The sequence below is a fragment of the Symphalangus syndactylus genome, chromosome 13 (genome assembly GCF_028878055.3).
Source record: "Symphalangus syndactylus isolate Jambi chromosome 13, NHGRI_mSymSyn1-v2.1_pri, whole genome shotgun sequence".
NCBI classification, from domain to species: Eukaryota; Metazoa; Chordata; class Mammalia; order Primates; family Hylobatidae; genus Symphalangus; species Symphalangus syndactylus.
In genome coordinates this window covers 60974294-61046382 of record NC_072435.2, presented here as the reverse complement: position 1 = coordinate 61046382, position 72089 = coordinate 60974294, and the positions used below count along the sequence as shown (strand labels likewise).

General features: G+C 39.9%; 1 pseudogene; it reads left to right on the top strand.

The window, feature by feature from the left end:
* Nucleotides 1-33543: 33543 nt before the first annotated feature.
* On the top strand, nt 33544-34243 carry LOC129460377 (PEST proteolytic signal-containing nuclear protein-like; annotated as a pseudogene).
* Nucleotides 34244-72089: the final 37846 nt, after the last annotated feature.

The following is a 72089-nucleotide window of genomic DNA, read 5'->3' as shown; positions in this document are numbered from 1 at the left end:
TATTACTTCAACCCATTGATATAATTAGTATTAAACATGTCAAGCATTATTTTATTAACATAATGCAAAAGGAATCTTCCAACCTATAAGCCATTTTTTTAATCTGTTAAGGGGAAAGAATTAGTGAAACCTTAGTAAAGAGTAAAGCAAGAATTTTTCAAGTGCTTGAAAATTTTAGACAAGGTGTTAAATTGCCTCTGAAAATGTAGAACCTCCTGGGCTGACAACTACTATTCTTTTGGAGACACTAACTTACTGGTGGGCTTCCCTGTTTCTTTTAAACATTCTTAATGTGATACTGGAAGGGGCTGTCCCAAGGTCAGACATTGAAATGTAAAGTTGTGAGGTGATGAAATCATCACCCTACATTATTTTAGTATAGCACAGCCTTAGGCAAGTATAGTCACTTCCACCAGATGCTAATTCCCATTTCTGTGAAGAAAGTCCAGGATAACTCAAGGAAGGAGAACCTCTAGGGAATGCAGTCTGGAAAGTGTTCTTTCCCCTGCCACTTCCCTGCATTCCTGACCAGCTCTCTCTTGCCCCAGTCTCTGCCCTAAATGCCCCCATGGTCTTTTCACTTACGCAGGTTAGCTGCCTCCAGTAGCTTTGCCCAACATCACCTAGTGACCTCCCTATTCCTTCCTCCAATTCTTTTCATCCCCCACTCCCCACAATCAATGTATTTTCTGGAGATTGGTTGGGTTGCCCTATCTTCTTGAAGGAAAACATTGGATTCCTGCCCACTCTTACCCCCCATGGAACTTTGTGGCATGGTACAAATTCCATGGTAGTGATGGCATTCTGGCCAAAAGATGAAATAATTTACACTTTCATGAAACAAAATCCAAATGTCCCTGGCATACAACCTCAGCTCAGAATCATCTCCACCGGGTAGCTAAATAATTAAAATGATAATTTTCTTTTTTTTTTTGAGATGGAGTCTTGCTCTGTTGTCCAGGCTGGAGTGCAGTGGCATGATCTTGGCTCACTGCAACCTCTGCCTCCCAAGTTCAAGCGTTCAAGCGATTCTCGTGCCTCAGCCTCCTTGAGTAGCTAGGATTACAGGCGCCTGCCACCACACCCAGCTAATTTTTGTATTTTTAGTAGAGACAGGGTTTCGCCATGTTGGCCATGGCTTTAAGTGACAGGAAAAAAAATATCTAATTCAATCTTGCTTAAGCAACAAGAGAAATTAATTTGTGCAGGCAAATGAAAAGCTTAGGAGTAGGCTAACTTCAAGTGTGACTTGATTTAGGGGCTTGAGTGCTGTTATTGAGATCCTTGATGCCTAGTTTTGCCTTTCCTTCTTTTAACTTCAGACTCCAGGGACACATATTCCCAGATGCAAGTTGAGAGGAAAACTCAATGTTTCTTCCTGGTGATTCTCACCAAAGTCCCAGAATTCATTCTTAATAGATCAATTTGAGGCAAGTGCATATTTGTGAGTTAATAACTATAATCCAGGGAGCAACAGTGCTGTTGACTGGCCAGTCTTGGATCATAAGCTCCAATCCTGGAGCTGGGAAGAGAGGCCATCTAATCACGCAGTCTGAGAGATGATGAAACATGGTCCCCCAAAGCAAGTTCTGGCACTGTTTCCAAATAAAGGGAGGATGAGTGCCGGGCAGTATGATCTTCTCAACTCTAAGTAAAGACACAAAGCATCACAACCTGCTCTCAAGGTGGGCTTACATTTGGCACCAGGAAAATGAGGCCATGTTCAAAGAATATAAAAATCAGGTCTTACACTTCAGTTGCATGCTTTAATGTCTAGGTGTATTTTAAATATTTCAGCAATATTTGCTGTTCCAAATCAATTCCTTCTCTTGAATTTCCCAATTCTGTAAATAAAAACACCACTCTCCTAACTTCCTAGGCTCGAATGATCCAAGGCCAGGACTGTGGTGAAGAATGAGGTGAGGCACTTGCCTAAGATGCAAAATTTAGAGTGAACTCAGTGTGGTCGGCTAAAAATCAGCACATTCTCCCACCAGATAGCCACATTCTAATTCCTGGAATCTGTGAATATTAGCTTCTATGACAAGGCGTTTGTAGATATGACTAAATTGAACGTCTTGAGATGGGGAGGTTATCCTAGAGGAACAGGGCAGGCCCCTACATGCAGTCACAAGTGTCATGATAATGGTGAGTCAGGAAAGCTTTCATTCTATTTTGTAGAATGGAGGCTGCCTCGAGTCACCAAAAAAAAAAAAAAAAAAAGTGAGTCAGAGAGAAATTTTACACAGACAGAAGAGGAGAAAGTAATGTGACCACAGCGACAGAGATTGAAGTGATAGAGGAATGCTGACAGCCACCAGAAGCTGGGAGAGGCAAGGAAAGCACCCTCTCCTAGAGTCTTCCAAGGGAGCGTGGCCCTGCCAACACCTTGATTTCAGACTTCTGGCATCCAGAATTGTGACACAGAATCCATTGCTGCTGTTTTAAGCCACTAAATTTGCAACAATTTGTTAAAGCAGTCACTGGAAATGAATACACTCAGTAATCGAGATAAATATTTTAATGCAATTTTTTATTATTTATTTTTGTAACTTTTAAGTTCAGGGATACATGTGCAGGATGTGCAGGTTTGGTACATAGGTAAACATGTGCCATGGGGGTTTGTTATACAGATTATTTCATCACCCAGGTATTAAGCCTAGTAGCTATAATTTTTCCTGATCCTCTCCCTCCTCCCACCCTCCACCCTCCGATAGGCCCCAGTGTGTGTTGTTCCTCTCTATGTATGCATGTGTTCTCATCATTTATCTTTCACTTATACGTTAGAACATGTGGTATTTGGTTTTCTGTTCCTGCGTTAGTTTGCTAAGGATAATGTACAATGTTTATTTTCAAAAGTCAAAATTAATGCAAAAAATCCATGATGAACAAAATAACAGAATTTTAAATGAAGACAGACTATCTCAAAGTAATTCTTTTTAAAAATAATGTTGGCTTTTATTATAGATTAAGGGGTACATGTGCAAGTTTGTTATATGGGTATATTGAATGATGCTGAGGTTTGGAGTACAAGTGATCTCATTCCCCATAGTACACAATTGGTGGTTTTTCAGTCCATGTCCCCACCCTCCCTACCCCATCTGTTAGTTTCCAGCGCTTCCTGTTCCCATCTTTATGTCTATGTGTATTCCATTGAAAATATGCAGTATTTGGTTTTCTGCTCTTGCGTGAATTCACTTAAGATAATGGCTTCCAGCTCCATCCATGTTGCTGCAAAGAACATAATTTTGTTCTTTTGTTTGGCTGTGTAGTATTCTATGGTATATATGTACCACATTTTCATTATCCAATCCACTGTTGAAGGGTACTTAGGTTGATTCTGTGTCTTTGCTGTTGTGAATAGTGCTGCAGTGAACATATAAGTGTATGTGTCTTTTTGATAGAATGAATTGTTTTCCTGTGGGTATGTATCCAGTAGTGGGGTTGCTGGGTCAAATGGTAGTTCTGTCTTAAGTTCTTTTCTCAGAGTAATTCTTAATTTTGTTTGCTTCCTTACTCCCCACAGCTAGTCAGCTGATTGGTGCTGTGGTTTGAGCACTATAATTTCTCTCGACTTTCTCTTTTACTTATCTTTCCACTGGGGCCACTTTTCCAGTTCAGATGCTCATGATTCCTCACGGTTATGACTTCAGCAAACAGTAATCTACTTTGCCTGTCTCTACTCTTTCCTCCCTTCCAACCCATCTCATTACAGATAGGTTTTTCTTAAAATATATTTTGAGTCATGTCATTCTATTGTTCAAAAGTCTTCAATGGATTCTCAAGGCCCTTGGGAATCTGGTTACAGCTTTCCAGTCTCATATACCATTTTCCCTTTTCACATAGTCTTAGTTATGCAAATACGTACTGCTCTTCTCTAGCCCCACAGGATGTGCTGCGGGACAGCAGGACAGATTACACTTACGTAGCATGTGTCTTCTTCTCCTATAGGGAGCCGAATGGAAATATCTTTACATATTAGTCAGACTTTTCTGAGGTTGTATTTTGCCAAGTGCCAGATACTCCCTAGGTAAATGAAATTATACCCTGTGTTATGCAGAATGATTTCCAATTAAACAACTTTGATTTTTCATATTGCATCCCAGGATATTACATGGTCATACATGTTTTGGTCTTCTTTTGGTCTCTGGGTAGAGTCTCACAAATTTTGATTTTTCATTAATCTTTCTACTGGATTTCATTACTGTCCCCTCAACACTGGGGTTTATAGCAGCTTTAACCTCACCTTATAGCCTACAGTGAATCAAACTTCTCAAAAGACAAGTAGGAAGATTGCTAAGGTCTTCGTTGTGGAGGAAGGTGCAATGTCTGAGAGCTTCAGTCTCTGAGATTCCATTTCACATCCTGGTGTGGATAACGATTTGTTCAGTGAAGGAAGGAGAGGCGCTTCAGCTCTTTTGAACTTTTTGTTTCCACTTGGAAAATCCTCAGCATTTTAGGGGTCTTCATCTCTTTCCCTTTCCTCCATACAAAAACCCTTAAGAAGCAAGCCTGGATATGGAGTGACACAGGTATTAGGTTGGTAGTTGTTAGTGACGGGGGCAGGAAAAGATAGAAAGGGAACAGTAGTGGAGTCAGGAATAAGGAAAACATAATGGAGGCAATTGTTCCATTTATATTTCCTTTCAATGCAGTCTTAATCCTTGGTTAGAACTTAAAACATATTTGGTGAGTTAAGGCTTATATTCATTGCAGTCTCTTTCGCTTCACAGTGGAGCATCAGTAACAAGAAGAAAATATGAATAACATGCAGACTTTCTTCTCAACAGCTGAGAATATATTTTTCAGACTATTTCATTTGGAGAGAGAGGAAACAAAATTCCACATTCATAGCAACCTGACCCCTGGGCAAACAGGAACAAGCACAACATAATGTGCAGTAAGCTGGAGCTCCAGCACCGGCTGGCAGCGTTCACACCACAGAATGCCCTCCACTCTGCCTCCTGGGCCTTCGTGGGAGAATTCTCACACGGGAACATTTGCATAACCAACCGGAAAGGAAGCCAGCGCCTAATAACTTCACAAAACATAGAATACCAACCTGGGGACTGGGCTTATTGGGAGGACAATGTTTTGGCATCAAGCACAGCTCCTGCCGGCTATGTGTTATGATGTAGTGTGGACACCTGTTGTTTTTGTATTCCCGACATCCAGCTTCTCTTCTTATGGTAACAGCATATCCATTTCCATATGGGAAATCACTCAGTCTCTATCACACAACAGTATTGGCAGGACTAATATTCGACTACTAAAGAGTGAGAATGAGACCCAAACTGAGACTCTCATATTTTTTTTTCTCCTGGGAATGTGACTGTCGAGTGGAGTGACACAATCAAGAAAAAGGACCAGAGTGAATTCACCCTGACTTTGGTGCCCGTACAATGGCTCATTAGCACTTGTTACCTAAATATCCAGAGCCTGTCCTTTTTAAAGCCTGGGATGGCAGATTCTCCTTAATTCTGGGAACAACTTAAAACCCTTCTAAGAATCTGTTTGTTGATTAAATTAGCCAGAGTCAATTTCCTTAGCTGACAACTGAAGAGCCTGAGGAAGTCATCACAGGACGAAAGTCAAGACACCTGGATTCCAGGCTGGACCCTGTCCTAAACCAGCTTACGAACACAGAGGAGTCCCTTAATTTTTGAGCCTCAGTTTCTAGGATTAGATGACTCTACGGTCTTTTTATTTATAGTGTTCTGGAATTCTAGGTTAAAAAAAAAACCTGTCTTCATAGAGTTGTATTCATTTGTAAACATAATTTATTGAGTTCCTGTTGGGCTGGTCATTGGGATACATAAGTGAACTTGGGGTACAGAGGTTGTAATCTAGTAATGAAATAATTATAGACAGAGAGAAATGCTTAGGAAACAGCAAACAAGTTGAGATAGAGAATCAGTGGGGATGATCGGGTCAGATAGCATGGCCAAGGAAGCCTCTCTCTGTGGTGGTGAATTGGGATGGAAACTAAAGGATAAGAATGAGTCAGCCACATCATGAAGGGCAGGGGAAACTCATTCTAGGCAGAGAGAACAACAGTTGCTCAGGCCTGGGGTTAAGAAAGGGGCTAGATTTCAGAGCACAGTGAGGAGTGGAGGGGATGGTAGAAAAGATGCTGCCAAACGAGGGAGACCAAGAGCTTGCAGGATCATGTGAGCCAAGGAAAGTGTGTCGGTCCATTTTCACATTGCCATAAAGACATACTTGAGACTGGTAATTTATAAAGAAAAGAGGTTTAATTGACTCACAGTTCCACATGGCTAGGGAGGCCTCAGGAAATTTACAATCATGGAAGAAGAAGAAGCAGGCATCTTCTTCACAGGGTGGTGGGAGAGATAAAAGTGCAAGCATGGGAAGTGCCAGACGCTTATAAAACCATCAGATCTTGTGAGAACTCACTCACTATCATGAGAACAGCATGGGGGAAACCACCTCCATGATCCAATCACCTAACACTGAGTACCTTCCTTGACAGGTGGAGATTATGAAGATTACAATTTAAGATGAGATTTGAGTGGGGACACAGCCAAACCATATCAGAAAGTAATTTAAATTTTGTTCTTTTCGTTTGCTTGTTTGTTTTTGAGACAGGATCTCACTCAGTTGCCCAGGCTGAAGTGTAGTGGTGTGATCTTGGCTCATTGCAGCCTTGACTGCCTGGGCTAAAGCTATCCTCCCACTTCAGCCTCCCAAGTAGCTTGGACTACAAGAGCATGCCACCATGCCCAACTCATTTTTGTATTTTTTTGTAGAGATGGAGTTTTGCTATGTTGCCCAGGCTGGTCTCAAACTTTTTGACTCAAGCGATCTGCTCGCCTCAGCTCCCTGAAGTGCTGGGATTACAGGTGTAAGCCACTGCACCTGGCTAAATTTTATTCCAAAAGATTCAATGTATACATTAAGAGAAGCTCTCTAGATGGTCTGTGAGGTTTAGAATGCCATGGGAAGGGAGAAAGACTATGTAGAGTTATAGCAATAGTCTAGGTGAGAGAAGATTGTGGCTTAGACTAAAAAGGTGTCAGTGGAGGATGGAGGGTGAAGCAACCATGTGTTGATTAATGACCATGCTACATCCTGAGAAATGTATTGTAGGAAATTTTGTCACTGTGCAATTTTTTCATTGTGCAAATATCATAGACTTTACTTACACAAACATATATAGATGGTAGAGCCTACTACACACCTAGGCTACATGATATGGCCTATTGCTCGTAGGCTACCAACCTGTACAACATGTTACTGTACTGAATACAGCAGGCAATTGTACCACAATGGTAAGTATTTGTTTATCTAAACAGAGAAAAGGTACAGTAAAATTATAATATCATAATCTTTTGTAACCAGCATCATATATGTGGTGCATCATTGACCAAAATGTCATTATGTGGTGCATGACTGTAGGTGGATTTGACATGATTTTGAAAGCAGTGCCAAGAGGACTTGGTAGCACTGGGTTAGGGAAAAGAGGTGAAAGTAAGATCAGCCTTAAATATTTGGTTTAACCATGTAGGTGGAGATGTTACCCTTTATTAAAATACAGGAGTCAGGGGAGCAAGAGACGTGTTGTACATAGTGATGAGAGAGGGTAAGAAGATATTCATTTCATCTGTATTAAAAGTTTGATATCCTTATTAGATCTCCAAGTGGCATGGAGATACTACATAAGAAGTTGAGTACGACTATCTGGAGCTCACGGAAGGGGGCATGGCTGGAGATAAATATTTGAGAATCAACAGCATCAAGATAGTATTCAAAGGCATGAGAATAGATGTAATTCATTAGAGAGGGAACATAAATACAGAGGAGGGCTGAAGACCAAAACCTGAGGCTGTCCAGCATCAGAGGCCAAGTACCAAATACGATTCCAGCCAGGAGGACTGGGAATCAAGGCCAGTGAGGGAGAAAAAACCCCAAGAGAGTATGTTATGATTGATGCCAAGGGTGGGGAGTGTTTCATGAAGGAGGGAGTAGCCAACTGTGTTCAGTGCTTCTGAACATTCTGGAAGTGGGGTTTAGCAACATGGAAGCCATTGCAACTGTGACCAGAGCAGTTTCAGTAGGGTGGTGGTGACAGAAGCCAGAAAGGAACACATTGAAGAGCAAGTGAATGAGAGGTGACTCAGGTGCTGACAGCATGAGGTTGAAGTCTGGAGAAATTTTGCTCTGAAAGGATCAGAGAAATGGGCCATGGTGGAACAGTTGAATAGAGGGTCATGAAAGGTTGATGCTAACATAGCCCTGTGGGAACGACTCATTAGAGAATAAGAGATTGCTGATGCACAGAAGCCAGAATAGCTGGCAAAGAAATGTCTCTGGGAGGGCACATAAGCATAAATGAAGGGACTTGTTAACCTTTTTGATATAGAGATGATTCTTCTACTGTAAAAGCAGGGAATATGCATACAAGGTCAGATAAATTGGTAAATGTGTAGGTTGGAATGTAGGGCAGGGATCCCCAATCCCCAGGCCTTGGACAGGTATCAGTTTGTGGAGTGTTAGGAAGTGGGCCACACGACAGAAGGTGAGCGGCAGGCAGGCGAGTGTTCCAGACTGAGCTCCGCCTCCTGTCAGATCAGCAGTAGCATTTGATTCTTATAGAAGCACGACCTCTTTTGTGAAATGCACATGTGAGGGATCTAGGTTGTGCACCCCTTATGAGAATCTAATGCCTGATGATCTGAGGTGGAACAGTTTCATCCCGTAACCATCACCTCCCACCCTCACATCTGTGGAAAAATTATCTTGCACAAAACTGGTTCCTGGTGCCAAAAAGGTTGGGGACCAAAAAGGTTTGTAGGGATTTCCTTTTTCTCAGTAAAGATGAGACATGACCAATGCCTCAGGCAGGGAAAGTTTGAGGCAGCAGGAGTAAGTATTATATGGTAACCTAAAGAGTGAGAAAGCAAATTACTGAGGGAACCAGTTAGAACTGTTGGGCAGTAATAACAGACTTTTGGGATTTGGGGTCATGATTCTGAAATAGACCCTGTTGTGATATCTCATCCAGCAGCATAGCAGCATGGATCCATGGACAGAGATGGAGGAGACTTGGGCTTAATTGAGGTTTTTTTTTTTTTTTTGAGACGGAGTCTCGCTCTGTGGCCCAGGCTGGAGTGCAGTGGCGCAATCTCGGCTCACTGCAAGCTCCGCCTCCCGGGTTCAAGCAATTCTCCTGTTTCAGCCTCTCCGAGTAGCTGGGACTACAGGCGCCCGCCACCACGCCTGGTTAAGTTTTGTATCTTTAGTAGAGACGGGGTTTCACCATGGTCTCGATCTCCTGACCTCGTTATCTGCCGGCCTCGGCCTCCCAAAGTGCTGGGATTACAAGCGTGAGCCACCGCGCCCGGCCCGAGGTTGTTTTTTATTGTTCTTCTTTGTTTTGTTTTGTTTTGTTTTGCTTTAACCAGAAGAATATGATGGGGGAGTGAGAAAGAAGGGAGCTGCGGGTGGGTGTTTACGATGATGCACAGTGGAGTCTAAGCTCAGTAAATAAGAGAAGCGCAGACATGAGAGGCCATGAAGAATGCGACGGTTGTAGGATAAATGAACAGTGAATCAGAGGTGGGGCACTGTATAGCACCACTAATAGCAATGCAATACCTAATTTATGATGACTTGAAACAAAACAAATACCCATAAGGAAAAAAAGCTGTATGGTATGCTGTAATGGGAGGCATACCAATAAGTGAGGTGCAAGGTTAGGAGGTAGGATTCAGGGAATGAGTTTTGAAATCAAGATTTTGGAAGAGGTATGTTGGGTTAATGGATGTGTGTTAAGGACTGAAGTGGAGCAGACAAGCAGAATGAAAGTACTGTAGAGAGAAAGAGGCAGACCATCCCCCATTTTTTAATCTCTTCACATACCTTGTGCTGCCTGATTTTGAGTCAAATCCAACTGGTCAAATTTAGGCTTACTTTCCAAAACCCAAAGAGGTTAATCCAAATCTAACATGGGTCTGAAAGTGTCAGATTAAGATGATACTGGGTGCATTCAGATAGGAATGCATTTTGCTGCCAATAATAGAAAACTCAACCAACAGTGGCTTGAACAAATAAATGATTATTTTTCTCGTACGATAAGAAGTTCAGAGAGTGGCAACTATTGGCCCTGGCTAAGAACCTCTACAATGTGAAGGCCAGGTCTCTGATTCTTTTGGCTCTTTTCTCTTGGTCACGTGGTGGCTGTTGGATCTTCATGTATTACAACTTCTGGGTCAGCTTTCTGCTAAGACCAGGTGGAATCATTTCAGACTCTGGGAAGAGGATGGGAGAAAAGAATCAACTCGGGCAGTCAGCAAGGTCTATAACTCATTTTGCGTTCCTGACCCACTCCCGGTTGAAATAAGGAAACATTTCCCCAGAATCATTGAATTAGTTCAAATGAGTAGGAAACTAAACGTGTTTTTAATCCTTCATCAGCTGTTTTCCTTCCCTCATAATCCCTCCTCCCCAAAAGATTTGTATATAAGTATGCAAACCAGATTAGTCGGAAACATGTAATGTGGTTACCTTTGGGCAAAGAAACTGCTCTATGCTTACTGTTGAAATTCTAGATATAAATGTAGAACTACAGACAGTCAAAGAAATATGAGTTTCACCTATGAGGATTTTCAGGCCACTTCTGAAGCCTCACTTAAGGCAATCTTCTCCCACCATCCATAAATCCTAAAGAATATCAAGTTTCTTATTGGTAGCAGATGGGATGCTTTCAGAAGTTGCCACTTCTATGTCAATGACTTAAGATTTAAGTGATTGGGGCATCTGTAGACATTCTAAAATGGATGAAGGGTTAATGAATGAAAGGTAATTAAAATAGCATACATATAATAGTAACCACTCAACTTTAGAGGAATCTTTATCTATTTTTAATTCTTCTAATCTGGCTTATCTAAAGAAAAAAAATCCTAGCTAGATATCCTCTCTCTATATTGTTGTTTGATCTTTGACATTTATTGTTTTAGAAATATTTGATTTTACTATGTTATATTTTATCATATTTCTGAATTCTTTACTGCTTTATGACTTCATGATAATCCATTATGTACATTTATTATTGTTAAATTTCACACTCAAATTAACAAGGTGTGTGCCTTCTGTTGAGAGGATGGCATTCAGGTTCCTACACATCTTTTGTTAGTGGTTGCTATGTATAAAATCTACTCTGCATGGAATTTTTTTTTTAAAGCATAGATAACTCTTAAAATTGAATCCATGAGAAAGATCAGAATAACAGGAAGGTACTTTGTAGAGGGTGGAGCCAAGATGGCCAAATAGGAACAGCTCCAGTCTCCAGCTCCCAGCCCCAGCGACACAGAAGACGGGTGATTTCTACATTTCTGCTTGAGGTACCGGTTTCATCTCACTAGGGAGTGCCTAACAGTGGGTGCAGGACAGTCGGTGAAGCGCACTGTGCGCAGCCGAAGCAGAGTGAGGTATTGCCTCACTCAGGAAGCGCAAGGGGTCAGGGAGTTCCCTTTCCTAATCAAAGAAAGGGGAAACAGACGGCACCTGGAATATCGGGTCAGTCCCATCCTAATACTGCGCTTTTCCAATGGACCTGGAAAACGGCACACTAGGAGATTGTGTCCCGCACCTGGCTGGGAGAGTCCTATGCCCACGGAGTCTTGCTGATTGCTAGCACAGCAGTCTGAGATCAAGCTGCAAGGCGGCAGCGAGGCTGGGGGAGGGGCGCCCACCATTGCCCAGGCTTGCTTAGGTAAACAAAGCAGCCAGGAAGCTCTAACTGGGTGGAGCCCACCACAGCTCAAGGAGGCCTGCCTGCCTCTGTAGGCTCCACCGCTGGGGGCAGGGCACAGACAAACAAAAACTCAGCAAGAACCTCCACAGACTTAAATGTCCCTGTCTGACTGACAGCTTTGAAGAGAGTAGTGGTTCTCCCAGCACACAGCTGGAGATCTGAGAACGGACAGACTGCCTCCTAAAGTGGGTCCCTCACCCCTGAGCAGCCTAACTGGGAGGCACCCCCCCAGTAGGGACAGACTGACACCTCATTCAACCGGGTACTCCTCTGAGACAAAACTTTCAGAGGAACTATCAGACAGCTGAATTTGTGGTCTCACGAAAATCCGCTGTTCTGCAGCCACCGCTGCTGACACTCAGCCAAACAGGGTCTGGAGTGGACCTCTAATAAACTCCAACAGACCTGCAGCTGAGGGTCCTGTCTGGTAGAAGGAAAACTAACAAACAGAAAGGACATCCACACCAAAAACCCATCTGTACATCACCATCATCAAAGACAAAAAGTAGATAAAACCACAAAGATGGGGAAAAAACAGAGCAAAAAAACTGGAAACTCTAAAAAACAGAGCACCTCTCCTCCTCCAAAGGAACGCAGTTCCTCACCAGCAACGGAACAAAGCTGGATGGAGGATGACTTTGATGAGTTGAGAGAAGAAGGCTTCAGACGATCAAACTACTCTGAGCTACGAGAGGAAATTCAAAACAATAGCAAAGAAGTTAAAAACTTTGAAAAAAAATTAGAAGAATGGATAACTAGAATAATCAATGGAGAGAAGGGCTTAAAGGAGCTGATGGAGCTGAAAGCCAAGTTTCGAGAACTATGCGAAGATTGCAGAAGCCTCAGTAGCAGATGCGATCAACTGGAAGAAAGGGTATCGCTGATGGAAGATGAAATGAATGAAATGAAGAGAGAAGGGAAGTTTAGAGAAAAAAGAATAAAAAGAAATGAACAAAGCCTCCAAGAAATTTGGGACTATGTGAAAAGACCAAACCTACATCTGATTGGTGTACCTGAAAATGATGGGGAGAATGGAACCAAGTTGGAAAACACTCTGCAAGATATTATCCAGGAGAACTTCCCCAATCTAGCAAGGCAGGCCAACATTCAGATTCAGGAAATACAGAGAACGCCACAAAGATACTCCTCGAGAAGGGCAACTCCAAGACACATAATTGTCAGATTCACCAAAGTTGAAATGAAGGAAAAAATGTTAAGGGCAGCCAGAGAGAAAGGTTGGGTTACCCACAAAGGGAAGCCCATCAGACTAACAGCTGATCTCTCAGCAGAAACTCTACAAGCCAGAAGAGAGTGGGGGCTGATATTCAACATTCTTAAAGAAATGAATTTTCAACCCAGAATTTTCTATCCCGCCAAACTAAGCTTCATAAGTGAAGGAGAAATAAAATACTTTACAGACAAGCAAACGCTGAGTGATTTTGTCACCACCAGGCCTGCCCTAAAAGAGCTCCTGAAGGAAGCACTAAACATGGAAAGGAACAACCGGTACCAGCCACTGCAAAAACATGCCAAATTGTAAAGACCATCGAGGCTAGGAAGAAACTATAGCAACTAACGAGCAAAATAACCAACTAACATCATAATGACAGGATCAGATTCACACATAACAATATTAACGTTAAATGTAAATGGGCTAAATGCTCCAATAAAAAGACACAGACTGGCAAACTGGATAAGGAGTCAGGACCCATCAGTGTGCTGTATTCAGGAAACCCATCTCACATGCAGAGACACACATAGACTCAAAATAAAGGGATGGAGGAAGATCTATCAAGCAACTGGAAAACAAAAAAAGGCAGGGGTTGCAATCCTAGTCTCTGATAAAATAGACTTTAAACCAACAAAGATCAAAAGAGACAAAGAAGGCCATTACATAATGGTAAAGGGATCAATTCAACAAGAAGAGCTAACTATCCTAAATATATATGCACCCAACACAGGAGCACCCAGATTCATAAAGCAAGTCCTCAGTGACCTACAAAGGGACTTAAACTCCCACACAATAATAATGGGAGATTTTAACACCCCACTGTCAGCATTAGACAGATCAACGAGACAGAAAGTTAACAAGGATATCCAGGAATCGAACTCAGCTCTACATAAAGTGGACCTAATAGACATCTACAGAACTCTCCACCCCAAGTCAACAGAATATACATTTTTTTCAGCACCACACCACACCTATTCCAAAATTGACCACATAGTTGGAAGTAAAGCTCTCCTCAGCAAATGTAAAAGAACAGAAATTATAACAAACTGTCTCTCAGACCACAGTGCAATCAAACTAGAACTCAGGATTAAGAAACTCACTCAAAACCGCTCAACTACATGGAAACTGAACAACCTGCTCCTGAATGACTATTGGGTACATAATGAAATGAACGCAGAAATAAAGATGTTCTTTGAAACCAACGAGAATAAAGACACAATATACCAGAATCTCTGGGACACATTCAAAGCAGTGTGTAGAGGGAAATTTATAGCACTAAATGCCCACAAGAGAAAGCAGGAAAGATCCAAAATTGACACCCTAACATCACAATTAAAAGAACTAGAAAAGCAAGAGCAAACACATTCAAAAGCTAGCAGAAGGCTAGAAATAACTAAAATCAGAGCAGAACTGAAGGAAATAGAGACACAAAAAACCCTTCAAAAAATTAATGAATCCAGGAGCTGGTTTTTTGAAAAGATCAACAAAATTGATGGACCGCTAGCAAGACTAATAAAGAAGAAAAGAGAGAAGAATCAAATAGATGCAATAAAAAACGAAAAAGGGGATATCACCACTGATCCCACAGAAATACAATCTACCATCAGAGAATACCACAAACACCTCTATGCAAATAAACTAGAAAATCTAGAAGAAATGGATAAATTCCTCGACAAATACATCCTCCCAAGACTAAACCAGGAAGAAGTTGAATCTCTGAATAGACCAATAACAGGTTCTGAAATTGTGGCAATAATCAGTAGCTTACCAACCAAAAAGAGTCCAGGACCTGATGGATTCACAGCTGAATTCTACCAGAGGTACAAGGAGGAACTGGTACCATTCCTTCTGAAACTATTCCAATCGATAGAAAAAGACGGAATCCTCCCTAACACATTTTATGAAGCCAGCATCATCCTGATACCAAAACCTGGCAGAGACATAACCAAAAAAGAGAATTTCAGACCAATATCCTTGATGAACATTGATGCAAAAATCCTCAATAAAATACTGGCAAACCGAATCCAGCAGCACATCAAAAAGCTTATCCACCATGATCAAGTGGGCTTCATCCCTGGGATGCAAGGCTGGTTCAACATACGCAAATCAATAAATGTAATCCAGCATATAAACAGAACCAAAGACAAAAACCACATGATTATCTCAATAGATGCAGAAAAGGCCTTTGACAAAATTCAACAACCCTTCATGCTAAAAACTCTCAATAAATTAGGTATTGATGGGACATATCTCAAAATAATAAGAGCTATCTATGACAAACCCACAGCCAATATCATACTGAATGGGCAAAAACTGGAAGCATTCCCTCTGAAAACTGGCACAAGACAGGGATGCCCTCTCTCACCGCTCCTATTCAACATAGTGCTGGAAGTTCTGGCCAGAGCAATCAGGCAGGAGAAGGAAATAAAGGGTATTCAATTAGGAAAAGAGGAAGTCAAATTGTCCCTGTTTGCAGATGACATGATTGTATATCTAGAAAACCCCATTGTCTCAGCCCAAAATCTCCTTAAGCTGATTAGCAACTTCAGCAAAGTTTCAGGATACAAAATTAATGTACAAAAATCACAAGCATTCTTGTACACCAATAACAGACAAACAGAGAGCCAAATCATGAGTGAACTCTCATTCACAATTGCTTCAAAGAGAATAAAATACCTAGGAATCGAAGTTACAAGGGATGTGAAGGACCTCTTCAAGGAGAACTACAAACCACTGCTCAATGAAATAAAAGAGGATACAAACAAATGGAAGAACATTCCATGCTCATGGGTTGGAAGAATCAATATCGTGAAAATGGCCATACTGCCCAAGGTAATTTATAGATTCAATGCCATCCCCATCAAGCTACCAATGACTTTCTTCACAGAATTGGAAAAAACTACTTTAAAGTTCATATGGAACCAAAAAAGAGCCCGCATCGCCAAGTCAATCCTAAGCCAAAAGAACAAAGCTGGAGGCATCACGCTACCTGACTTTAAACTATACTACAAGGCTACAGTAACCAAAACAGCATGGTACTGGTACCACAACAGAGACATAGATCAATGGAACAGAACAGAGCCCTCAGAAACGATGCCGCATATCTACAACTATCTGATCTTTGACAAACCTGACAAAAACAAGAAATGGGGAAAGGATTCCCTATTTAATAAATGGTGCTGGGAAAACTGGCTAGCCATATGTAGAAAGCTGCAACTGGATCCCTTCCTTACACCTTATACAAAAATTAATTCAAGATGGATTAAAGACTTATATGTTAGACCTAAAACCATTAAAATCCTACAAGAAAACCTAGGCAATACCATTCAGGACGTAGGCGTGGGCAAGGACTTCATGTCTAAAACACCAAAAGCAATGGCAACAAAAGCCAAAATCGACAAATGGGATCTCATTAAACTAAAGAGCTTCTGCACAGCAAAAGAAACTATCATCAGAGTGAACAGGCAACCTACACAATGGGAGAAAATTTTTGCAACCTACTCATCTGACAAAGGGCTAATATCCAGAATCTACAATGAACTCAAACAAATTTACAAGAAAAAAACAAACAACCCCATCAAAAAGTGGGCAGAGGACATGAACAGACACTTCTCAAAAGAAGACATTTACGCAGCCAAAAAACACATGAAGAAATGCTCATCATCACTGGCCATCAGAGAAATGCAAATCAAAACCACAGTGAGATACCATCTCACACCAGTTAGAATGGCCATCATTAAAAAATCAGGAAACAACAGGTGCTGGAGAGGATGTGGAGAAATAGGAACACTTTTACACTGTTGGTGGGACTGTAAACTAGTTCAACCATTGTGGAAGGCAGTGTGGCGATTCCTCAGGGATCTCGAACTAGAAATACCATTTGACCCAGCCATCCCATTACTGGCTATATACCCAAAGGACTATAAATCATGCTGCTATAAAGACACATGCACACGTATGTTTATTGCGGCACTATTCACAATAGCAAAGAGTTGGAACCAACCCAAATGTCCAACAACGATAGACTGGATTAAGAAAATGTGGCACATATACACCATGGAATACTATGCAGCCATAAAAAATGATGAGTTCGTGTCCTTTGTAGGGACATGGATGAAACTGGAAAACATCATTCTCAGTAAACTATCGCAAGGACAAAAAACCAAACACCGCATGTTCTCACTCATAGGTGGGAATTGAACAATGAGAACTCATGGACACAGGAAGGGGAACATCACACTCCGGGGACTGTTGTGGGGTGGGGGGAGGGGGGAGAGACAGCATTAGGAGATACACCTAATGCTAAATGACGAGTTAATGGGTGCAGGAAATCAACATGGCACATGGATACATATGTAACAAACCTGCACATTGTGCACATGTACCCTAAAACCCTAAAGTATAAAAAAAAAAAAAAAAAAAGATCAGAATAGCAAAGAGACGTGTTCCAGTACAGGGGTTTAAATAACTGTTAATCTATGGTTTCACTGAAGTGGATTTCTCAGTGACTCTATACTTCTGCTGTTAACACTATCCTGATCAGGTCACCTTGTTATAGTCACTTCAGAAAGTGCTTTTTTTTTTTTTTTTTTTTTTTTTTTTTTGGCAGGAGTGTTGCTCTGTCACCCAGGCTGGAGTGCAAATGGCATGATCTTGACTCACTGCAACCTCTGCCTCCTGGGTTCAAGCGATTCTCCTGCCTCAGCCTCCCAAGTAGCTGGGACTACAGGCACCCACCACCACACCTGGCTAATTTTTTGTATTTTTGGTAGAGATGTGGTTTCACCGTGTTAGCCAGGATGGTCTCGATCTCCTTACCTCATGATCCGCCCACCTCGGCCTCCCAGAGTGCTGGGATTATAGGTGTGAGCCACCGCGCCCAGCCGACTAGAAAGTGCTTTTGAATGTCAATTGCCTTCCTATCTTAACTATATCCTCTCTTTCTTTCTTTCTTTCTTTCTTTCTTTCTTTCTTTTTTTTTTTTTTTGAGATGGAGTCTCACACTGTCACCCAGCTGGTGTGCAGTGGCGTGATCTCAGCTTGCTGCAACCTCTGCCTCCCAGATTCAAGCGATTCTCCTGCTTCAGCCTCCCAAGTAGCTGGGATTACAGGCGTCCACCACTATGGCTGGCTAATTTTTTGTATTTTTAGTAGAGATGGGGTTTCACTATGTTGGCCAGCCTGGTCTCGAACTCTTGACTTCGTGATCTGCCCACCTCGGCCTTCCAAAGTGCTGGGATTACAGGTGTAAGCCACCATGCCCAGCCTATATCCTCACTTTCTATTCCAGAAAAAATAAAAATAAAATAAAATAAATAAGGAAAGCCATAAAACAATAGGCAAGTTTAATATAAAATTTATGTTTGAGACCTTAATGTTGACCAGTGGAGGCTCTAATTATTTTTATTTTTCTGTATCTACAGTGAAAGGGGAAACTTCTCTGATTTATGCTGTCCTTAGTTTACTAACACTGCAATCTCGAGACACCATAGATCAGTGTACCATCTGTATTGTCATGGTCATAAATAATGACAAAATCTGAAATTGCCAAATATATGCCCATAATTTCATTTTTGATCTCTCTTTTGTTAAAGATATGAATGACCACATCTACTTTATTCACCGTCATTCTAAAGGAAACTAAAAGACTTCAAGGAGCTTATGGAGTAATGGAATAACCCACCATGTGAGTAGGATTTATAAGCTAATATGGAAATTCCCCATGAGCATTCCGAAAGACTCATATTCCTATTTATTGGTGTGTGTCTAGTCTTATGACACTGGAATGAGTTTAAATTTTCTTTCTATCCAAAGTTGCAATGGACAATTTTCATGCTGGTTTGAAATACCATCGACTTCTCCTTCTCTCATAGTTACCTTTATTTATTTTTTTTATTTATTTATTTATTTATTTTTTTTTTTGAGACGGAGTCTCGCTCTGTCGCCCAGGCTGGAGTGCAGTGGCGCAATCTCGGCTCACTGCAAGCTCCGCCTCCCGGGTTCACGCTATTCTCCTGCCTCAGCCTCTCCGAGTAGCTGGGACTACAGGCGCCCGCCACCACGCCCGGCTAATTTTTTGTATTTTTAGTAGAGACGGGGTTTCACCGTGGTCTCAATCTCCTGACCTCGTGATCCGCCTGCCTCGGCCTCCCAAAGTGCTGAGATTACAAGCGTGAGCCACCGCGCCCGGCCCAGTTACCTTTATTTTTAATTATAAGAACTGACTTAGTGGCTCTAGATGTTGTTGAGAGAAGGGGGATTCAGGTTTTGAGGTAGAGCAGAGATATGGATGGTGTTTCAAAAATAAAAAAGATATACATTGATATATAACAGAATGAAATATACTGAGCACCTATTTGAGGAAAGACACTGTGCTAAACACTGGTGACACCGCACAAGACAAACTCTTCTTGCTTCTTATAGCTCATCATCTATTGAACACTTTCCTAAGACTTGGAGGAATTAGGAAGGTGTAGGAAGGAAGAGAAAAGATTAGAGCCTAATGAATGAAAAAATTTTTGATGTTGCTTTTCTTTTCTTTTGATTAAAGGAATTGCAAGGTTACCACACTTAGTAGATCAACAGCAAAAGCACATTTTTAAAGTACTAATTGCTCTATACAGGATGCAGATGTCTTTAACCAAGTCTTTGGACTACTAGAAACAGTTATCACCCTAGAAGACTAACAGATCTGGCTTTGTTGACAAACCACTAGAACTATTACCAGGTGTTTAGTGCTGTCTTTGACTTGAGCAGTTCAAAACTTAGCAGACGTAGGAAAGTGTTAATAGCTCTCTTCCCATGCTTGGTTGGGAAGCAAAAGATTCTTCTTAGCCTTTCCATTCATGTTAATTCAATTCAATAATGTTCAATTCATTTAAAATGAATTAAGACATGACTTTGCTTTAGGTGTTTGGAAACAACTTCATACCCAGTCTATCCACTAAATCTAGGTCTAGCCAACTTCCTATTGGGCTTTTCCACATGGCTACCTCACAGGCTATCTCACCTAAAACTCCACATGTCCAAAGTTTGCTTCCACACCCACTGCTTGTTCTGTGTTCCTTTCCTTATCTCAGAAAGTAGAACACTGTCATTGCAGACAACCAAGCTGAAAAATGAGCATCTCCTTCTCCTTCAACCCCTTATCAATCCATGCATCCATTCATTTAGTAAACATTTCCTGAGGAGGTATTATTCTAGCCCCTGGGATGTAGCAGTGAGTAAAACAGATGGAATTCCCTACACTCACGGAGCTTAATTCTAATTGGAGGCAGACAATAAACACAGGAAATAATGTAAGAAATGGATAAAATTGGTGGAGAAAATAAAGTAGTATAGTAAGAAGGATGGGGAGTATTGATTTAAAAAATTTAAAAATAGTCAGGTGGGTTTAAGAAAAAATTTGAAAATGATAAGGAACAAAATTACGGGAATATCTAGAGGAGAAGCATTACTGAGAGAGGGTGTGGTGGAGCCAAAGACCGCAAGGCAGAACCAAACGTGGAGTGTTTGAGGAACAGTCAGGAGAGCAGATGGCTGGAGCTGTGAGCAAAAAGTGAGGAGGGAGATGAATTGGAGACTGGATCATGCAGGACCTTGCAGGCCACTATAAGGACTTAGACATTTACTTCAAGTGAAGGGGGAAGTCATTGATGAGGCTTCAGTAGAGGAATAGAACATGATCTCATATACATTTTAAATAAATCATTCTGTGGTAGTTGATGATAACACACAATTAAAATTGAGTGGACATTGAGTCCACTGTGAGAGTCAGGAGAAGGAGGAGGAGGAGAAGGAGGGCAGCAGGAAGGGTAGAAGAGAAGAAAGGGAAAAATAAGGAAGGCGATGTTTTACCAAAATGTCTGCTGCAAAATAGGAGTGAGAATATTTTAAAGTCATGATTTTGCAACTTCCAATATAATAAATAATCTAGAAAAGGTTATTAGTAGATAACAAAACCATTGGGCAAAAGATCGTGGATATTTGAAAGGTGCCAAAGTATCACTCCATGAATTTCTTACTAATTACAACGAGGAAAATTTATCTTCCCAGTGGAGAACTCTGGTGGGTTGATTCTTTAGCCAAGTGATCAAACAGCATCACAAGCATTAGGACAACCTGACGTTATGTGCCTCTTGATCTGATGCAATATGAATTATACACATAATCTATGAGGAAACTGACAAATTCAGAAAGTGTGGGATATTCTATATGAAAAAGTGCATGTCATTTTAAAAGAAGAAAGAATATTCTAAATTAAGAAAGATTAAAAATGTACAACAATCAAATGTGATCAAATTGCATTTGATTGGATCTTGGATCAGAAAAAGAAGCTGCAACAGACATTTTATACTGTACTGTTCTTTCAAGTTTTCTGTATGCTTGAAAAGCTTCAAATAAAAGGTTGGCCGGGGTGTTGCATCATTCTGGCTGCTATGTCGAGAATAGACTGCAAGGGCCAGGGAGCAGCAGGTGGACAGGTTAGGAGCCTATTATAATAATCCAGGAGTAAGATGGTGGTGGCTTTGATTAGAGTGGTAGCAGTGGAGGTGGGAAGAAGGGATCTGATTCTTTGTAGATTTTAAAGTTAAAACCAAGGGCATGTGCTGATGGACTGAATGTGAAATATATATATATATATATAAATGTACATGCGTGTATATATGTATATATGTGTGTGTATACGTATATACATACATATATGTATATATGTGTATATATGTATATACGTATACACACACACACACATAGGAGTCATCATTACTTCAAAGTTTCAGATGTAAGCAATTGAAAGTGGAATTGCTACTAACAAAAATGGAGAAGACTGCAGGTAAGCCAAGTTTCAAGGAAGGTCTCCCATTCAGATTGGGTTATGGTAGGTTGAATAGCTCTGCTAAACATCCAAATAGAGGTATTGCATAGACTGTTGAATATTCAAGTCTAGAGTTCAGAGATGTCTGGGCTGGAGATATAAATTAGAATGTCATCCCGAAATTGGTTGTGATTGAAGGAAGTGTGTGTTTCCAGAGAAAAGAGGAGAACCAAGGATTGTGCCTTTGGGGTGGTGATAGGGGTTGGGCTCCAACATTAAGAGTCTGATTGCCAGGACTCTGAACCACAGTCCAGGATTCATTGCCAGGTCCTATTAGTTCTAGCTCTATGCCCACTGATCTTGCTTTCATTCCGGCTCTACCCCATCTGCCTCTTGGATGATGATGATAGGCTCCTAACTGGTCTGCCATCCACATCTTACTTTGCCCTCATCTAATTTTTCCTTAACTCTGGTGCAAAAGGTCTCATTTCACCCCTCTGCGGAAATAATTCAGGGCTCCTCCTGGATGTCAGGATAAAGCCCAAACTCTGTAGCTTGGCACACAGGTTCTTTAAGATCTAGATCTTGACTGCTCTTTCCAATCTTATCCCTTATACTCTCCCTACAAATTTCCATAATCTGAACTTCAGTCACACTGGGCTATCTAATAAGTACCACTGTCTCCATAAGTGGAACACAAGGTAGACATCCTATAAGTATTTGTTGAATAAATAAATAAATATTCACTTTCAGAATGCTGAAATTTAGGTCAGTGGCATGTCTTTAATCTGGAAAAAACAAACCCAAATGTTTATTGTATCCCTACTTAGACCAAAAAAGGGGCACTGTAGGTCTCTAAAAATAAGAGTTGTAAACTAGTCTAGACCAGTTTAATTATAATTCTGCAAAAAGCTGGGAAGAGGTGACTTCAGAAATGTACGTTTCAAAGCACTGGTTACATGTTTCCGGTGTTTCTCGCTCCATATTAAAACTCTGAGCAGCTGGGTGCCACATTACCGAATTTTAAAAGCTACACTTCGGTGATCCATAGCAAAAGAGCCTATGAGTCAGGTGATGATCCATTCATCAGTCATAGGAAACATGAGGCACTGAAAATTTAATACAAAACCCCAAACCCACAAAAACTAGCCACAGTTTCCTAACACAGGGGATGTGACTCATATCTCAGCAGGGGTACATATACCTTATTATAGTCACAAAAGAAAATGTTTCTCAAACAAAATTTTCCCCCCAACATCATTTGCACAGGGCAGTAATTTGGTGAAAATCTTTTGAAACTTACAAAGTAATTTATTTCTTTGTGGTTGACCCATATTGCTATGCTTGGTTCTTACCACAATGACTCTTAATTTAGGGAACAAAATGATGGCAATTAATCCTTTAACTATAGTCAGCTGAATCCAGAGTCAAATTGAGAAGGGATGGAAAGAAAAAGCCCTTGGTTGACCTAACCTCTGGACCTCCCAGAAAGTGCTCCCACACTCTAGGGATGCCCCCACCAACACCCAGAGAGAAGAGGTCCTGAGCTGGCCATCCCAGTCTCAAGTGGATTCCTATTAATGCACTGCTTTTCTTGATGATAGATAGGGAAGAGGTGAAAAGGAAGGGGTGTTGCTAATAGAGAGACATCACAAAATACACATTTAGTACTAATCTGAATGTATAGGAGAGAACTTTTTCTTAAATACATCTTTAAAGTTGCAGTGCAGATTTGATGATTTTGTTCATAAAGGACAAAAGGAATAAATGAGTGAGTAGCATGGAGACCTCACTTATATGTCCTCACTTACATGTCCTCACTTATATGTCCACTCAGCAATAATTAATTACATGTCTATTATGTGCCGGAGATTTCATAACGAATAGACTAGAACATGAGCCATGCCCTAGAGAAATTTCGTATCTAGTGTACATGAGAGAGCCATAAAATCAAGAAATTATAGTGATATGATAGACTATTCATGCAGGAGCCTTACAAAAACATAGAGTGTAAAAGTATCTAACTCTGCCCAAAGGTTAGGAGGGTCCAATCTGTAGGCAATTTTTGTAAGTTGAGTCTTGCAGCATGACTCTTGAGTTGTCTTAGAATATAAAACAGAGAAAGGAATTCGAGGCAAGGAGAACAATATATGCAAAAGTCAGGAGATAAAATGGCATAAATTGAATTCCACATACCAGATTCAGGGGTCTCAGAATATATTTGATACTGACTTCTTTTGACTGAACATTCTTTGAAGATGTTTTGAGGCTGAGGTTATGAAAACAAACCTTCAAATGGGAACAGTAACAACATTAATGCATTTTTGTAAAAAAAAGTTTTCTGAAGCAATTTTTCTTAAATCTTGATTGGTTTCCTGAATGGTTTAACAATTTCCAGTTTTTCCTTTTAAAATTTTATTAAAATTTGCATTGGGATCAATCCTTTCTTCTTTGGGTAAACATTTACAAAATTTGATTCATCAGTCAGTTTTCTGATCCTAATGATTCACAGATCCCAGTTTTTGCTAGTAAGAGTGTGTGTGAGGGGAAAGTGGGAACAATTATTTCAATAAATTCAATATCCCAGGGACAAATTTTATCACTCTAAGTCTTATGGAGTATCACTTTAGCTGTTGTTGATTTTAATTTGTGGTATTTCTTTTAATAATATTCATTAAAATTGAGTAAATGATAGATATCCATTTTTTAGTTAATCAACCAGCCAGACTGAGAGAAGTTCTCTTGAATACTCTGGAATTGCACTGTTATATTTTTCTTCTAGTTTTTTGATAAGCCTATGTTCACTGACTGTTTTTGCTACTGCAATAGCAAATGATAAATGTTGGAAACAAAACGTCCTGCTTCAGATAGAGCCCATCCACGATGAGTCACATCATCCCTGCTTCTACCTATCAGATTAACCCCACAGACCAACTACAAAACACCAGTGTGCTTTTTGGAAATGCTAGGATCTCCCAGAACATAGTCACTCAATTAAACAGAGTATACTGCTAGCAAAAGGATTCTTTAAGACCATATCAGTGACGATTTAGTCTTGAACTCAGCATTTCATTCTTCCTTGGTTCTCTGGATTCCATCCATAAGCTCCAGGTGCCATTTGAATCAGTACCTTTCTGTGTTGAATGTATCTGTGTCAAGTTCAATTCTTCCTTATCATCTGCTCTGTTCAGGCTCTTTTCGTTGATTTATTTCTTAGGCCTCAATGTTTCCAGCTGTACTACTTTTCTATAGAATTTACGTTCCTTGGAAGTTATACAGAATTTATGATTTTTAAAACCTGAGATCTATCTGTTTTTTATATTCCCATCATTTCAACAATCATTACCTTTGTATATGATTAAATCTTCATAAACAGGGTCTTCTAACATCAAGCACCCTGATTAGTTATTTAGTCATTTCAAAAGGTTTTTAGTCAAGTATCCTTCTTTAATATGTATTGGTAACTCCTAAAATAGAGATTCAACATGTCAGGATTTTTGTAGGATGGGATATATTTTTACTTCTTTTTACTAGAGAATCAGGTCTAGTGTCTGAAGTCCAGTTAATTATATTTTCAGGCCAGGCAGAGTGGCTCACGCCTATAATCCCAGAACTTTGAGAGGCCAAGTTGGGCAGATAGCTTGAGCCCAGGAGTTTGAGACCAGCCTGAGCAACACGGCAAAACCTCATCTCTACAAAAAACACAAAAATTGGCCAGGCATTTTGGGGCATGCCTGTAGTCCCAGCTAGTTGGGAGAGTGAGGTGGGGAAGATCGCCAGAGCCTGGGAGGTTGAAGCTACAGTGAACTGTGATCACCCTCCTGCACGCCAGATTGGGCAACACAGTGAGACCCTGTCTCAAACAAACAAACAATCCTCCCCTGCAAATTATTTTCAGTTACAATCCTTGACCTAAGTACATTATCATGCCTCTATGTCAGTGTCATACAAGGAGAATCCATTAGGCTTTTTCCCCTGAATAAATTTCAAGGTAAGTCTTGCCATCTCTTGCTTTCTCAGATATTGCTGCTTTCTTGCACACCCCATGCAAAGTATGATTGTCTCGAGACTGGTGTCCTCTGATTCAGAAAGAGTTCAGAGTTTACAGTTAATTAACCTGACAAAACACCTTCTTTTCACAAAACAACTCGAACTTCCATCTTCAAAGCATTAGACTTTATCTAAATGGTCTCCAAATCCTTAGGAAGGAAAAAGGAGAAAAGAAACTAGTTGATACTTCTCCAAATAACCCTGCATGGCCATATCTACAGACTTTTAAAAGCATTTCCTAATCAAAGAGCTAGAGGCTTGCTCAGTCTTTAATATTGATTAGAAATTTAAATATTGAGATTTTTCAGAATATCCTTACAGTTTGAATTGGCATCTGGATTTTCAGTGTTGTACGCTCCGATTCTGCCATGGGTGGAGTGGATTCTCAATGAGTATTCTGCGTACACACATCAGGAGTTTCTGCAATGATGATCTTGGCATTACATAGACATTCACAACCACCACCACCCCAACTGTGTATGTGTGTGTGTGTTGGAAGAGGGAGTATGGTGTATTGGAGAGAAATAGAGATGGTTTTTATAGTCACCTGTTTTGTGTTGTGTTGCGACTGGCTGAGCCAGTAACTTGGCTGTCTACAATTCATCTTTTATCTGCAAGGCTCTGTAGTGCAACAAAAAGAATATTTGCAGTTCATGTGCATATGACTTTGAGTGGGGGAAGGCATAGCATGCAATCACCATTTATAGCATTAGCAGTTATACTCTACAAGTGATTGCAGCATACAATGAAATAGCATTTTGATAATAGCTCAATTTCCATTGATTGTTGAAGATTCAATGAGTATCTGACTCCAGTGAAACAAGAAATACTTCTATCTAAAGTCAGTTCAGTCAAGTTGTCTGCAAGGGAACAGACATTTAACAGTCCACTTAACAGCAGCAATTTCAGAACAAAGATATTTTTCAAAGGAGAAAAGAAGCAAACTGCTTATTGCAGGCTCAAGCAAAGGCCAGTTATTTTGTTTTTTTAAATATACTTTTAATTTTAGAATAATTTTACAGAAAAATCTATAGAAAAAATTGCAAAGGCAGTACAAGTAGTTTCGATATGCCCCACACCGTTTCCTCTATTGTTAAAATCTTACAGTAGTGCCATACATTTGTCCCAATTAATTAAACAAAACATATGCATCATTATTACTTAAAGTCCATACTTTTTTCAGCATTCCTCAGTTTTCCCCTAATATCCCTTTTCTTGTCCAGGATGCTATCTGGTATACCACATTACATATAATTGATAAGAAGACTTTTTCCCCATCTGGCTTTTGGACTTGTGTGAGTTGCTGTTACTATCTTATGACCATAAGGAAAAGAACTTGGCACCAAAGTCGACATGCTGAGAACGGCAGGAAAGAATCTAGGTTTTAATATGCTATAGATCTCTGGGCCCACCAACAGTGGAATCAGCCTTTCTCTGGATGTCTTGATATGTGAACAATAAACCTCTAACTTAAAAATTATTTGAGTTACTTGCAGCCAAGACCATCCTAGTATGTTAGTATATAAAGATAACAATGATTAACTAAATGCATCTTCAGAAAGTACAGTTAAGTGCTATTGTGAAAAGGGCACTGGAATCAGAGTCAGGGCAGGTATGTTTGAGCTTGCACAACTACAACTACTTACAGGCTCTATGATATTGACCAAATGACTCTGCAATTTTCTCATTTTTTTCTTCTTCTTCCTCCTCTCTCTCTCTCTCTCTCCTTTTTTTTTTTTTTTTTTTTTTTTTGGGAGGGTCTCACTCTATGGCCTAGGCTGGAGTACAGTTGCACTATCACAGCTCACTGCAGCCTTACCCTCCCCAAGCTCAAGTGATCCTCCCACCTTAGCCTCCTGAGTAGCTGGGGCCACAGGCACACGCCACCACGCCCAGCTAATTTTTGTATTTTTCATAGAAATAGGGCTTTGCCATGTTGCCCAGGCTGGTCCTGAACTCCTTAACTCAAGTGATCCACCTGCCTCGGCCTCCCAAAGAACTGGGATTACAGGTATGAGCCACCATGCCTGGCCAGGTTTTCTCATTTCTAAAATAAATGTTTGAACACACTGATCTCTGAGGCCTCTATCAGTTCTAGAATACATGTTTCTTGAATAGATCTAAACCAATCTCTTCTGTTACATGTAAGTAAGGAGAAGCTCAGAGACTTAACACTTGCCCAAGTTCTTCAATAGATAGTAGCAAAACCCTGTTTCTGATTTCTTGACTATCAGTCAAGCACAATCTTTTATGTATGCCTCCCCTTGAAGGTGTTTATTGAAACATCTGCGATTTGCACAAAGCTGTAAATTATTTTAGAGATTGTATTATTCAGGGTTCTTTGGTCTTAAGGGACAGAAATCCAACTGAAACTAACTCAAGCCAAAAGGGAATTTATTGGTTGACATGCTGGGAGGTCTTAGGATTAATTTGGCTTCACATATGGTCGGTTCCTGGGAGTGCAAACAACGCTTGCAGGTCTCCCTCTCTCTCTCTCTCTCTTTTTTTTTTGAGACACAGTCTTGCTCTGTTGCCCAGACTGGAGTGCAGTGGCACAATCATGACTTACTGCAGCCTCAACCTCCTGGGCTCAAGAGATCCTCCTGCCTCAGCCTCCCGAGTAGCTAGGACTACAGGCATATGCCACTATGTCTGGTTAATTTTTGTGTTTTTTATAGAGACGAGGTTTTGCCATGTTGCCCAGGCTGGTCTTGAACTCTTGGGCTCAAGTGATCTGCCTGCCTCAGCCTCCCAAAGTGCTGGGATTACAAGTGTGAGCCACCATGCCTGGCCTCCTTTTTTTCTGGGTGTCAGTTTCACTTTTAGTCAAGATCTCTCCACATAGTGAGTAAGATGATTGTTCTCGATTTCAGGCTTACATTGTTCTCACAGATGATGATCTTAGAGGAATCATCTTCCTTATAAGGGACATGTGTTGGTTGCTAAACAAACTTTGGGAAGAAGACTCATATCTTTTCTAATTTATACGATGGGGAAGTGGGGTGCAATTTCATCCTCTCACCTAGGGAGGTTGGAATGAATTCTCACATTGGCCAAACAATTCCATTCCCCTGCCCACAACTACTGATTTAGGGAAGGGCCATTTCAGAGGCCTTCACAAGGAAGGTAGGGATTCAAAATTAAAAGGCCTATAACATTAACAAAAATTATAATATTAAAAAACTTATATGGCCTATCAGTTGCTTTATAAGGGGGCCAGTAGTAATAAAAATACCAATTTATGCCCCTCTAGATAAACAACATAAATCAATTCATTAAAAGAAACTTACGAGATAGGGCTTTGACACCTATGCTTTGATGATTTTGAAAGTTATTGAACAATTTCCCATTGGACTGATTTTTTTTCTGTACCTTGGAGCTCAAGTCACAGCTAATGACCTTAATGATTTTGAATAGTTCCTGCTGTGATTTAAAAGCAGAGGCTTTCAAACTTGAGCCTACCTCAGAAGGTACCAAACTTGAGCCTACCTGGAGGGCTTGTTAAAGTACACACAGCCTGTTGAACTCTTCTCTCAAAGTTTCTGATTCAGTAAGTCTGGGGTGGGGCTTGAGACTGCATTCTAACAAGTTCCCAAAGACCTTGCTGATGGTCTAGGGACCACACTTTGAGAATCACTGTGCTAGAGCATTCATGGGGGTTCTTATATGCACATCATTAAAATTATTACAGAACAGGAATCTTGTAAATACAAGGAATCATATTCATCATTACAATGAAAGAACACTCATATTTGTTATTCATTCTAGGCAAAGAATAAAAGTTAAAAAGTAAATTAGGTGTCATCTTGGAATTGGAGTTTTGAGAGAGGCTTTCCATTTGAACCTATCAAATGGGCAGTTTGGAAGTGGCCTGCCACTCAAGAGGCACATTCTAGACTTTATTCTTTGGGATTTAGTTGATTCCCCAACTTTTAGTTCAGGTGGAATCTTGCCGTGATGCTTTTGTAATTTAGGTTGAAATTTCAACCTTCCAAACACTTTGTGATTAAAGGACCTATATGTTTTGGATAATAAATCCAAGTCCTCTGGTGATTATTGGCCTTTTTCCTAAGTCCAAATGGCCTTATTCTTTTATGAACTTGGTTCAAGCTCTATGTAAAGCCCTTTTTGCCCTCCAGTGGTCGTGTCCACTACAGCTCTGGCAACTGTATCTTTCTCCCTGACCCCCACTCCTGTTCTTATCATTTTACTCCTATATCCCCCAAATCTCTGTTTTTGGTTACTGTATCCAAAGGACAAAGAAGTTGAATTTCCCTAAGCATTAGTGTTTATACAATTTAGGAGTGAACGTGAATTTTCAATCAAATCCTTACTTCCTCATTCAAAAGCCCACGTTGGCTCCCTAATGCCAACCATATCAAATCTATCCTATTCTGCCTGAGTTTAAAAGCAATAATTTCTGTAGGTATGACATCTAGCATGCTGTGGATTTTTATAAGCTCCTCTTCTTATAGACACCAGGACTTATATTGTCAAATACCTGGGTGCCCAGCCTGGCTTAGCATCCCTCTTGAGCTAAAAGCTGAATAATTTGAGAGAAGAGATCAATGGGAGGTCTCTAGCATAAAACCAAAGCTGGCAACCATTTCCTCAAAAAGTCTTGATTATTTTATATCCACAAGGAACTGGCCACATTCTGTAATCTCTTTGCTTGAGTGACAGTGTTCCACTCCAACCTAATAGGGGTGCATCTTTTAACTGGTAATAAATGAGTGGGAGTTACACAAAGACAAGTGGTACTCTAGTACATCCGATCTTGTGATTGTCAACATCTATGGTTATTCAGTTCAATGTTGAATTCAATTTGTGTTGAATCACTTCAGGAAATCCAGAGAGTCCTCATTACACATGGTGAGTGTGTTTCCGCAAGGAGGTACAGTACTTGGCATCTCTTAGATGACTGTGACTCACTGCTTCGTCTGGCTGCTATACAAGTACGTATTGTTTTATTGAATAAGAGGGTAAAAAGTCACATAAAACATTGCACACTACAAACGGCCAGGGAATAATTTGACTTGCCTTGGTGCAACTTAATTTACACATTGGACTTCTAGAAAAAAAGACTGTTCCATAAATACAGCTTCGTCTGGGCACATGAACCATGAATGGCTTTGATTATTTTTGTTGTTGTTGTTCAATTATCCTTGCCATTTTTTGGATTATAATATTTTTTCAGATAGACTAAAGCTACTTTCAGGCAGGGAGAAAATTAAATAATATGAAAATAAGATAAAAGGGGCTTGTAGTAAGCAAAGTAGATGAGTAAGGCAAATAATACAGGTTTTTCACAGATTTTGAAAACATTACCATTTATTCTCAGCCCTGGTGAATATAACTTCCTTCTTTTCACAGCTGAAATTTTTTAATTAAACTTCTGATTAGTAGCCTTATTTAAGGTTTGACATGTTGTCTCCAGAAAGGAAATATAATGAACTTGTTTTACAAGCTCAGGTCACACCCAGGGGATATTGCTTTAAATAGAAGCAGCATACTGGTTTTGCAAATTATGTTTGTTCTATATGATGTCAACATCCCTGGAATTTTACATATATGAGAATGTTTAGATAAATACTGTATATACAGAGATTTTAATTTGAGCACTTTTTTTCTTTTCTCTCTCTTTTTTTTTTTTTTTTGAGACGGGCCCTCACTCTGTTGCCCAGGATGGTGTGCAGTGGCACCTTTACAGCTCACTGCAGCCTTGACTTCCTGAGCTCAAGCCATGTTCCTGCCTCAGCCTCCCAAGTAGCTGGGACTACAGGCAAGCACCACCATGCTGAGATAATTATTAAATTTTCTGTAGAGATGAAGTCTCACTATATTGCCCAGGCTGGTTTCAAACTTGTGGGCTCAAACAATCCTCCCACCTTGGCTTCTCAAAGTGCTGGGATTGTAGGCGTGAGCCACCACGTCCAGCTGAGCATTTTTTTAGTGAAGGAAGAAACTAGATGACAACTAGACTATTATCTGGATATTTCCAAACATGACATGAGTTGCCCTGAAATATCCAGCTAAGTGGTGCTGGAGTGTCTTCTGAGAGGCTACCTGAATTATTTGGAACATTTACAAGTGAATAGCAGATATGGCTATACATAGACTTAGTCTGCGTTTGTTTCTGTACAGAACCAAAATTAAGGAAAGGGTACAGTCACAAAACACATTCTAGAGCTCCTCTTGCTTCCCCCATAGCTTCCCTATGCTTCCCTAAGGCAAAGAAAACCTCGTTGTCAAACAGGATTCCACTACTGGGCTGAGTTGTAGGTACAAATTTCAGTCCTTTATTTCTTATACATTGCAAACTTTGTTTTCTGCATTTCAGTTTTTACTTTTTAAAACTTTCTATATATCAATGAATTGCATCCTCCAGCTCCTTTTCTGATTTAAGGGTTGACTGGGGTTGTGCTGTGGTCTCACGTAGTGCTGTTTTCTCCAACCCTTTGGGTTGGAGATTGTCCCAGTTCGCATTGCCCCATCAGTTGTCTTCCTGTACCATGCTGAGAGTAGTGCAATCTTTGGTGAGCACCAGGCCTTGGACCTAGCTCCCCTGGAGCATTTCATGGCCATTTTCCCTTATCTTCTGCCGTGTCCTTCAGAGGGTGCAAGGAAAGAGCAGAAACCCACTCTTCTCCCTTTGAGTCGAAAAATGACTTCCAGGCTGGTCAATAGCACAGGCTGCTGCACGGCGGGATTGTAATGGCTTCTGCGAGCATGGGCGTTCCTGAAAGGGAGCCGGGAAAAGGCGCCTTAGAGGTGTTCTAAAAGCAGAGCACCTCTATAAGATCAAGCTTCATCCCCAATTAAACGCTGACCGCAGTTGGTTAGCTCACTATGCTGTGCGGCTGCTGAAGAGACGAGTTTGGCCAGGTTAAAGGTCACATGACCTGAGTATGGCCCAGATGAACCAGGTATGCAACCACAGGCAAAACCTAAGTGCGTAGAGTGAGGCTAGTGGACTGATTTTTTTTTCTGAAATTGTCCATTTAATATTTTCGGACTGTGGTTGACCGTGGGTAACTAAAACTGCAGAAAGGCAACTACTGTATATCTATGAATTCAATCATCATGGACCTCTAAAATAAATGGTGTATTTCTCTATTTACTTATGGAAAAAGATTTCCAAGACTATAATCCTTTATTTTTCAAAAAAAGCGAACTGCATTATTTTTATATAAAATAGTAGAGTACCATTTTGTTTTACTCATATATCCATGTAATAGCATATATTAAATGCCACTTATTTCCCACATTTTATATATTTTTCTGAAACATATAAATACATAAAGTTATCCTGTTTATTTTGAAAAAAGATATGTTTTATAAGAAGTTTATAAAAACAAAGGAGAAAGCTATAGAAATATTTCATCTATGTAAAATTTTAAACATGTAATAAATGTATTTTCTGTTAAACACCAAGTAATAAACACCTTATTTTGCTATTGATGTTGTTCAGTAAAGGTACTTGGGAGTTAAATTCTGTCTTTCTATAAATTGAAAATGTCTGTATTTTAAACTTTCAGTAAATATCATTTAGTGGAATATAAGATTCTCATTTTGAAAATTTTTTTTGTAGGTTTTTTCTTTCTTTCTTTCTTTCTTTTTATTATTGGACTGAATTAAGAAGTAGATACCGGGGAGGCCACGGCAGGGAAAATGGCGGCCGAGAAGCGGGGAGAGAAGAAGCCTGAAGAGTTGCAGCGAGCTGGAGCTACCGGAGGACCTGAGGAAGAAGCAGAAAAACCTGTGAAAGCTAAGACTGTTTCTTCCAGTAATGGAGGGGAAAGTTCCAGTCGCAGCTCTGAGAAGCGATCAGTGAAGAAGAAGCTGCAGACCGCCCAACAAAGCCTACAAAGATCTCCAACTTTGGATTTGCCATAGGTAGACGACAAAGAAAGTGTCAACCATATCCATCAAACTTGGATCAAGTAAGCTTAAAGAAACTGTTCCAACTCTTGCTCCAAAAATTTTCAGTAGCAGCAGCTTTTAATGAAGATGAAGATGGATACACCAACATCAGCTGGACCAAACTCCTTCAATAAAGGAAAGCATGGGTTTTCTGATAACCAGAAACTATGGGGGCGAAATATAAAATCTCATCTTGGAAATGTCCATGACCAAGACAATTAAATGATGTTTTGAAATTGGGATATGGGATGGGTGTAAAGTTAAAAGGAACAGTTTCTTTTTTTAAAGAATGGCATAAGACTATCTTTGGAGCCGCTTTTTTTTTTCTTTTTCATTTTTTTAAAAGATTGAGTGGTACACTAATAAATGAGAGTTTGAAATTAGAGGTAATTTATGTTTTATCTAGAGATTTCAAGACATTTGCTAATTTTGTAGTTTCATGTGATTAGTTTCCAAAGGTTACAGATAATAAATAAATCAGAAATGGTATCTTTTTAAGAATTGTATTTTTTTTAGACACAACTATTAGCACATTAAGAGGGAAGCAAAAAGTTATTGTTTGTTTAAAACTGCAAGCACTTAATCTCTTAACTCCCTTATTACCTAAGCTTGTCTGGCTCCCAGGAACAGCCTTATAGAGAGAGGGAGTATTGTATTGGGAGGAAAATGCTACTGAACTATTGACTGAAAGTAAATTTAGATAAAATTAAAATATAACTTTTTTTCGTTATGGGTATTTGTTTTGTTTCAAGTCATCATAAATTAGATATTGCATTGCTATCGGTGGATACAGACGCTTAGCCCTTAAAAGAATTTTTTAAAAATGTAAACTGTTGAATATTTGAAATAGCCGACTTCACCTTAATGGGGTCTTGTCTATCTTCATTAGTCCTCAAAGAAAAACCATTTGTTACAAAAGTAAATCAGTATTTTCAATTTGCTTCTCTTGTTTTTTGTTTATTAGCTAGTTCCTGTAAGCATTTTCACCAGAACTTGACACAAATCATAAGGAAGCGGTTTCTTTTAAAATACAAGCCACCACCAAAAATTTAAATGTACATATTGCTTGAGTATTTGGCTGTTTTTATTTTTTAAAAGGTATAAACACCAAAAAAAAATTTAACATTGTATGAAGATGGAAAACAAGAAGATGCACTTTCTGTAACTTTGTCTAAGGATTTAAATTACTGACTTGTGAAATCCAATTTGAATTGAACTTAACTACTGGCTTTCTTACTAGTAAAATTATATGGTTTATTTTAAATGTATACATGTTGACCAATGGCCTCTCAAAAAGCGCATTTTAGATACTGAAATAGAAGGAAAGGAAATGCATCTTCAAACATTTTTTGGAATCTTACCACATATACCTTGTTAGATTTGTGTATGTAGGGTGTTTGTTTTAGTATTTTTGTATTGTATATGAACTTTTAAAAAAAAGTAACAAACACATCTTTAAATGCATAGTCACAGACAAAAGAAACATACAGTATAAAAATTTCCTTGAAAACTCCTACAATATTGTATTTGGAGGCAGCTTCAGACTATTTTATTGGTGGCAACTGCTTGCTGAGCTCTTTTAATCGGTAATAACTCTAGAGAAGCAGCCTGTGTATATTCCTAACACTTTTTTCACTAATATTTAAGTTTAGAATAGGCCCCAAGTAAAACAATGGAAATGTATATAGAACTCTTAGTTCTTACATGATTTAATTATATCAAGATACATGAATTTAACTTACTTTAATGAGGCAAACTATCCATTTTTGTCCATTTTCTTGTTAAAGTAACATAGCTCTCCTACATATTCTTTTCTTGGCCCAAATGAAATATTAACCTAAGGTCAAGCTGGGAGAGAGAAACGACTGAGATGAATGTCTTTACTAAAATACCAATAAATTTGTCAAACTCAAACTCAAAAAAAAAAAAAAAAATGGTGGATTCACATGGCAGGATCCAGGATCCAATCAGTTTGAGCTCTGGCATCACCCCATGGCAGGATCCAGTCAGATCATGCTTCTGGCATCACCTCATTGCAAGATCCAATCAGATCATGCCTCATTACCCTACGCTTATAAAACCTGACCCAGCCCTTTGCTCGGACAGGCACTGCTTTGGGAACTATCTCCTGTGTTCTCCTTACTTGTTACAAGTAATAAAATTGTCTTGCAAAGAAAAAAGAAAAAGAAAAAGAAAACTGTCTTCCTAGCCCAGCTAAAATCTTTCTCTCTTCAAACTCTCTCCTCTGGCATGTGCTTAGGCTTTTAGGAATAAAACCCAGGAAGTCCTGTCTCAGATCTCCCATAAGACAAGGGAGCCCAGAGTCTTCTATCTGCTTGAACGCAGGCAGAGAAAATACAAAATATCTCAAAATGTTATTGTGTCACAAATGTTGTCTTGCTTTTGGACTCTTTAGTTCCTGGGTCTGGACCATGGTAAATCTGATTTCCACAACATGACATAGATACAAAGTGCTTGTAGTAGTTTGAAATCCAGCTTACGATAATGTTGATTAAGAAACATGAGTCTCATCTCCACACACCTGTTAGAATGACTATTATCAAAAAGATGAATGATAATAAGTATTGGCAAGAGATAGAGAAGGGGAACTCTTGCACACTTGTGGGAAGACTATTAATTAGTTTGGCCATTATGAAAAACAGTATGACGTTTCCTCAAAAAACTAAAAATAGAATTACCATATGATCCAGCAATCCCACTACTGGGTGTGTATCCAAATAAAATAAAATCAGTATGTCAAAGAGATATCTGCACTCCCATGTCCATTGCAGCATTATTCACAATAGCCAAGACATGGAATCCACCTAAGTGCCCTTCAGTGGAAAAATGGATAAAGTAAGTGTGGAATATATACACAATGGGACAATCTTCAACCTTTAAAAAGAAGAAAATCCTGTTATTTGCACAACATGAATAAACCTGGTGGACATTATGTTAAGTGAAATAGGCCAGGAACAGAAAGACAAATACTACATGATTTCACTTATATGTGAAAAAAGTTGATCTCATAGAAGTAAAGAATAGAATGGTGGTTACCAGAGGCTGGATGGGGGCAGTTGGAACTGGGGAGATGTTCGTCAAAGGATATACAATTTCAGTTAGACAAGAGGAATAAGTTCAAGAGACCTATTGTACAACATGGTGATAATAGTTAATAATAACGTATTATATACTTGAAAATTGCTAAGACAGTAGATGTAAATGTAGTAGTAAAATGTTCTCACCATAAAAAATAAGTTTGTGAGGTCATGCATATGTTAATTAGCTTGATTTAGACATTACACAATGTATACATATTTTAAGACATGCTGTACACCATAATATATACAATTTTTATTTGTCAATGAAAACATTTTTTAAAAAACAGATGAATCTCATGGTACATGGACTTGCATTAAAGATTGGGGTTCGAATTCTGCCCCCTACTACTTACCTAGCATGGTAAATAACCATCTTGGTGTTTCGCCTTTTCTTTCCTTTGCCCCATCTCTCTACTACTATTTAGCTGAGACCTCCATCATCTTTCACCAAGATCAACATAACAATCTCCTATCTGGTCCCTCTGTCTCCAATCTCACCCTCTCCAGTCTGTCATCTATCCTAATGATAAATGGAAATGTGGTCATCCAACGTCCTCCATCAAAACCTTTCAATGACTCCCCATTGGCCAGAGGGCAAAGTTGGAGCTTCAAAGCAATGATTCATAGTTAATTCAATGATCTTTGTAATCCTTTATGATCAGTTTCCTCTTTCCAGTCAGTGGCAGATACTTGCAGTTGTCCTCCAAATTTCATACTCTCATTTTTCTTTATTAATATGACCACACATTTTTAACTGAGCCCATTGGTCATCATAACAGAGTCTATTGAAAGTCCTCAGCAGGCGGTGTGACGATGTGACCAGCTCTGGCCAAGGAGCTGTAAGCAGAAGTGCCTTGCAGCAGCTCCTGTAAAAAAAGACAGCTGGTGCATGTCTTTTTTCCTTTTTTTCCCTTCCCCCTTCCTGCTGCACCGAATATGGATATGGTGAGTGAATCTAGAGCAGCCATTTGGAGGTATGAACAAGACCGAACACTCCAAGTTCCTGAAGACTTCATTTCACCAACCCAGAACCTCCTTGTTCATCACAGGCGAACATATTCCTGCAGCAAACACTCATTTTCCTTCCTTCTCGACTTTACAACCATGCTGAACTGCTTGTTATTCCTTGAACTGATCACACAGTTCCGTGCTTCTGTGCCTCACCTCTTGCTGCTCCTCCACCTTATGCTTTGTCTTTCTAGCAAATTCTTTCTTATTAAGATCTACCTTGATCGTGCCACTGCACTCCAGCCTGGGTGACAGACTGAGACTCCATCTCAAAAAAAAAAAAAAAACAAAAAAAACAACAATTCTACCTCTACCTCTAGGGCTTCCAGCTTTGAGAAGACTACTCACTCACAGCCAGGCAAATTTGGTGATTCTTTCCATTTTCCATCATTGTATCTAGTCCATCTGCCTAACCTAGTACTGATCACATGCCTATGTTTTGTTTACCTATGTGTTCTACATAATAGACGGTGAACTTCTACAGGCCATGCTTATTTTTTTTTTTCATCTCTACATTTCTATTGCCCAGAACAAAATTGGGTCCCAAAGAATAGGGTGGCACAAATGAACAATTGAATAAAATTCTCTGAGTTTCTATTATTTCCTCCTCTGTAAAATGGGAATCATAATAATTCCCATTCTAGAGATTTTTGACAGTCACATGAGAAGAGAATGAGAAGGTTCTCTGTGAACATAACACATTATCAAGAAACCCAAGGCATTGTGTGTTTATCCAAATTTCTGTTATCTGGTCAATAACCTTAGACAAATATGTTTTCTACAGAATCCAGAGTTACTGATCTATTTTATATCTACACGAAATGGAAACAAAGGATGAATTGAAAACAGGACACACTTCTGATCTTAGCCATGTAAAAATTAGTAATATAACCAAGAGTTCTTAAGGTCAATTTAATTTTTATTGCTAGGTACTTGAACATACTTGAGTGCAACTATTCTACAAACCCTTAGCTCCAGGTAACCTCTTCAGCCACTGGACAAACATAGCTCCATTTAATGTAGTTGTACTTAAAACAAAAGTGATATGTATCGAGCTGATTCCACTTGCCAAAATCACTTCTAGATTGTAAAATAGGTGTAAGAGCCAAGGGCTGAAGACATTCACTTTTTCTTCAAGTCAGCTGCTTTAAGAGAACACAGGACGGTCAGAGCTGGAGCTGGAGAAGGGGCAGGGTGTGCTCTTGTTTCTGCTGTATTAACCTAAGCAGCCAGGGAACTCTGGACATCCTTTAGAGAAAGTGCGACCAATGGAAAAATAGGCCTGCTCAGAGCATGCTGACTTCTCTCTCGGGACTAATTCTCTCTTCTGTTCTATGCTTTACACCCTCATGAAGTCATCCACCAGAGCCATCATGTGCTTGCGTCCCGCTGTGTTCCTTCAACCATCTGCTGACTCTAGATCCTTGCTTTAGTCCTTTAACACTTCCCAGCACCAAGATCTCATGCCTGGAAGTCTAAAAGCACCATCCCCGCTTTTTTTCTTTTTTTTTTCTTTTTAATAGCAATCAATTTGCTCCCACCACTCCCAGGGAATCCAGTCTCATTTTTGCCTGTATTTTCCTGTCTGGGGGTGGTGATGGTGGTGAGAGGGTGGAGGATAGTTTTAATGTCACCTCTTACATTATGAATCAGTGACATAAGCTTTTAAAGCCAAAAGTATTTGTAAGATCTCCTTTTAAAACGATAGAAGATTTAACTACCTTCACTCTCCTATTTAAACTGATTTCAGAAGGAAATGTAGGGTTGAAAGTGGAGTTCGGGCTCTTCTCCTCTGTATATTTGCAAATGCACAAAGCTGGGTCTGTTATGTCCTGTCTGAAAGGCTATCTATTTGTACAGCTTTATGCATCTCTTCACAGAACACCCATGAAGTCACAGCTCATATTTCTGCTTTAAATATTCGATCTTTTGGCTTTAAACACCCATAAGGGTTATTTGTCAAAACGGATCTTAAACCTTGCCCCACAGCTCTGCAGCAGATCTTTAAAGTCATGCTGTTGGGGTGGGAAGGAAAGGGTGGGGGAGACGGGAAAAGTCAGCCATTCAGCAAGCATTTATGGAGTGCCAAGTACGTGCAGAGCATATGGTATCTAGTAATAGGTGCTGTGAGAGACAGAAAAAAGACATGGAGTACATGTTCTTGCTCTCAAGATGGAGACAGAAACATAAGCCCTGTTAGTTCAGTCCTAGATCTAGACACTTTAACCTTGTTTTCTAAAGATGTTTGTAGGAAGAGCAAAAGCCAGCAACCTCAGGCATGTAAGAACATGTTAGCAGCAGTGGTGTGTGTGTGTGTGTGTATGTGTGTGTGTGTGAGAGAGAGAGAGAGAGAGCAAGCAAGAGAAAGAGAAGGAGAGAAAGCATATGTTGGTATAGGGATAGGATTAGGATGGGGGCGAAGAAGAAAGAGTCATGCCTTGTATAGAAGGTCCTTTCTTGATGTGTTTTCTCAATCATCTTCTGACCCAAGATGCCTTCCCTTAGCTTTCTGAGACCGCAGTAGCGAGTTCCCATGGCCCCTTTCTATAGCAATGGACTTGTAAGGGAGGAGACCACCCCTCATATTGTTTTATGTCCAATTTCTGTCTCCAAAGAAAGAAGAAGTAAAAACTAAAAGGCAGAAATGAAATCCACAAGCAGACACCCTGGTGCCACACCCTGGGCCCTGTAGTTAAAGATCGACCCCTGACCTAATCGGTTATATTATCTATAGATTACAGACATTGTATAGAAAAGCACTGTGAAAATCCCTGTCCTATTCTGTTCTGTTCTAATTACTGGTGCATGCAGCCCCCAGTCACGTACCCCCTGCTTGCTCAATAGATCACAACCCTCTCAAGTGGACCCCCTTAGAGTTGTGAGCCCTTAAAAAGGACAGGAATTGCTCACTCGGGGAGCTGGGCTCTTGATACAGGAGTCTTGACAATGCTCCGGGCCGAATAAACCGCTTCCTTCTTTAACTCGGTGTCTGAGGGGTTTTGTCTGAGGCTTGTCCTGCTACACTTGCCCCCAGCACTTTCCTGACCCTTGGGACCCAGCTTGTTTTTCCAGATTTGTGTTTGCTTTGGTCTTCTTTGAGGGCAAACTTTCTTTATTGTGCCTAACCATTTATTTCTGCCACATACCTCTTTGGTTCTTGTATTAGTCTGTTTTCACACTGCTATAAAGAACTGCCCGAGAATGGGTAATTTATAAATGAAAGAGGTTTAATCGACTCACAGTTCTGCATGGCTGGGGAGGTCTCAGGAAATGTACAATCATGATGGCAGGTGAAGGGGAAGCAAGGCACCTTCTTCACAAGATGGCAGGAAGGAGAAGTGCCAAGCGAAGGAAGAAGAACCATTTTTAAAACCATCAGATCTCATGAGAACTCACTATCACGAGAACAGCGTAGGGGAAACCACTCCCATGATCCAATTACCTCTACCTGGTCACTCCTTTGACACATGGGGATTATGGGGATTAAAATTTAAAATGAGATTTGAGTGAGGACACAAAGCCTAACCCATATCAGTTCTGAACTATGCTGTGGCTAGACACTTGGAAGGACACCTGTCATGTGTGGGCTGTGTGGGCCCAGGAGGGCTGTCCCCATGTGCTTAAGCAGGTGTGTCCTCCCTTAGCAGATGTGGGCCTCCAGGAGGCCCTACTAATCTGGTTCTTGTGCTGTGACAACTTAGATACCACTGTAAGGTACTCTTAAATCCTTATGGAGGTGGAGTCAGACAGGCTTGGATTTGAATCCCACTCCCACAATTAGATATATTATAAAAACTTATAAAACTACATCAAGCCTCAGTTTCTTCATGTGTCCAGCGGAAATTCTCCCATAGTGTTATCATGATAGTTAAATGAATTAATGCATAGGGAGGGCTTAGCATAGTACCTGGTACATAGTAAGCACTCAATGAAATGTTAGTTAGTATTATAGTATAAATATAGTTTTCATTAGTACTCATGCATTTACTTTGAGACTTTTCTTTGTGGCCTAAGATATATTCGTTCTGTCCTACAAAGTATATGACTAAGAGAAAAACAGGAAATGTGACTTACTCCATCCATTAAACAAGCTTTTTTAAAGTGCTGACTGCATTTCCAAGTACTGTATTAGGTTCCTCCCTCCACCTCCCTTCATCCTTCCACAAACACTTATTGTGTGCCTATGAGGCACCAAACATCGCATTGGATTCTAGGAACTAGTGGTGAAATAGACAAATATGTTTCCTTCCATCACAGAGCTTATGTTCCAGGGAGAAAGACAGATATTACATAAGTAAACCCAGGTGTAGAACCAGGGATAAATTCTAGATGCTACAGGTAGTGCTCATGGAACATGGAGACCTGCAGGGTCAGGGAGACCAGTGTGCTATGAATTTCTATTTATGAAGCTAATTTTCAAAAGGGTAAGTTACTTGGCTGCCATTAGGTCAATAACATTTTTTATTATGTTGCTGCGAGGCATGGCTGGCATTTTCCAAGGATATATAAATCAAATCCATGATTTTCCAACTCTGCATTTTAAGTGGCAAAATGTCTCTAAATTAGAAGATTTGAATATTATGCTTATTGATAAAAAGACATATAAAGTATCAGACTTAAAAGAATGAGTTCACAGGTACAACCTGGTACGTGCTTTACCAAAACTTAACAGAGCATGCTTTTTATTAATACTTCTATTCTGAACTTAGTCACCAAGTTCAGACTTAACTAGATTATTTCTTTGTACATCATCTTGCATTAACTAAGACAAAAGCCAGAATATAAATGTGGTTCTAAAACTTCTCAAATTATATCTGTAACTTTTTTCTGCAGCCAATAGCTTCAATGTCATTATAAAGGGGTCAAAGGCATGGAGAACTCTATGTTTATTGATAGCCAATTATGTGTGAGTGCCAAATGTAATCTCATTTAATTCTCACAGGACCCCTGTAAAATAGATCTTATTTTTATATCTTTTTTACATATTAGAAAATTCAGGCCCAGAGAATTTGAAAAAATTTATTCAAATTTGCACACAGGGCTCATATTCAAAGCTGAGACTACCTGATTCCAAATGGTAGTACCATTTGAAATGGTACTCACAACTGGGCATGAGTGATCTATTTGCAGAAGAGCAAAGGAGTTTATTTCCATGCATTCATGGTACATTTTAATTCACATAATCATGAGCCAAGTTTAGATAACATGGCAAAACCCCTGTCTCTACAAAAAATACAAAAATTAGGCGTGGTGGTGTGTGCCTGTGGTCCCAGTGACTGGGGAGGCTGAGGTGGGAGGATCACTTGAGCCCAGGAAGTCAAGGCTGCAGTGAGCCATGATTACACCACTACTCAGCCTGGGCAACAAAGTGAGACCCTGTTTCAAAATAAATAAATTAAATAAATAAATAAATAAATAAACAAATCACGCAAATCTAAACAGTCATATGATAATCACAGTTTAGCACATAAAAACCCCATTGTAGTCCATATGTCACAAGTTGTGTGCAATTTATCCTGGGCTCTAAGACTCCCTTCTTAGAGCCCTTAAATCTATTTTTAAAATTCTTTCCATATACTACAGTTAAAGATAACAGGACAATGAAGGGCATTCAACATGTCACAAACAGGAAAAAATAATATATGTCCACTTTTTCTAAGATTATAATTTTACTTGACTTATTAGAAGCTCTCTTTTCAGCATAGTAAACTTGCCAAATTGGGCCTCATTCAATGTGCCTAAAGTGGAACTAATCCATCTTCTTTCAGGACTGGATTAATCTTGCCTCTTTCCTATTGCTTTCCATGGGATCACCTGTTTCCCCAAGCACCTGGGGTCAAATCTTTGTAGCCATCTTTGACTCCTCTCTCCTCATTCTCCTACATTCAGGCAAGCATTATTAAGAATGAGAATGCCAGCCTGAACAACATGGTGAAACCCCATCTCTACCAAAAAAATACAAAAATTAGCCAGGTGTGGGCGTGCACACCTGTAGTTCCACATACTCAGGAGGCTGAGGTGGGAGGATCACATGAGAATGGCCTCCATGTATCAAGTGTCAGTTTACATTCACTTTTTCATTTGGTCCAATCTTCATAGCAGCCACCCTAAAGTATTTGTTATCAATTCCATTTGTTATCAATTCCATCGGTGGATGAGGGAACAACCTCAGAGAAGTCAGAAGCTGATAATTAATGAAGTGATTTGAACCTGGGTCTTTATATACTATAAAATACTTTTCATTTTTCCTACATCATTGATCTTCTACTCATCTATTTCCTTTCATTACTCATGAACTCACCTTGAGTCTGACTTGCATTTTTTAAATGCTCAAATGAGTGCTACAGCTTGCTAGCCATTTTTCTTTCCCCAACTTCCATCCTAACTCTATGCCTTAAGCCAGATTTGTTTTCCCAACCATTCGTCTTTCTCCACTACCTAATACAGTAGTTCTCAAGCTACTAAAAATCAAATAATAGTGATGTGTCACTGATTTACATTAAAAAGTTTATTTCTTTAAATTATGTTCTATTTTAAACATCTCTCCCTTTTTTTTCTTGAACTACTTATGCTGACCACAAGCTAATGTGAGTATATATGTTTATTTCATATTGCCTGCAAATAGTACTATGGCTTCTAAGACACTGTTGTGTCAATTTGAGAATCACAGCCCTAGATGATAAGGGCTAAAATGACAGTCAGGTGCCTCTAAATCGTTCCCTGTTTCCTACTACTCTTCAATCCAGCATGCTTCCTGGGCTGCCCAGGGCTGAAGTTCCTAGCCCAATACCTGGCACCCAGGAGGATTCACTCACTGCTTGTTGCCCGTCGTTCCACTCATTACTCATGAAGCATACTTTGCTATGGTCCATTCCTCTGCTTTGCTCATATAGTGACTCTTGGTCCCAACTTCTCTCTTTCCTCTGCTTTTTTTCCTCTCTTCCCCCTCCTGTTTTAAAAGATCATAGCTAATATTTGTTGAATGCTTCTAATGCTCTAGACATTTCCCAAGGGCATTACATGTATTGACTCAGCTAAGCGTCTCAAAACTCTTCTGTTGTGAGTATTTGCAGGACCTTTTTTCCTGACCTCAGTTTCTGAATTTGCAAAATAGAGATTAACATAATACTCACTTAATAAGATTGTTACGAGGGTTAAGTGAGTAAATACACAAAGTTCCTAGGATGTGATAAACATTTGATAAGTATTAGTCATTATTTTTATTAAGCCACGTTATACTTTTGGAGCTTTAAGTTAGTGTTGATTAACAACTTGGAAGTAGCCAGTGCAGCTATTCAGGACTCAGCCATGTCTCCAGAGTCCAAACTCTCAAACACTGGGCTCCACCACCTCCTTTTTCCCTTTTTCCAAATCACTCAAATAACCCTCCCCCTCTAGAAAGCTTGGGCCACTCATTTGTGTTCCTAATATACCCTTTGAATATTCTGTGGTGTGTAGCAGAGTGCCACACTCATATAGATAGTCCCTTACCTTCAGATAAGACTTCTAATTATTATGAAATAATCTCCATCTTTGTTTCAATTGTATTAACAATTGACTATAGACCTGTGCTAGTGACATAATTTTCCCATTTCCTACTAGTATTGGGGACTGCCAAGACCATCCCCAGGGTCAATGATTTGCGAGAAAGACTTACAGGACTCAGCACAGAGTCCTAGTCAGGGCTAAGAGTTATTATAGCAAAAGGACACAAAGCAAAATCCGCAAAAGGAAAAGGTGCATGGGGCAAAATCTGGATGAAACGAGACATAAGCTTCCAAGAGTCCTCTCCCATCGGAGCCACACAGGATGCGATTAATTCCTGCAGCAACAAGTTCTGACAACAGGTATGAAATGTTGTTCACCAGGGAAGCTCATTAGAGATTCAGTGCCCAGGGCTTTTACTGGGGGCTGATTACATAGGCACTCTCTGCCTAGCATGTAATAAAATTCCAGACTGGGGATTCCTTTCCTTATTCCTTTTGGGAATCATGAAAGCAGGTGTCCAGCATGAACCACATTGCTTGTACAAACAGTTTAAGCGCAGTGAGCCCTCTTATCACTTCTGGGGATAATGGAAACCCTCCTGTGATGGTTAATTTTATGTATTCACTTGGAGGGGGATTTGGGATGAGATTAACATTTAAATCAGTGAATTTTGAATGAGACTGCCCTCCAATATGTGGATGGGCCTCATTCAATCAGTTGAAGGCCTGAATAGAACAAAAATACTGACATCTCGGAACAAAAGGGAATTCTTATCAGGCCACCTTTGGACTGAATTGGCTCTCCTGGGTCTCCACCTGCCAGTCTTTATTTTTATTTTTTATTTTTTATTTTACTCATTTATTTATTTCTTGACACAGAGTCTCACTCTGTTGCCCAGCCGGGAGTACGGTGGTGTGATCCCAGCTCACTGCAACCTCTGCCTCCCAGTTTCAAGCAATTCTCATGCCTCAGCCTCCCGAGTAGCTGGGACTACAGGCGTGAACCACCATGCCCAGATAGTTTTTGTATTTTTAGTAAAGACGGGATTTCACCATGCTGGCCAGGCTGGCCTTGAAATCCTGGCCTCAAGAGATCTGCCCACCTTGGCCTCCCAAAGTGCTGGGATTACAGACATGAGCCACCGCGTCTGACCACCCCAGCCTTTACAATGGAAATGCACTATCTACTGTCCTGGATCTCAAGCCTGTCAGCCCACCCTGTGTATTTTGGACTTATCATTGGCTTATAATCCTGTGAGCCATATCCTTTTAATAAGTCTCTCTTTTGTATACGTATATGTATATGTATATACAAATATACACATATACATGTATATATACATACAAATATACACATATACATGTATATATACAAATATACACATATACACGTATATATACAAATATACACATATATTTACAAACATATATAAATATACATTTGTGTATTTGAATACACACATATACACATATATACATTTGTATATTTGTATACACATATATACACATATATACATATATGTGAGTATGTGAATATGTGTATACAAATATGCACATATATTTGTATATGTATATGTATATACACATACACATATCCTATTGGTTTTGTTTCTCTGGGGAACCCTAACTAATACACCCCTCAAAATCCAAGTTCCTAGATGCCAGCCAAGGATCAACCTTGCAAGCAGGTCTTCCTAAGGCTAGCAGTCTCTGGCCTGCTTTGTTAACACTTTTCTGTACACTACTAATTTTTATAGCAGTAGAAGACATATGACAATAATGCCAGGGAGCAGCAGAGCCTGTGAATAATCAAAAACTATGAGGTGGAGAGAAAGTCAGTAGAGAGAAGTTGGCTGGTAGTGACAGAAAAGTAAAAGCAACAGGCCCAGAGCCCTGGAGTGAAGGCTGCATTGTAAGAGGGGAGCATCCAAGGAGGAACCAGGGGAAGTCTGTGGCAGGGGAGAAGTTTGGGCAAGTCACTAGATGCTCCTTTACCCCGCAAGACCTGACCATGTAATTGTGGTTGTGGTAGATTAAAGGTGTCTGGAAATTCTTTGCCACTCTTTACATAATGATATGGGATCTGTTTCCCCTCTCCTTGAATCTGGGTTGGCCTATGACTTGCTGTAACCAATAGAATGCTGCAGAAGTGACACTGCGGCTGTTTGAGACATGAACCTTAAGAAAACCTGGCAGTTTCTGCTTTTGTTCTCTTGGGAGCCCGGGGTCCCCAGGTAATGGTAGTCAGCTGCACTGCTGGAGAAACCACTGAGAGAGAGTGAGAGAGAGGGAGGGAGAGATGCCAGACCAGCCCCAGCTGTTTCAGCCATCGCAGCTGTAGTGACATGCATGGGAATGAAGTCATTCTGTATTATTTGAGAGTTAGCCCAGTTGAGACTCTAGATAATGCCACCTGCATGAGTGATTCCAGGCAAGACCAGCAGCAGAATTGCCGATGAGCTCCACCAAGATTACAGATTTCATGAACAAATAATAAAATGTTGTGGCTTTAAACCACAGACTTTTGGGGTGGCTTCTTTCCTAGCAATAGATAACTAATATGGTGAAGCAGCTGGAATTATCTGAGGACAGTGGCTTCATTGTAATAGTGAAGCACAGGAGTGGAAAGCAAGAGATGTCTGTAGCCGGGGCAGCAGGATGACTCCGTGACAGTCGACACAAGATTTTCTTTTCCTTCCAGTTTCCACTGTTTCACAACACTGACATGTGTCACTTTATAAAGAAAACAATCTGTACCCTTCTGAATTAGGCTTTACACTGGAATCTTTTCCAGACCTTCCCAACCCTCAAACCGAAGTTTGTGAACAGTGGAATGAGTTCCCATACACAATGAGTCATGTTTGTCTTCTGAGTGCCGATTGCCTTAGTGGAGACCTTAGATCATCAAATCGCATGCCCTGAAGCTTGTTTCTTCATGCAGGGAGCCAAAATCCATTGTATAACCTCATCTCCGGCAAAGATTCTCAACATGCGCCTGACTATGTATGTGCAAGATGCCAAATCAGTGAGTCCAAAAATGTAATAATTATCCCCGAAACCAGTCTGACCAATTTTATGGACGGAATTAATGGGTCATTTTGTGGTAGCAGAAACTGGACCTATGACCAATTGTTTCTAATATTTTTATGTATCTTTTATGGATGAGGAAACCAAGGGCAGGGGTGGGGGGAGAGAGAGAGCGCTCATGAATTATCAGAGCCATTGAACAAGTCAATATCGAAGGCAGGGACATCACCCATGGCTCCCAAATCTCCCTCAGGGCTTTCTCCACTATTGGCGCATTAGTTTTCACTGGATGTGTGTATATTGCTCTGCTGGAGAGGGCATAGTTAGAGCCCTGCTTCTTTGTGTTTTTTTTTTAATCTTAAGTAAAACATTTTTCTCCTTTGTAATATTACAGTTTTACCCTGGACACTTGGTTAGTTTCTTATGGGCAGTTTCAGTCATCTCTTGAAAAAAAAAATTCAGAAATAAGCTCCCAAAGGATCATGTGTTCAGAAAGAACATTTAAACCTAGCCAGTGGGGTTGGGGGGGAAGGAAGGGGGGAGTGTGGAGAGGCTCTCCCTGCTGATAATCTTGGAAGAAAGAATTACCTGACTTACAAATGTGATATTTTTCTAGGCCACCTCATTTCTTCTGATTAAAAATAACCACTTTCCATTATGTACATATAAGAGAAAAATGAATGAAAACATAGCTAGGAGGTAGCCTAGAATGATAAATCACAGAGAGTATAATCTACTTGTGCATATTCAGTCAGTAAACACTCAGTATTTATAGCATATGGAGAACTCTATTCATTCATTCATTCATTCATTCATTCGCGCATCACCTGTCCATTGATCTGTTTACTTAACAAACATTGACTGAACACCTACCACAGGCAATGTCCTACAGAGATGCATAAGGTAAAGACCATATTTCCCACTCTCCAGGGATTGCTTTTATAGTCTCATAAAGGAGATAAGACAAGAACACAAAGAACTATGATCAAGGTAATAAATGAGTAAGTACCATAGGAGAGAAAAATAAAGTGAGATGAAAGTTCAGAAAAGGGAGACATCACTTCTGGCCAAAGGAAATACAGAGTAGAAAGATTTCTTAAAAGTATAATCTATCACCCTGCAACTCCTAGTTTAAAAGCCTCACATAGTTATTAGCTCTGTGACCTTGGGCAAATCATAAATTTTCTGCTTCTTAGTTTGCTTATCTTTTAAAAGAAAGAGTTGGACTAAATGATCTTGAAGGTCCTTTCCGCTCTAAAGTACTGGGATACATAATTTTTCATGGGAAGACCCAGCTAAATATGTGACAAAATATTCTTTATACAACTAGAGTAACTCTTTAAATCTAAATAAGATCATGTTACCCATGGCTTAAAAACCTTTCATGGCTACATTTCAAAGAAAACCCAGACTTTTCAGATGGCCCACAAGGTCCCGCAGCATCTGGCCCCATGCTTTCCAACCTCATCTTCCCATGTCCTCCTCTTACCTCGCTCTCTCCAACCTCATCCTCCCCACGTCCTCCTCCTACTGCTGCTCTTGCACTGCCAGGTCCTCTTTGCCACTCCCCTGAATGCACCGGTCAGGATCTTCACACAGGCTGTTTCCTCCTCAAGAAACGCTTTTCCTCTTCTCTTAAAAAAAAATACATGTATGTGTGCATGTGTGTGTGCCTGTGTATGTGTGAGTAAAATTTTTATAAAAGGAATAAAAGATACGGTTGTAAAAAGTCAAATGATACTACCACAGGATTATAACCCAAACCCATAGAGTTGGCGCAGTTGGAAGGAGCAGAAATCTTATGTTTCAATATCTACACTTGTGCTCAGACCCTATTCCTTTGCACCTCCACTTCTTCTGGGGCTGGCATCCTGGGTGTGGAGCCATTCCAGTTCAACTTCTCCACAGAACAGTAAGATTCTGGCATCCTGGCAGGGTGAGGAGGAACACTTGCCTGGACCTGGGTAGAGGAGAGGGAAGAGAGGGTCCAGGGGTTTAAATGTGCTTTATACTGACTTTCAAATCATTCTCCCGATTCCTCCCCAGAACTCCACCCTTATCTTCCACAGACCAGGCACCATCAATGGCTGAGACTCACTAGGGGAGTTAGATGCTGTGACTCGGCTCCTTTGACATTGGCATCCGGCTTGCTCACACTTGGCGTACAGCATTCTTGCTTTTGCTCACTCCTCCTTCCACTTTTTATCTTCCAAAAATACGTTCACTCTTCGCAATCACAATTCTTTCTCCCATCACCCGTTGTCTTTGTCCTTCTGAGTGTCTATCTCATTAGTTCCTTTTATACTCAATTTTAGAAAGGTCTGTGGAAAGGTTAAGAAAGAATGTCTTGTGTCTTCCATGTTTAACTGAAATGCCTCTTCCTTTATCTCATTTTAAAGCTTTTCATTCTTTTAGTATCAGCTTAAATTTGCTATCAGACTCCACTGACCAAACCATGTCCGAATAGATCCTCCTGGGATCATCTATGAGAGCACACAGTGTTTTACTTTCATAACATTTCTTATAATTTTAAGCTATCCTTATTTGTTGAGTTGTTAACTTTAAATAAATTTATTTATTACCTCATTTAAGGTCTGTTGCCCCCACTAGAATGCACACTCGGGGAAGGCAGGGACTGTGTCTGTTTTCTTCGGTCAATTTATGCTGAGTGCTTAGCACAGTGCCTCACCTTGACAGATGCTCAAGAATTCTGGTTGATGAATGTTGACAAACAAGGGGACCAAATCTTAGACTCCACTGACAGCACCTCCAGGGCAACAGCAGACTTGAAAGAAAAAAGACAAACATGAGCAGACTGCACACAAGCGTGAATTCTTGACCCAGACTTTGTCCAAATCCCAGAACTACCACTTGCCTAGTGTGTAACCTTGCAGACAAATTGCATAAAAATGGAGAATGGAGATAATAATGGTACACCTACCTTATGAGGCTATTATAAAAGTTAGAGTTAGTCAGTAGAGGTAGAGCACATAGAACAATGGCAACTGTATAGTGCTCCATCAGATGTGGCTATTAGGTGTTAGAATACTTGGCTTGGGGTGGGGGCCTTGTTTTGGTGAGGAGGCTCCTTCCAAGTTTTGCTCTGAAAACTTAAAGCTAAACTTCCACATATTACACACGTGTTGGCATTGTTTGCCTGAAATGTTTAGAACTTTTTACTTCTGGGTTCTACTTATGTTTTCACTGTATTCGTACTTATGTTGAGTAATTTGTAAGGTGTTTGGGAGTTCTGATAAAGCAGGGCCCCTTAGGCTATCCCCAAACGGAAGACTTCTCCATGGGAATGAGGTATGTCAGGGAAGACAGGGTGAAGGATTATAGAAAGGAGACAACTTGACAGGCTTAAAAGAGTGGAAGGTTTGGAAGGAGTGGGATGTGGAGGTGGGGAAAGGGGGTTTGGGCACCAGACAGAATTTGGTTGAAATGCCAGTTCTACCATGACTAGCTACATGACCATGAGCAATTTGCTAGACCTCTTGGTGCCTCCAGTTCCTTAGCTATGGTGAATATTACATGAGATGATATACACAGAAAATGTAGGCCAGTACCTGGTATGGAGGGAAATACTCTAGTACTTAAATTATCATTATTAGGAGTAGTCAAGGTTCTGCCACCTCTGAATCTGACTGGCAATGTGGCCTTGGAATATTCACTTTCCTTTTCTATGTCCAAGATGCTCATCTATGAAATAAAGGTGCTCTTTCTATTTCTTTGCCTCTCGTAAGTCAGAATTCTGCCAAGGGCTATCTTTGGAGACCTCTCCCTGACCATCCCCAGCAACACCCAACCACAGACACAAGCTCCTGGGATCTTAGGTCTTTTCCACATTTTGCTAGAACAATATTTCCATATTTTTGTCTGCTGCTGTACAAAGTTAAACTACATTACAGTGCAAAGGGTCAGCAGAAGCCAGTCTCCAAGATGGCCTTTGTTGATCCCCATCTCCTGGTATTCACACCCTTGTGTTGTCCCCTCACACAATGAATGAAGCTGAATAGTGTAACAAATACAATTTTATAGAAATAAGTGAAATTTCTGAGACTAGGTGGTGAAAGACGTTGAGGCTTCCACCTTACTTCTTGGATCCTTTACTCTTCAGGAAGCCAGCTGCCATGTCATAAGGGCACTCAAGCAGCCCTGTGGAGTGGTCCATGTAGTGAGGAACCTGGTCAACAACCAGCACTAATTTGCCAGATGTGAGAGTGAGCCTGGGCCACCCAGCTAAGCCACTCCCAGAACCTAACCCTCAGAAGTATAATATGTGTATCATCTGTGTGTGATAATACATGCTTATTGTTGTTTTAATCCTTTATGTTTTAGAGTGATTTTTTCTGCAGCAACAGATAACTGATACAGGGTTCCCTGGGAACATGTTATGCACTGCTGAGTCCAAGCGCAGGCCTTCTGGCTAAACTTGGCACTGGTGGGAACCCTGTGAACCTTTCCAAAATGTCACTCATTTCTCCTTCCTTTTAGGTAGCAGGCCTCTTTCTCAGATCATAACACTTCGGATTACAGTTCCCTTTTGTTATTCTGAGTTGTTGTTGTTTTTTTCCTTCCAAGTCTTATTCTGAGATTTCTTGAATACCAAAGCCTGCTCCAGAGCCTGACAAGTTTCAAGGCCCTTTCCTTGCACAGTGATTTTCCAGGACCCTGAGAGGGGCTCATGCAGTGTGTTCACCTGATCACATGGATAATAAAATTGGTGAAAAAACAATATTTAACTATAATCAGTTTAGATCACTGTCTCTCTACTTCAACTTCCACTCTGTCTTACTCTCCCTAACATTCAGTGGTGCTGGAGTGGCCATAGGCATTTTTAGCGTTCAGCTAAGGGGAAGTTTACTTTAATTTAGGCCTAGTGGGATGTATTTTTGTGGTTCACGGGTACTTTTTTGTGTGTAGGATTAAGCTATTTCTATCCTTCTTGGTGTTTGAATGGTTTCCCGCCACATTCCTACCACCTACTTTGCTGACACAAAGGTGCATAAACAGAAGTCCTATGGTAAGTATACATCTTGCACCGTAGCAGCCTGGGGCCAGGAGTATAGGGACTGGGAAGGAGAAACAAGGATTGAAATACACAAAGCCGGAAGCTAGTTTGTGAAAGTTCTTCCAATCTTCAGATATGTAGAGTGACTATATCTATACCTAGTCAACACCAACAAAAATAAAAAAAAAATCCAAGTTGTAATCATTCATGCCAGAATAAAGAATGAATTATTGTTCTGTTCACTATATAGATAACTACATTACAAAGTCATTTTCCTGTAAAGAAGTGAATGGCCAATAAATGCACAATCAAAAAAAATTTAGCAAAATAAGTAAAAAGCGCATCAAGCAGTAATAGGGGTATGCCAGGCAGTTAATTGGAGCAGCTACTGTATTTTTTTCTGGATTTTGTCATATTTGGGGTATTTGTCAGCTCTTAAAAATGTGTAATGCTTTGTGATTTCTCTTTCTACAGTAACATGCACTTTCAAACCTGATTTTGTATTTATAATTTGGTCATGAACATGAGATTTTGCCCATCAAACCTGGCCCTGTTCCTGCTGTGTCCCACTTAGCTCTAGATCCTTGCAGGAAGAATTCTTTCTTTCCTATGCTCCCTGACTCTGTCTTTGGGTTTGCGCTGAGCTTCTCCTCTCGCCACTCACATAGCCCTTGTTCCCAGCCAGTCTCATAGGACCTTCTGACTCCTCTTAGTCCTGAACACTTCGTTTTCTGGAGGCATGCTTCCATCTTGGTTAGCAAGTATAGCATTCTCTCTCCTTGAAGCCCAGTTTATTTTTGAAGGCTTCGTATTCTTTTTCTCTGACAGAAGGTAATGGCAACCCCAACTCACCCCCTGACAAGGAAGATCCCTCCAAGCTGCTGTTTATTTCACCTGCCTCATGACCACCATTACCCTGCCAGCCCCACGAGAGCAAGAAACAAATCCATCTCCCTCAGTCATGCTTAGAACACTGCCGGCACACAATGAATGTTTGTTAAAGAAACAAATAGGTATATAAGTTATTATCTATTGCCATAAAGATGAATTTTATGTGATCAATCATAACTCAAACTTATAATTCAAATTCTAGCTCATAGTTCAAAATCTTGCTCCAACTAGGCAAATTGCCCCCTAATTCATACGCTTTAGGGGAAAGAATGTTTTCACTGTAGAGATATCCTCTTTGCTTTTACATTGTTGAGACATCCTTAAGTTTTCTTCTCCTTTTTTTCCCTACCTTTTCCCCTAGCCTCCCACTCCCACCTAACACACACACACACACACCGAAATTGGTTGTGAATTGCTGGAGGCTTATGGTTAGAGTTATTTATTTTACCACTTAATGTTGGCCAAGTGGCTGGCCAAGTAAAATCTGGCAATTTAGTGAGAACAGAGGAAATTCTGCAGTTAGCGATAAGCAATGCCCTTGTGAAGGTAGGAGAGGTCCTGTTCCAGCTGACAGTTTGCAGAAGATGAGAAACACTATCCTTCAAATGGGCCTCAGGAGAGAAAATGCATGTCTAGGAATAAATCTCTGTTAGTTTTCTCATTGGTTAACAGGAAGGATGCCTTATTTTCCCAGTAATAATACATTTCCTTCATTGAGATAAGTGACCTCTAGTTTTATTTCCTTGCAAACTAGATTATAACCCTCTAAAATGAAACACCTCACCCCTGACATTTCCTAGAATGGAGTGGAAAGCTGTTGTTGTATTTGCCTGTCTAGTATCCATTACTTGTTATTCTGATAACAGTCTACTGGGTTTATGGTGGTGGGGGCTCACTCCATGCCTGGATCCTGGGGTAGGCTCAGGACTCAAGCCATGTCAGATATTTTTGCCCCAGAACTAAAACTTGGCAAAATGTCAAAAAGTGAAAATCGGTGCACTTCTTTTATCCCAACCTCAGTGGCCTCAAGAAAATGTCCCATTTTTTCCTGGCCCAACTTCCTTGAAGCTACTCAAGTTCCTATACTAAGACCTAATACTTGTGTTTTCACTTCTGTTCTATGTGTTAGCTCTAAACCTTTCTTTTCTTTTCTTTTTTTCTTAAGTGTCTAGAGGTGAGTTTCTCTTGTCTGCAATCAAAGAACCTAGCAGATACAGTAATAGATTAAATGGGCCTGAGTTGTGAAGAAGACCAAAATCTGGGACCAGACTCAGTTCTAATTGCACAGCAGGGAAAATTTGTTTCTCTAACTTTCCATTTCTTTTCCATTTTTGCCTTGCTTTGAAGCCAAAAATTCCTATCACCATACCACCACCTCCACAAACACTCAATGCCGTGGTGCCCTCTCCATTTTCCTAGTAACACCTAGTCTCTGAAAAAGCACTGATCCTAGTCATCATTTATTTGGTCGATCCTTTTTGAGCACCGATTATATGTCAGTTATTGTTCTAGGTTCTTGGAATATGTCAGCAAAATCCCTGCTGCAGTGGGGCTTATATTCTGATGGTTGAGGATAGACAGTAATCAAGTAACAAATAAATCAACAAAATAACTGGGAACAGTGATAAGTAGTAAGAAAGGTGAGGTGATAGAGATGACTGGGTGGTGGGGGAAGACGTCTTTGAAAAGTGGACATATAAGTTGAGACATAGATCATTTGTGGAGACCAACCATCTCAAAATATGACCGGTGGGGGAGGAAAGCTCTCTAGGCAAATAAAACAGCAAGAGATCAGGGACATATGCAGGGCATATTCAGGGGCCAGATCACGCTGGGTTTTGTAGACCATGGCAAGAAGTTTGGATTTCATCCTCATTGTCATATAAAGCATTAGAGGGGAGTGACATGATATATATTTTTAAAAGATCAGTGATTACAGCATAATCAATTGTCAAACAGAAACCAGATGAGAGGTTGTCACCGGAGATAATGGGGCTTGGGCAAGAGTGGAGGTGGAGAGAAGTGAGATGATATACAACATATTTTGCACATGGAGATGCATGTGCTGGCATAGGAGGAGTGATGGCCCCATTTGCTGAGATAAGGACAATTAAAAAGGTAGTGGTGTGATGGAGGAGGCAGAATCCTGAGTTTCGTTTCTGTTATGTTAAGTTTGAGATTGTTCAACAGATATCCAAGGGGAACTGTCTGGAGTCCTGTTGAAGAGTCAGGACTGATGTAAAGTTAGGAGTCATTAGCATACAGATGGTGTTTAAGGCTTGAATAAAGTATCTAAGGAAAAAATATAAGGAGGAGAGAGGGCTACAGACTAAGCCATGGGGCAGTTGACTATTAAGAAATTGAGCCATTATTAATAAATAAATAAATTTTATTAATACACTTTTCAACGTTCTTAATCAAGATCTTAAGCCAGATCTTTGACTTTGGATGAGTTCACAATCTAGCATAGTATTCTAAGGCATTTATTCATTTTTTTTTTAAAGGTAGGATATTCCTCAGAAGAAATCTTAGGGCTAAATCTAACAGCTGAAATTAGGAGTACTCTGGTTGAGGTGTCCGGGGGTGGAGGCTGTTCCCAAGCCCTGCCCTGTTAGGGCTCCCTCCATCACCCTCTTTCCAAGAGTTACACTTGAAATGCTCTCTGGCTGCAGACCCTTCATGAGTCTCTATGGCTACGTGGGGAACACAGGGAAAAATCCCTCACCTCCTTTAAGTCTCTGTTCAAATGTCAACTTTGGTAAAATTTACCATGTACCCCTTTTTTACACTACAAAAAAATTGTAGCCTGTCACTATCCCCACCTTAGTCCTCCTAATTCTTTTAGCCTGATTTTGTATAAAGCGTATATCAGATACTAACATACAGTATCTTTTGCTTATTATTTTTTCGTTTTAAAGAAAAATATGTTGTCAGAGCATAAGCTCCACACAGGCAGCATTTTTATTTTCTGTACATTGATGTGTTTCACTCACTTATAAATACTGTAGTGCCTGGCACATAGTAGCCCTCAATAAATAGTCCTTAATGGATGAGTGAACTGATATTACAAAAGGGGTAGTTTCTTAGTGGACACAGCATTTATGTATCCCTCAAGTATTTACCGAGTATCTAAATAACCTAAACTGTACTAGATTATACAAGAAAACCAAAGGCATTCAGAAAATTAAATTTTAAATAAAGCTTTGTCTTAATCTAGGCATCTTGGAGAATTCAACAGTTTAATTTCCAATTCTAGAGAAAAGTAACAATTTCTTTCCATTTTAATTTTCACAAGTAGTAGGTTGGAATACTAGGCTCAATTCTCCATGCTCACCCTACAAAAGCGTTTGCATCCACACACCTTGTCATATAACTTTGCAGTGGTTCTGTAGGGCAGACAAGGCATTCATCCCTGCCCTTGGGCTTTGCCATGTGACTTTTTCTGGCCAATGGGTTGTGAGCAGATGTGTTCTGAGCAGAGGCTTCATGGCACTTGCATGGTCTGGTTTGTGCTCTTGGGCATTTGCCATCTGCCATGAAACAAGCAAGTCCCAGTCAGCTACCAGAGTGAGAAATCAGGTAGGGCAAACCTGAACTCACCTAGAGCCTGCCAATGCACAGATCTTTAGCCAAAAAGTGAAACTTTATTGTTGAACCCACTAAGATTTCATAGTTGTTTGCTACCCAGAATTAGTATAGTCAAAATCTGACTAACGTAGCCACAAATAAACATAACTAACTTATTAATAGTAACTCTTCTAACTGGAATTTAATATGGAAAGAAAATTTCACCTTTCGTTAAAATTAAAATTAAAAATAAAAGGCATTTCATGGTTTTTCTAAAGCTTCCTTGAAAGTGAGCACATTAAAATATGAAAAGTGAGGTATATTTCCTAAGACAAACATGATTTAAGGCGCTGTTCTAATGAAGGTGAAATGTCTAGCAGTGAAAGAGCACAGGAGTAGGAGCAGAAAGTGTGTCCTAGCTAGAGTTATGCCCTGTCTTCCCCTGGGTGAGCCACCAAAAATCAAGAAATCCCTGGACATTCCTACATCTAGAACATGAGGATATCACAGCAGATGGTTGCTAAGGTAGCTTTCTGCTCTAACATCTGATTTGCCATTTTTGTGTAGAATCAGAATAAAAATTATCTCATAGCAATAGGAGAAAAGTACTCTACTGATGGATGGAAACATGAATTTTAAAAAGAATTTTAAAAATATCCAGTGGAACTGAATTATTCTATTGTACATAGAATTTAAAAGCAAATGAAAAGAAGGACAGCCTCAAATCAAATCACGTCAAAAGGATAAAACTCTTATAAGGCAGCTTATTCTACAGAATGGCTTGTGGCCATTTTTCTTTTATAAGAAAATAAGCGGAGAAACAGTGTCATCTTTATTTTTTATTTATTTATTTTTACTTACATTTATGTTTATTTAGGACTAAAGAGGGTCATGGAGATTATGGGGGAGCTGAAAACCTCATGGTGTTGGCTTCTCTTTTTTTTCTAATTTCAATTTTTATTTTAGATACAGGGGTACACGTGCAGGTTTGTTACATGTGAATATTGCATCATGCTAAGGTTTGGAGTACAGCCCCCATCACCAAGGTAGTGAATATAGTGCCTGATAGGTAGTTTTACAACCCCACGCCCCCCTCCCAGTAGTCCCTAGTGTCTATCGCTCCCATTTTATGTCCATATGTTCTCAATGTTTAGCTCCTACATGTAAGTGAGAACATGTGGTATTTGGCTTTCTATTCCTTCGTGAATTCACTTAGTACTACGGTCTCCAACTACATCCACGTTGCTGCAAAGGCCGTGATTTCATTCTTTTTGTATGGTTTTGTAGCATTTCATGGTGTATATGTGCCACATTTTCTCAATCCAATCTACCGGTGATGGGCACCTGGGTTGATTCCATGTCTTTGTTATTGTGAATAGTGCAGTGATAAACATACAAGGGTATGTGTCTTTTTGGTAGAAGGATTTATTTTCCTTTGGTTATATACCCAGTATCAAAGTATCATTTTTATTAATAAGAATACACTTTTAAAAATAACAAGTCATTGGAAAGTAAATTTGTTGAAAGTTATTCTTGTCCGACTTTTACATAGCAAACACATGGATCAAATGACTGGGTTGCTGTCTACATTATTCATATTCACTATTCTTAGAAGTGCTTCTGTAAAACTGATGTACTAGCCTCTCCAAGCTTTGCTTCAGGTTACAGCCTGCTTCTTTAGGCAGGAAGAGAGTTGTAGAAATGGTTGCCCTCTGAAAGACAAACTTTATGGGAGGAATTCCTTTTTAGTGTCTTTTTTTAACTCCTCTTCAAGAAAAATGATCTGTCTCAGTAACATGTCTTGTCTTTTCCTGATCACTTTTTGCAATCTGCCTTCCCCTAGCAATCTGCTACAGCAATCGGCTTTGTTCTGCGAAGGAGCCCTGTCATCTCTCAAGGCAGGGAGAATCATCAATGGCATCTCACTTCAACAAATTAGCCACAGTGTTTACACTGCAAGTCCTGGAGGCTGAGCTTTCTTGCATTTCAAGAAATTCCCAGGATTCTAATGTTTTTTCCAAGTGAGAATGTTTTGATCCAATGCCTTTTACTTCTCTGGCTTAACATATAGTATTCTATGGGCACCTACTGAATGCTTTAAGCCAAACTCTTAGAAATATTAATGCACATACACACATACATCTATTGATGCAAATAAAGAAGGCAGTGTGCTGCAGGAGAGAGAAACTGATTTGAAAGTTAGGAAACTTAGAGATTTACATTCTAGTTCTGGTTCAGGTAAGCCAATCATTAACTGTGTGACTTTAGGCATATCACTTCCTCTAAGATTCTCTTTCCTCCACTGTAAAATGAAAAACAAAGGGGTTGGATTAGATTAATCCTAATAACCACTCCAGTGCTAGCATTCTGTAACTTTAGACTTCTAATTGTTAGCTAGACAGGGATACACTTTGTTAAGGCAAGGTGGTGGAAGCCATTGTGCATAAGTCCTGTGATCAGCTTTTACCCCAATCAGAAGCTGTCACTTGTCAGGGGCTGATTAAAAGAAGGGCAGCCCTGAAAGACTCACAAAACCCTTGCCTCAGTTCCCACACAATATTATTAATATGGCTACAAAATAGTGGTATCACAAGGTGGCTTCAACTGCTGTCACTACTATATTTTATTAGTTGTATTGGTCCTCATGCAGAGCCTAAGGGTCTGAGCATTTGAAGAGCTCATATTATAGGGCTAAGGCTAAGGGAACAATAATAATAATTTAAAAAAAAAGAACATAGTCGGGGTGACCTAAGTAACTTCCTGAAGTTCCTTTCAGGCCCATGAGTTAATGTATAGGAAGAACAAGCTTATTAATCAAAAAACACTGATCTGCTCAATGTCTAATTATACCTGTCACTGTTGTTGCCCACACTTCAGGCCTGATACGGTTTCTTCACTAAAGTCACATGGCTGTATTTTCAGACCAGTTTCTAGTTGCTCTGTGTATTTTCTGCGTGACACATCTCTTCCATGTGACAGTTCAAAATTGTCCAGAGAAACACCAAAATCCCTCTATAGAACAACCCTGCAACCCAGAGACCATACAACCCCTTTCTCTTCTCCTCCCCCGCCCAGAGCCTCCTGTTAAATTTCCAGCCATCTCTCAAGGCCAAGCTCAAACCCTTCCTCCTCCGAGAAGCCTTTCTTGATCCTCTCCCCATCAGTCTTAATCCCTCCATTTCTTATACTCCCCAAGCACTTTGTACCTCTATTATTTTAGCACTTACTTACCAAAGTCTGTCTTACATTAAAGTTATTTTGTGCATATGTTTTTCCCATGACATTTCAAGCTTTTAGAGGGAAGAAACAAGTCTTATTTTTCCTTTCTATTGCCTGCACCATTCAGGAAAAGGGTTTGCTCATAGTAGACACTTAAAATTGTTTCATGAAGCGTGGAAGTAGAAAATGAGTGAAGCGAGAACCATGTCTTATTCATTCTTTTATTTTCACATTTTATTACAAAATGCGTTTTGTGTAGTAAAATTCTTAAAATTGTTGGATCACTTATAAATGCATTAAATAATGTAAAAATACTAAAGTAGAAAACTAATTAGCCTTGTAATTTGTTCGTATTGCCATTAAAATAAATTTAGTTTATTTAATCAATGTCAAGAATGAAATTTGCCAGTAATATTCCTTTAGAAGTAAATGCTCCTTTCATTCACCCAATGAATTTATTTATAACGAGTCTCTGCACACTTTAATTTGGAAGGAATGCATATATTTAATGAAACACTCAGAGTATTTAATTAATCATTTACAACAAGTCATAAAAGACATGAAAAACCATCTTTCCATTTATATGACTATTTCCTAGTATAACAAACTTTTCCAGTACTACTCAAAGCAAAGCTACAGTAATTTCTGTTACAGTATTTTACATTTGTCAATTTCACCATCTCCTCATTCTTTTTCTCCTTTTTTTTTTTTCCTCCCTGCTCAATCAATTAAACCAAATTATAGGTTGCTAAAGTGATCTTGGTCTATCTCTGCCCCTTCCTTCACTAAACCTGATGTCAGAGCATCCTTCACATATACTTCTTAAAATTCTCAAAAATGTTCTTTTTTAGTTTGAGCTTTACATACTTGTAGAAAATTGCAATGTCTTGCCAGTTTTCACACTTCTTTTCTATTCTGGGTTCTGTGCAGTACCCTAAAATTCAAACATCTTTGGATGACCTATGTCCTTTGGGCAAGGCTGAGCAAGAAATGTTCTCTCTCTCTCTCTCTCTCTTTTTTGTTTGTTTGTTTTGAAACAGAGTCTCACTCTGTCACCCAGGCTGGAGTGCAGTGGTGTGATCTCTGCTAACTGCAACCTCCGCACCCCGGGTTCAAGTGATTCTCATGCCTCAGCCTCCCTAGTAGCTGGAATTATAGGCATACACCACCATGCCTGGCTAATTTTTGTATTTTTAGTAGAGACAGAATTTTGGCATGTTGACCAGGCTGGTCTTGAATTCCCGATTCAAGTGATCTGCCTGCCTCAGCCTCCCAAAGTGTTGGGATTACAGGTGTGAGCCACCACAGCTGGCTGAAAATGGCCTCATTCTCTAGGACAATTATGAGTTGTCTTTCCCTACAGCAGGGCTATTATAAAAGCGGAAGTTAGTTTGATATTACCTAATGCTTAATCTAATACTAATATAGAAGAGTTTCATTGGAGGAGGGATCCTTTTTGTTTTAGACAAAAGACAAACATACTACATATACTACAAATTTCTGAGAATGACCATTAGTTCAGAAAATAGTTGCTTGCCATTTATAGAGCATCTATTTTAAGGTAGGTGCTACTCTAAAAGGGCTTACAGTCTTGGGGAGAGATATGATCATCAAATTTTACAATACAATACTGCTAATGCTATCATAGAAGTGCATGCTAGAAATAGGGAAACAGGGATGAAAGTTAAAATAATCTACGGAATGTGAACACATCTCACTCAGTCGCCGAGGGTGAAGTGCAGTGGTGTGAACATGGCTCACTGCTGTCTTAACCTCTTTGGCTCAAGTGATCCTTTTGCCTCAGCCTCCTGAGTAGCTGGGACCACAGGTGTGTGCCACCACGCCTGGCTAATTTTTTTTTTTTTAATAGAGACAGGGTCTCGTTCACCATGTTGCCCAGGTTTGTATGAAGTTTTACAGGAAATTAATACAAACAGAAATCAGACCTTTAAGAGTTGAGAGTAAGTAGGAGAGTTAGGACTTGTACTTACTTAGCTATTACATAGTATAGAACCCAGTAAGTACCAGAAGAAAGATACAGTCATATTGTAGGGAGGATGCTTTCACATGGAGACAGGAGGGCAGCTTTCAAGGAAGAAGTGGAATTTGAGTTTAACCACGAAAGCTGAGTAAAGTAGAGAAGCGTTAAGATGGGAGGGAAAGAGAGAAAAGAGGGAGTGTCAGTCTTGATGACAGCAAGAGAACACACATGACCTTGTCCTGCTCTTCATTTTCTCAAGCAGACACCAGATACTATAATGTTGCTTTTCGCTGTTAACAATGGTCTGTGCTACCAAATGTCCATGACCTAACCAGCCATTGGTTTCTCCCCTTTGACCTCCTCATCTGCTACTAATTGTGAGAAAACTTGCATTGGAGATAGAGCTTTATTGTAGTCCTATTTAATAGCCAGGGAATAGAGAATGGCACCACCTGGGTGATTTGCTCATATTTTTCTATAAACTTATATCTTATGTTGTTTATCATAATTAAACAGCAAATGCACCAGGAAGGATCACTGTTTTACAAAAGAATCTCTATATTCTTGGCTCTCGCTCCTTCAAAAAAAGAAAGAGAAAGAAAAGAAAAGAGAAGAGAAGGAAGGAAGGGAGGAAGGAAGGAAGGAGAAAAGGGAAGGAAGGAAGGAAAAAGAAAAGAAAGAAAGAAAAAAGAAAGAAAGAAAGAGGAGGGAGGGAGGGAAAGAGAGAGAGAGAAAGAAAAGGAAGGAAGGAAGGAAAGAAAGCAAGCAAGCAAGAATGAAAGAAAAGAAAGAAAGAAAGAAAAAAGGGAGGGAGGGAGGAAGGGAGAGGAAAGGAAAGAAAGGCAGCCCGGGTGTGGTGGCTCAAGGCTGTAATCTCAGCACTTTGGGAGGGCGAGGTGGGTGGCCTTCTGAACTTTCAGAAGTTCACTTTCTCAGTCATACGAGCCACATCTCAAGTGCTCAACAGCTACATGTATCCAGTGGTTACCCTATTGGGCAGCGCAAATATGGAACACTTCTGACATCAGAAAAAGTTCTACTGAACAGTGTTGCTCTAGAGTCATTGCGCCCAGTGAGTGACCTTAGGCAAATTACAGTGTGCCTCGGTTTCCTCATCTGCAAATGGGGATAATAAAACAACTTAATTCACAGGATTCTATGAGGATTGAATGTGTTAATATTTGTAAAGAGCTTAGAACAGTGCACAGCACATGGTAAGCCCTATAAAGCGTATGTTAAACAAATAAAAACACATTTTACGTATCTGAAATATGGCACTCAAGTCCAAATAACATCCAACATGAATAAAAGGAGGTCGGGTGGGGAAGCAATTCCTATTGTTTCCCACCAGCTGAGGTTCTCTTCCCACCTCTTCCCTCGACCTCTCCTCATGTTTGTTTTGTTCAGCTGGAAAGACCACCAAGCAGGAGCTCTTCTCTATTGCACAGTGAGTGCTTGATAAATATTTATACTAGAAATAATAATGATGTATATGGAAAAGAATCGTTCCATCATCTTGGAATTGTAGCCACTGCCAAGAAGTAGATGACTTCAAGCAACTCGGCTGTGCTCCATGGCAGATTAGGAGAGGAAGTGAAAAACTCAACTTGTTTGGGGATTTATGATGAGAAATAATTCTAGTAACCAAAGTCTCTTGGATCTAACCCAGGCTGGTAATCCCACTTGGATACATATTTGGGTGTTTTATCATAAATACAAAAGAAAAAAAGTCTCTTTGCCTGAGATACTCTAAGTGTATGTTGTTGAATGGAATTCTTCCTCACCTCCCACCCGATGGGAATGATGGACAGATTGTGAATAGAGAAACTGATGTCATTAGGGTAGATGTCGAAACTACAGACATAAACTTCTTCCTGCCTAGGCACTTTCTGTATCTGTGCAGACTATAAAATGCACCAATAACAGGCATAGCCCTCTTTATCAAATAACTACTTGCTTTCTTTCATGCCATTTCCTATGCCAAGTTTGCCTTCTTTTCCACCACTTCCTACTGTTCAAATTCTCTCCATCCTTCTAGGTCTTTGTAAAATATCCTTCTCTCTAGGAGGGCTTCTCTGATCAACCCCAACTGGGCATACTCACATCCTCTTTTGAAATCCTTGTGTCATTAACAAATTGCCACCATATATAATAGCTGCGTGCTTGCATGTTTATTTCTCCTATTGATCTAATGTGTTTTTGCATCCTCTGCCTCTAGCACTGTATTTTTAACTTAGCAACAGTTGCTCAAAGTCTCAGATGGCTAGCTGCCTACTCCAACATCCCTTTCTTTCCTTTTATTTAGAAACAGAGCCCCGATTTTTAGCTGGACCTCTCTGCAGATTTTTTAAATTTTGTGTACATTCAATAGGTAAAAAATTGTTAGACTCCTTCACAGGTAGATGTGACAATTTGTCTAAGTTCTTGACCAATAAGATAAAAGCAGAAATATAATATGAAACTTCCTGCAAGTCTGCATTTAAGGAAGGAGGCATGCCAGTATTTCCTCCTTCCTCTCTCTCTGCTGTTTAGAATGCAGATATAATGGCTGGAGTTCTGGCAATTATATCAGACCAAGAGATGGGAGTCAGATGCTGAGATGGGAGTCTCAGCAAAGCCAGAAGACTTGGTCCCCAAAGTCTCTGTGGAGTCACCATTCCAACTCCGGACTGCCTACTTCTAGGCTTATTTTGCATACATGAGAAACATATTCTTCTATCTTGTCTAAACCACATTTGTTGTTGTTTTTTGTGTTGTGTACAACTGAACTTAATCCTAAAGCATGCATTCAACAATTATTTTTATTAATTTATATAATTATATGATTATATCACTTTCTGCTTCATAGTAACTTTTATCTAGATTGTAAAATCTATTTAGTTTTAATTAATAAATTTCATTTTTTACAAGTTTTAGGCTCACGGTAAAATTGAGCAGAAAGTGCAGTTTCCACATAACCATCCCCCAACACACACCCAGCCCCTTCCACCACCAACATGTCACAGTATGTTTTGTTACAACTGATGAAGTAATATTGATGCCTCATTTTCAACCAAAGTCCATAGTTTACATTACAGTTCGCTTTTTGTGACCAAAGCCCACAGTTTACATATGGTTCACTCTTTGTGTTGTATAGTCTGTGGGTTTTGACAGATCTATCATGTCATGTAGCTATATAGTTCCGTTGGCTTAAAAATCCCGTGCTCCATCTATTAATTCCTCCTTCTACCTTCCCAAAACCCTGGCAAACACTGACCCTTTCACTGTCTGCATAATTTTACCTCCCCAGAATGTCTTATAGTTGGAATCATACAGTCTGTAGCCCTTTCAGATTGGCTTCTTGCACTTAGTAATATGCCTTTATCCTTCCTCCATGTCTTTTTTGTGGCTTAATAGCTCTTTTTCAAGTGCTCAATACTATTTCACTGTATGAATATACTACAGTTTATTTATCCATTCACCTATTGACGGACACCTTGGTGGCTTCTAAGTTTTGGCAATTATGAATAAAGCTGCTATAAACTTTTGTGCACAGGTTTCTGTGTGGACCTAAGTTTTCAACTCATTTGGGAAAATATCAAGGAGCATGATGCAGAATGGTATGATAAAAGTGTGTTTAGATTTGTAAAAAACTGCCAAACTGTTTTCCAAAGTGGTCGAACCATTTTACATTTTCACCAGCAATGAAGGCGGGTTCCTGTTGCTCTACCATTTGGTACCATCAGTGTTTTGGATATTAGCCATCCTAATAGGTAGGTAGTCGTATCTCCTTGTTGTTTTAATTTGCAATTCCCTAATGGTGAATAATGCAGAGCATATTTTTATAATCAATTCAAATAATCATTCCTTCTTACAGTGTTGTGAGGGAAGGTTGACATTCTTACCACTTCTACTTGGAAGTAGAGGACTAAGAGACTCAGAAAGCTTCCTGATTTGTTTACAATCTTTATAGGTAGGGAATGATAAATCACAGTTAGGCTTCTCAGCTAATGGAGGCTTCATTGTTGAACTACCAGGGGTTGCTCCCTCTGTTTGATGGGGACGAGAAACTTCCCCAACATTCTGAGTGGTGACTATGTTTGGCCATGTCATACAGAAAAAAAGCGGCATTTGGTAAATTACCACCTGAAACGAAAGAGCAGTCACCAAGCAGTACACACCGGCTGCCAGAAGCACGTCAGTCTGGGCAGAACCACTCTGGCTCATTTTCAGGCAAATCTCCTTTCCTCGATCTGAGAAACAAAAGCAAAAAAGCCTCCAGAAGAAAACCAAAAACCAAAACACACAACACCGCGTCACACCAAGTACCTCCCACAAGAAACACCATTTAGAGTAGATCCTCACAGCATTGCAAACAGCATTTTTCTGGCAGACTTTTTTTCCTCTTACACATTTCAGCTATGAGTGCTGAATTCTTGTCCTCCAGAACAATGGAATTTCCTATACATTATTTGCAGTACTAAAATCTGAATTCCTTGGTTACTCATCAGCTCTGATTCTGGGCTTTGAGCTCAGGATGGTCAGGTTGAAGGGTACAGCAAACCACCATGGCACGTGTATACCTGTGTAACAAACTTGCACATTCTGCACATGTATCCCAGAACTTAAAGTATAATACATTTTTTTTAAAAAAAATCTAACAGATGTAAAAGAAAAAAGTATCTTCAAATTAGCTAAGTTATAAAATATGACACACATCATAATTCCCTGCTCATGTATAATGAAAACTCTTCAAGAAGAGAAATTAGAATGGAAACTTTTGAAATAAAGGAATTTTAAAAATGAATGTGTTTCCATAGAGCGGAATTTTTCCTAGCCTTTTGAGTTGTACCATTTCCAGTCACTCGATAGTATTGGATTTGTAGTTTAGGATATGCAGACTAGAAGATATGCCAGTCTGGGAAGGCACTTAGTTATCAGAGGATGTGAAATTTAGGCAGTGATGGTGGGGGAGGGGAGATGGTTAGATTCCTTTGGAGCTTAACAAAATTTCTGCTTATTCAATAAAGCATTTTTCAATAAAGTCCTAACATTCCAAACATACATTTTTGGCACTGCTCTCAGATTATCAGCCAGCTTTCTTTTTATTGTTTTCCCATATTGAAGAATTAAGTAACATCAGAATTGGAAAATGAAAAGGTAAAGGAGGTTTTCCGAAGCCAAAACAAGACACAAAGAAAAGGGTAAGATTGTGGAAAATGAAAACAAGAGGGAAAGAAACCTCGTGTGGAGTTTGGAGCAAAATCCTCTTTTTCTTTCTCATGTTGAAGTGCAACCTCCAGGATTGCTGCCTCCTTAGTAATGATGAGCATGTTCATGGCCTTAGGCTCTGCCAACATTAGCCAATGAATTCTCAGACAACCATCAAGGAAGTCCTGGTTCGCTATTTTTTCCAAGAGAAATATGCCAGTCTACATCACGGAATATCAGTGATTCGATATGACCAGAAGTCACAGGCTGTGTGTTTCCTTGGGGTTCTGTGCTCTATTGGAACACATAGCCACATTTTCACTGGGTGTATTTAATAGTTAGAAGGTTTTGGGCTGTAACAGAATATCCATCTAAAAGTGGCTTCAAGAAATCAACAGGCTCATGGTCCCAGGGTTGTTGTAGTGGCTCAGGGATGTCATTATGAACTCAAGATTTTTCTCCCCTTCCTTCTTGTCAATGCCACCACGGTGCCTTTGATCCTCAAGCTTGTCATCTCCTGGTCACAAAATAACTGCCACAGTATGAAATGTCACATTCTTTCCCCACTATGTCAACGAGAGAGAAGGTATAGCCAGAAAAACAAACAAGCAAGGAAGCAAACAAACAAACAGAAAACACAACTCTCCTCCCATATTTCTCTCCTTTTGTCCAAAAAGGAAAATATCTCCTAGCGTCCTCCAAGCCAGAAATGGCCAGAACTGAAGTCGCATAGTCAATTCTAGGTGCAAGATAAGGCTGGAAAACTAGATGCCTATCTGGAATTTTAAGTTTTATAGGCTGGGTGCAGTGGTACATGCCTGTAATTCCAGCACTTTGGGAGGCTGAGGCGGGAGAATCACTTGAGGTCTGGAGTTCGAGACCAGCCTGGCCAGCATGGCAAAACCCGTGTCTACTAAAAATACAAAAATTATCTGGGCATGGGTGGCATGCACCTGTAATACCAACTACTTGAGAGACTGAGGTGGGAGAATCACTTGAACCCGGGAGGCGGTGGTTGCAGTGAGCCGAGATTGTGCCACTGCACTCCAGCTTGGGCAACAGAGCAAGAGTTCATCTTGAAAACAAAAAAAAGTTTTATAATGAGAAGTGGTCTGTGCTAGGGAGGAAGGGATAAGACAATGGAGTAGTCAATGTTGTATAGACAACCATTGCCACAAGTTCAGAAAAATTGCTAAGTACCAACGGGAAAAATCCTTCCTGAAGCAAATGATATTTAGGGTTCATATTGGAAATCAGGGCTGTTCCCCAACCAAAGAATTCATAGTTGAAGAAAGGGTCAACTCAAATCCTATAATGAAAAAAGTCCACAATCTCTGATCTGATTGCTTTTGTAATCTTAATGCAGGAAATCATAGCACTGGTTATACAATGAAAGACAAACATTTTGTACCATGAGGCTGGTATTGCTAGTCCTCTTGTTGCCTGTCTCCCGTAGTTCTGTTTCTTAATTCTTCTAGTCCCAGATGGGATTCACTCTACAAAACTTAGCTCCTGTTGATTCCCTGGGGCCCAAATGCTTTTCACTGAACCATTAGAGTTGAATATTTTTACAAAATTTCCCATGGAGAGATGGTGGGTGAGAACCCACCCAGCCCAATAAAATCTGCCATCCCCTCTTCCAGGGCCTTCAATCATTACCAAGCTCAGAATACTGCAGCTCAGAAACACATTTTATTTGTATGTTTAAGGTAAAATGAGTATTTTGAAATAGCCAGTACTTCAAGACTGGATTCATCCTTGCTCAAGAGTCTCAACTAATTAAGAAGATCTTACCTTACTTGGTTCTATTCTTTTTGTTTGCTTGAACAATGTGTTTGTTGAGAATTTTAAATGCTAGGAATGCAAATATTCTTAGCTCTCATAAAATGATCTTCTCTTAATAAAAGAACAGAGGGATCACCCACAAAACAAAATACTTAGTCTAGGTTCAACTTGAAGAATTGAAAATATTTGTGTTATCTTGGTTTTCAATAGGAGTTGCCCTGTGGGATCAAATCGCTATTTGTCAGGGATAATATCCCCACCTCCTGTTTAGCCAGAATCAGATGTACCAGAGAAAAGGAAAAGGAAAATAAAGAGGGAAAGTCAAGCCTATTGCACCTGGCTCATTGTGTAATATCCCATGCTGGATTGTGAGGTGGGAATTCCTTTTTGCCCCTCCTTCCACATGTGATCAATTTACATCCTGGAACATGAGACTTCATTTCCTCGTATCTTTTTTGTTCTAGCTCACATAGCTTTAAATGTTAGTCATGCTCATAAAATTATCTAATCCTTCCTCAAATTCAACTCTACCCTGCCTCAGCAGCTCCCCGTGGTAGTAAATGTCACAGGTTGACTATGCCGGTGGGTTGAATTGAAGTGGGTTGATTTGCACCTCTCTTTCTTCTATCTATATTTTCTACCTTCCAAGTGCAATGAATGTGTCCTGCTCTTACTTGGGATAAGTTCAAAAATAAATGCAATTGAAAAAAAAGTCTCCTGGGGCCGGGCATGGTGGCTCACGCCTGTAATCCTAGCACTTTGGAAGGCCGAAGTGGGCAGATCATGAGGTCAAGAGATCGAGACCATCCCGGCCAACATGGTGAAACCCCATCTCTCCTAAAAATACAAAAAATTAGCTGAGTATGGTGGCATGTGTCTGTAATCCCAGCTACTCGGGAGGCTGAGGCAGGAGAATGGCTTGAACCAGGGAGGCAGAGGTTGCAGTGAGCCAAGATCATGCCACTGCACTCCAGTCTGGGCGACAGGGCTCAGACTCCGTCTAAAAAAAAAAAAAAAAAAAAACTCCTGGAAGTCCCATTTGATCTTGCTTATATGAGCTTATTAGAGAATTTTGTTGTTCCCAACATTAGCTGAGAAATGTCCTCTAAGAAGTGAATAGACTAAAGTGGAACCAGGGTGCAGTGGAGAACGAGAGCTGTTATCTAGAAAACCTTTCTCGGGCATGTTTCAGCACACTCTGCTCCTGACGATGGCTCCATCATCAAAAAGTTCTGTGGTCAGGTGTATGGGATATGCTGCATAGGCTCCCTATGAGCCTCCAAATTGTGAGTTAAAGGCTCTGAGAGTTTGGCAGTAAGTAGAAGACTCCTGGTCACATTTGTTTAACCCAGTGTTTCCCAAACTCATTTGGCCTTGGAACTCTATTTCTTGGGACATTTATTAGCTGCTGGTAGAACCAATGTTCAAAAAAATACTCCCTGGACAATTTAGGCAAAACATCTTTTCTATAAATAATTTAGTCATTAGTCACTCTTATAGTATTTATGCCTAAAGGCAAAGAGTACAGTATTTGGAGTCAGAAAATTTTGGTTCTAGCTTAGGTCAAAGAATGTAACAACTCTAAGGCCAGTTTCTTAAATTGTGACACAAAGATAGACTCATCAAGGTTTCTTAGAGAATTGAATAAAGTAGGGAAGCAAATTATTTGGGAGAACAGTAAAATATTAGGCAAATTCAAAAATTATATTCTATTTGTTTGACACTTAAAATATGTTATCTAGAATTCTTTTACTATTTGTATAATTTTCTGTTGTTAGTTGGGATAGGGTTACTACAAGAATAAATAGCTTTCAAATCTCAATGCTTTTACATAATGAGACTTATCTTTCTCACTGACCCTGTTAATTTCAGATGTTTCTGTTCAGATAATTCTCTTGAGTGGTTTCTCTCTAAGCAGAAGCTCAGGGACCCAGGTTCTTTCCATCTTGTGGCTCTACCATACTGTGGCTTCAAGTTCACCCTGGCACTATCCAGACAGCAGGCAGCAGGGGAAGCAAGAATTG